We start from the raw sequence: 72,089 nt of genomic DNA on the forward strand, positions 1-72,089 counted from the left end.
TGGGCGTTAGTGACAGACGCAAAAGGATAGTAAATCCTATTCCAGCATGATCGAGAACCGACAGATGAATAGCCGTGCCGTGACAGGGTGCGTTGACCATTTTCACTGAGAGGATAAGATGAAACCATTGACAAGGGTGATGCCTCCAGACGATTAGCCGTGCCGTGACAGGGCATTTGGATCATTTTCCCGAGAGAAGACCGAAAGTAGCCATTGACAATGGTGATGTATCACATAAAGCCAGCCATGGAAAGGAGTAAGACTGATTAGATGAAGATAGCAGGAAAGCATAGGTTCAGAGGAACGAAAGCATCTCTATTCGCTTATCTGAAATTCTCACCAATGATTTACATAAGTATTTCTATCCCTATTTTATTATATTATTTTCGAAAACTCCAAAACCATTTGATATCCGCCTGACTGAGATTTACAAAGTGACCATAGCTTGCTTCATACCAACAATCTCCGTGGGATTCGACCCTTACTCACGTAAGGTATTACTTGGACGACCCAGTGCACTTGCTGGTTAGTTGTGCGAAGTTGTGAACCATGGTATTGGCATCATGTGTTTGGCGCCATTACCAGGGAAAGAAAGAGCGATAAATTTTACATAATCAAAGTGTAATCACAATTTCTGCGCACCACCTAGCCGACCTAAACTTCGCAGGTCATGACTAGTGGCTTAATCACACACACACACACACACACACACACACACACACACACACACACACACACACACACACACACACATATTCTGTCTTTACTCTATTCCTCCTTTAAGTTTTTATTTTATCCCATTTTTCCGAATGCGTTATATTTTTGATACGTGTGTTTGCGCTTACAATTTTCTCTATTTCCCTTTTCAAGTTTCTTGTTTAATAACTTCTTATAACTATATATGTATTATAGCTCCATCTTGAGGAGGGGTGGAAATAGGCCAGGTCAGGTCAGGCTTTGCTCTTAACAGGCCTAGCCTGTCATGTAGTTAATTGGCCTAAGCCTGGCCTGCAGTCTGCCATAGGCTTTTTATAAAGTACTAGGCCTGACCTGTTATTTAGCCTGGCCTGACTTGAAGCCTGTTAAAAGGCCTGATATCTTTTTTTTTTACAAAAATAAAAAATATTATTTAAAATTTTTTAATAAAAATATTTATATTTAATATGTCATATTTAATATTTATAAGAATTTTTAATCTTTTAAAGTATTTAAAATATAGAAAAATATTTATAATAAAATATAATAAATTTAAAATATCTCATAATTTTGTTAATAATAAAAAATTATTTATATATTTAATTATGTTTTAACAGGCCCAGGCAGGCCTAACAGGCCAATAAGGCCAATTAATGAGTCTGAGCCTGACCTATTAATATATTAAGGCTTTTAAAAGAGCATGAGCATGTGCCTCTTTGTTAACAGGCCAGGCTGCAGGCCCCTGGTAGGTCGCCTGACCTTTTTCCACCCCTAATCTTGAGTCGTACTACCTTATTATCATTGACTTATGACTTGAGCATGAGACTATGAATGATAGGGTGTTACAACCATTGCCATCGGTAAGCATTGGCAATTGGCCATTACTGAGACGGTGCATTTTGAGGCCATTGGTAAATTAATTTACCGACACTTTGGCCGTCGATAAAATAGAAGGTAGGAATTAAAATCCCAACTTCTTCTTCTTCCTCCCCATTCTAAATTCCTCTCTCTCTCTCTCTCTCTCTCTCTCTCCCTCCCTCCCTCGCAGCCTTCAATTTCACCATTGTTTTCTCTCCGATTAGAACTCTATTTGTCATTCCGAGACCACTGTTATGTTCTTGGTGAGCAATCATTCAATTTATTCGGTTTACTTTTTTGATTTATCCAATTTTTTCACATTTTCAATGCCTCGATTTTTGTGAGTTTTTTTTGTGTTTCAAACAATGTTGCTCATGGTACACATTGTTGTTGCTACTGTTGTTGGTGGTGTTGCTGTTGCTACATGTGTTTTCAATTTGGTGCTTGATGGAGTTAATAGATTTTTATTGCTTTTAGGTATGTTATCTAATTTTAGTTTCAATATTATGAAAATCTAGTTAAATATGTAATCAGTATAATAATTATATTGAAACCAAATATAAAAAAATGTTTATTTTGCCAATTATTACATGTTTATTAGGTTAGAGACTTAAAACCTAAGGATAGAGTTATAAGATGGAAGAAGCGAGATGATTTTGTGTGCGGGGTAGAGATCTTTCTTGTTTGTTTGTTGTAAAGTTTGTTTGTATTTGCTCCATATTTGATGTGGGGAATAAGGTGATTAGAACGATTTAGATTAACAAAATAATTGCAATTTGTATATTGATTAGTTATATTGTAATATGCATCGTTGAAATTATGAAATATATGATTGGGGTTGGTAATTGAAAAATTTGAAGTGTCCCAATTGTAAGGGAGACTCGGTCAAAAGCTTTTAAAAAATTTCAAATACTTAATAAAAATTAAATACAAAATTCTTTTTGGACAATGTAAGATGAATTGTGGCGCTAATGGCTCAAAATCACTCGTGGATATATGATAAGTCTATCCAAATAAAGAGGTTTAAAATCGTCTTTTGTTGAGGGTTTAGGTGAAATCTTAAACACTAGTCTATTGTCAGATGATTACCTAATGTTGAGAAAGGTTAAGTGTCGGTGTGCCAAGTGTAAATGCACCAAATTTAAGATTTCAGATGATGTTTGCTATGATTTCATGATGAAGGAGTTTATGTCAAATAATTAGGTTTGAGTATAACACGGAAAAGAGAATTTAAAACTTGGAAGTAGCTCTATAATAGTTGGATATATTATCACATTGATGAGATAACAGGTGTGGTTTCCTAAGAAAAGAATATTGTTAGGTATGAATCCATGGTATAGACGTCTTTCAACAACATAACGTAGTGGTAGAAGAAGAGCAGAAACCTAATTTCAATGCACAACAATTTTATCGAATGTTAGAATCAGTGCATATGCCTCTTTAGAAAGGATTTGTTCACTCACATCTGTCAATGCCCACAAGAATGTTAGGCATTACGTTTGAGAATAACCACTTACAATAATACTCTTTTGATCAAGTGGCTATGTTAGTTAGGGAAGATCATCGAGGTTAATCATGTTAGGAGATATGATAGATATGATCATTCATCCTAGCATAAAATGTACCACAAGTGTTTTACATACAATACCCCAGAAGGTCTAGACCTAACTGGTAAATTGTGATAAAATGCAAACCAAAAGGTAGGGTTAAGACTTAAGAAAATAAAAATGTGCACAATGAACCATTCCAAAATAAGATGCAAACCATATGAGAATGATAACTGAAATTGAAATTTCACACGTTCTAGCTTCATCATCAGAAGAGGTTGACATAGTGGACCTCCTGATACAACTTTAAAATGTGGATGAAAAAGATTATGATAACGATGATAAATCTACCTCTCAGTCCTCTAATGACTCTGAATAAATATGTTTATTATATATTTATTATGTGTTTATTTTATCACTTTGTTATTCTTGTGTGTGTCTTACTATGGCAATATTTTATTAACTTCTTTTATTTCTTCTTCATTTAGGTGACGTGACATGAGATAGTGGTAGGAGTCCAGGTGATGGTAAGAGGGATAGTGGTTATAGAGGGCGACATAGGTAGAATACGTACCTCCCACTCTACCTAGGTGCATCGTCATCACGCACCCATCTTACGACCACCACAACTTCTAACCTGCTCTGGTTTCCACACTGACCTTATCACTCTGATCGTAGGCACAACTGTCACAACAATTGGACTCTATCATGATAATCCTGACTCCTTGTTTATAGGGCCACTCTTTAGATATGGGTGGCACCCACACATAGTCACATCCACAGCCACTACCAAAGTCGCAGCCAGAGTCATAGTCCTAACCACAACCACAATTACAGCCTCAGTTTCAGCCACAGACTCCTAGACAGGCACAGTCGACACTGGGACTATTTGGAGTGGGTGTGACGTCCATACAATATACCTGTCATGAGACATTCATTTGGGATGAAGGTGACTAATATATTTTACATTTACATGTTTAATCTATCATATATTAAATTAGGTTTAATTACTCTGCAGATCCCTATAGTTTCACCGAATTTTCAATTAGGTCCCTATACTTTTTTTCTTTCTAATTGGGTCCCTAGACGTTAAATTTTTTTTTTCAATTTAGTCCCTGCCGGGACAAAACCGTTTGAGATAACAGAATATTCTGTTCAAAATCAAATATTCTCATAATTAGGTTAGAATAGCTAATTGAACACACCTCCATTTTTTCAAAATATCAAAACAACCCTAGGCATTTTGTCCCAAAATTAAAGAACCCTAGCCAGCGCTTGTTCTCTGAAGTTAGTGGCATTTCTCCTCCGTTCGTCCATCTGCGTCATCATCTTCGTCCTTCGCGGCGTGAGCGTCCATCGTTGTCGTCGTTCGTTGTCCTGGATTTGCACTGCACTGCTCTACGCTGTTCGTGCGTCTGCTCTACTCTGCTCCATCGCGCTCCCGTGGCCTCCGTCGCGCTCCCATGGCTTCCGTCGCGTTCTCTCGCCGTGCCTCGCCACCAGCAGCTGGCCATTATCCTCTTTCTCACCCAACAAACTAAAACTGGGAATCGAAAAGAAAAGAGTTTGAAGTTTCTTATTTATGGTGGTGTTTTATTTCTTTCTTCACTTATGATGGTTTGGGATCCTAGCCTTGGCACTGACATGTGTTGGGTCAATTGTAGTTAGTCAAATGAGGTTTCTATAGTTTTAATGAATTTGGTTTCTTTAAGAATGATTTAGTTTTGGTTTTATTTCTTGAAGTGTGGAGTTTTTTTGTTCAATTTTACCCTTTTCTGAGTATGGCTAGTTTGGTTTATAGATTGAGAGAGATTATTTTTTCAACAGTTGCAAGTTGTGTAGTCACCACCCTAAGAAAAGATAATTGGTGTATTGTACATTACATTACAATGTGATTGTAAAAATGTTTATTTGGAGTTTTTTTTTTTTTTTGTGTATATAGCAACTAGTTATTTTCTGCTTTTCTCCTACCATTTTTTCATCTCTTTTCAAGTTTGTTCTTCTTTGTCATTGATCTGTTAATTTTATGGTGCACCATATAGTTTTATTTGTGTTTGTTTATGTTTTTAGTTGTTGAATCTGTTGACAAAAAATGGCCCAAGTCATGTTACTTTGGTTACTAATAAGTGAAATGGTGAGAATTCTCTTGAATTGATTGACCTATCTCATGTCTCAACAATTTACTACATTTCTTTTTCAAAGTCCCAAGATTTATGATTATGATTTATGAGCCTTTTAGGTATCGGAAATGTTGGCTCTTATGTGATGTTTTGTTGGTTACACTCATTCTATATCTCCTCCACTCCTCTTTTTTCTCTTTGATGGTTTTGGGTAATTTTATTTCCCGTAGTGGTATATATGGTCTATTATGAATGCAAAGGTAATCAAACTTTTTCTCAATAATTTGGTATCATGCAATTTTGAAAATTTTCATTGGTTTGCTTCGATAATCTGAAGAGTTTAAAGAATTATTGAATATGGATTATAAAAATATCTTTCATTGAATATTTATAGTTTCACCAAATTTTTAATTAGGTCTCTGTACTTTTTATCTTTTCAATTGGGTCTCTAAGGATATATAAGTAATTTCACAATTCACTAACATTTTTTTACGTTTAATATTAATAGGGACTAAATTGAAAAAAAATAATGTATAAAGACCCAATTAAAAAAAAATATAGAGATCAAATTAAAAATTCGATAAAATTATAAGAACCTGCAGAATAATTAAACCATTAAATTATTATAATATGCATATCTATACAACACTTTTTTTATTTGGTTGATCACAGTTAACACCTTCCAAGACTAATAATGGTGAGAATTATTTGGGTATTTAAGAATCACTATAGATGATTCATATCGAAGTTTAACATGACTCTAGATTACGTCTACAATCTTTGTTAAAGTTTGTTTAAGGTAATTAAGGGGTTTTTTGGTGACTAAACAAGGAAAGAAACAAAGCAAAAACTATTCTAAATCCGAGCGGATGATTCGTTGGAGATCAACACTAGGCTCAGACCAAATAACATGATTAGAGTTACTCTTGGCACCATATTTAGCCATCCAATCCGCAGCTCTATTTGCTTCTCGGGACACCCATTCAACGTGAACAAGCCAAGGACGAGATAAAAGCTCCTGAATCTTGTGAACCAAATCTGTTACTTCAGATGGATACCCACTTGTAAGCTCATGCATGATGGGCAGAATGTCAAGGCAATCTGTTTCACATATAATATCCCTCAAACCGCAATCCCAAGCTAAAACCAGCCCCCTCCAAGCAGCAAATAATTCACATCTGATTATAGACCAAGGGGGAATGCTTCCAGAGCATCCCGAGATCCAATCTCCCTTAGAATCTCTAATAATACACCCAAATCCCGCTAAATTTGAATCCATATACAAGCTTGCATCACAATTAACTTTAAAACTATTGCCTACCGGTGGCTTCCAACACAGGCAATTTCGGAGAGACCTAAAGGCATTGCTTCGATTCCTGTAAACCTGTAAGTCCTTGGCAGTAATTCTGGCCAAGGCAACAACCTTATGGTCTGTCCAAGGGTTGTCAGTGTTGAATATGTCATTGCACCTATGTCTCCATACCCACCAAAGCGCTGCACCAAAGGACGCCTCATTGTTAGCCAAGGCCTTCTGAAACCACTCTTCAAGAGCAGTACCAGCCGTCGAGTCCAGGATACTAGGATCTAACATATACCAGATTGCCTTTGATAGTTCACAGTCTCTAAGGCAATGCTCCATAGTCTCCTGCGCCTTGTTACATCTCTTACACATATCTGAAGAAGCTAAATGCCGCTTGAATCGAAAGGTCTCAGTTGGTAGAGCATCATGTAAGCTAAGCCACATAGTAAATTTGAACTTCTCTGGAATGTTTGTGTTCCACAACCAGTTCCAATTACTGTTGGCATTCCAATTTAATGTTTTCTTTAATAACCATCTGTAACCCTCCCTTGCACTATACTTTTTTGTTGCTACAGGCCACCACTCCCACTGTGGCTTCAACTCAGTCAAACTAGGATATCTCAGACCACAAATAAACTGCTTAATCTCATGCGGAATAGGCGTGGTAAGACTATCAACCTCCCAAGACACCCCTTTCCACAAGTCAGCCACCATGAAATCTGATTCAGAAATATGTACATAAGGAACAAGGTTACAAAGCTTACCAAAAGGAGTCCACTCATCATACCAAACTGATTTGTGGACATCTCCAATATTCCAATGAAGCCCTTCCTTGAGATGCTCATAGGCACTAACAATGTTCTTCCAGGTAGCCGATGAAGAATTTCTACTGTTTTCGTTCATACCAGATTGATTTCTGAGATATTTATGCTTCAGAACCTGCACCCATAATTTCTCACTATTATTTAGACAATCCCATACCAACTTTCCCAGAAGCGCCATGTTAGCACAGGAAGTATCCCTAATACCCAATCCTCCTGCCTTTTTAGGAGTTATGGCGACCTCCCACCTGACCAGAGGCAGCCCTTTTCCAGTCGCTTGGCCTTTCCACAAGAATTGTCTCATCAAGGAATCAATTTTATTACATGCATACTTCGGGAGAAGAGAAATTTGCATTTCATAAACTGGGATAGAGGCCATAACCGATTTAACAAGACAAAGCCTCCCTGCCTTATTCAGTAGGCGTCCTTTCCAACTGGAGAGCTTTCTCGAAATTTTTTCAATAATCTCCTGAGCTGTCTTCCTGGAAGCTCTGGCATGACCGATGTTAATTCCCAGGTATTTACCCAAATCATTGCAGAACCGGATGTTAAAGACCCCTGAGAGAACCTCTTTTCTCCTCTCCGACACCCTCTTGGAACACTGGGCCTTTGACTTATGAAAATTTACCTTTAAACCTGACGCTCTAGAAAACAAGTCCAAACAATGCATGACCTTTATTACTTGAGCTTTTGATGCCTTATAGAAAAGCAAAAGATCATCTGCAAACATCAAATGAGAGAGTCGTGGTCCATTCCTAGAAACCGCAACTGGGTTCCACAAACCTTGGGAAACTCTATGAGAGATAAAGCAGGCAAGTATTTCCATACAGAGTACAAATAGATAAGGAGACATAGGATCTCCTTGCCTCAACCCTCTCTTCGGATTGAAATTTTGGAGCCTGTTCCCATTCCACAAAACTGTCAACGAAGAGGAAGTCACACAATTCAATATAAGATTAATGGTAGCCTTTGGAAACCCAAACCGGACCAAAGTAGCTTCCAGAAAACGCCAGTCTACCATGTCATAAGCTTTTTCCAAATCAATCTTGAATGCCATGGTCCCTTTTCGAGACTTGGTGTTCCTCATGAAGTGCATAATCTCTTGAGCAATGATAATATTCTCTGTGGTTCCTCTTCCTGGAATGAACCCTCCTTGCAAAGGACCAATGATCTCCGACAGGAAAGGTCTGAACCTGTTAACTAGAACCTTTGTGACAATTTTATAAATTACATTACATAAGCTAATAGGCCGAAACTCCCGTAAGGAAGAGGGAACTTCCACTTTAGGAATTAGAACAATGAGAGTATCGAAAATAGCCGCATTCAATGGCTCACCCTCAAAGGCTCGCTTGACCAGTCTACACACATCGTTGCTAAGAGAGTCCCAGAACTCTTTGTAGAAAATTGCTTGAAATCCATCTGGCCCTGGGGCTTTAAATGAACTCATGGTCATCACAGCTCTTTTAACCTCTTCAGACGTCACCGGTTCCACTAACTTTTGACAAGCCTCAGTACTAAGAGACGGGCAAGGAAAAGGCCCCATGGCGTCCAGGTCAATATCCTCCCTTGTAGAAAAGAGCTTTTGAAAGAAAGAATTTGCCGCCATTTCTAGAGTCGTAGTCTCCGTGGTCCAAGACCCATCCTCCAAAAATAACCCATGAATTTTGTTCCTCTTTCTCCTGATAACTGTCTGCAGATGAAAAAATTTTGTATTTCTGTCTCCACATCTCACCCATTGTTCTCTAGATTTTTGATACCACAACAACTCTTCTTGAAGAAGGACAACATTCAGTTCCTGATGCAAAACTTGCTCTTTGATCCTAAGCTGTTGATCCTCCCGACTTTCCAGAGTAATCTGAACGTCATTCAAAAGCCTCTCCAACTCCCTTTTCTTAACAAAAATATTGCCAAAAACCTTTTTATTGAAGCTAGTTGCATCTTTTTGAACCTCCAACAAACATTTAACTACATCCGGAGCTCCTCTATTCCAAGCTGTATCAACAACATTCCTAAAAAGAGGATGAGTCATCCACGCAGCCTGGAATCTGAACGGACGATGGCCCTTGGTAGCCCTCTTTGCCATCTTGCACCTAGTGAATAATGGGCAATGATCAGAGTGAAGGCGCGCCAGCACCTCAGTATAAGCCTCTGGAAACATTAGTCGCCAGTCCTAGTTGATGACTGCTCTATCAAGCTTCTTGGCCACCTGCACCCCAACTTTCACCTTCCTGTACCAAGTAAATCTTCTCCCAATAGCCCCCATATCAAACAGCCCACAATCCTCCAATGTTTCCGCAAATTGTTCTGCTCTGGCAAGTCTAAATTGCCCCCCTCTAACTTCACTCTGCAACAAAACATCATTAAAGTCCCCTAACACAATCCAAGGTCCGTGGATCATATTAGCAATCCTTGTCAAGTCACCCCACAGTTCTTTACGCCGATGTATATGCGAATTAGCATACACCGCACTGCAGTAACTAGATGTATTGCCCATAGTGATTTCAAAACTGATACATTGGTCAACTACATCCAATACTCTCACAGAAATATTTGAATTAGAACATAGAACCCAGATACCCCCACTATGACCATTAGCCTCAACAATACCAACACCCTGGTAACCTAGATTATTCCAAAAAGATTTCATCCTCTCGAAAGTAATATGGGTTTCAAACAGAATGAAAAAAGTAGGATGAAATTTATTCGCTAACTCCTTACTATGAACCCGGGCCAATTTATTAGAGGCACCTCTAATATTCCAAAATAGAAAGCTTAAATCTAAATAATCCATAAAACAATTTGTATTGTAAAAAGGACCAACCTCAGCTGAAGTCCCTAACGAGATGATGAAGATCCACCATCATATCCCCCTGAGCCTTGCTTGTCCTTGTCCGGTTGTTGCCCGGTCTGTCTGTGTCCCTCCACTGACAACCCTTCCAATTTGCCGATTTGCTGCTTGCTGGTGTCGCCAAGGCAGTCCGGAGTCGACGGCGAATTCTGCAAAGAAGAAGGGCGCAACCTCTTGTGTCCGTTTTTGATAATGGCAGTGAAAGTTGGCACCGCAACGGAGACAGATTTGCCCTTCACCCCCTTGCTGTTTGGAAGATGCCATGCGTGCCTTAGATCCGCTAACCGACCCGGTCTTCACCCCTGATTCGGCTCCTCTCATACGTAGCCCAAAGTCACGGTTCTGGTCCAATTTCTGATTTGAGCGCACCGGCATTTTATCTTTAGATGTTTGTTGGGCTTTGTTTGATTGACTCAATTTTTCTCTCCTTTTACCACTGACTTTGGTCCAGCCAGCCTCATTTTCCAAATGTTGGGACCCCACTTCCTTCCCATGCAACGTATCATCTAATTCCTCCCCAATTTCTGCAACTATCACTGACTCTTTGGGATTGCATCCAAATTCAAAAATTTTCTCTTTTGAAGCTTCCTGTGGCTACACCACCCGGGCCGCCGTCTCGGTCACTGATGTTTCCTTTCGATCCACCCTTTTCGAATCTATTGGGGTCATTCTGCAGTCAGTTGCTGGATGCCCGAAACAAATGCACTTGTCACAAATAAGGTGTAAGCATTCATACTCCACCTTATATTCAAACTCATCGACAATCACACTCCGGACCACCGGCAAACCAAGATTAATTTGCACGCAAGCCCGAGCAAATTTTCTCCTTTCCACCAACTTAGTAGCCAGATCCACCTTGACTGGTCTTCCCACAGCAGAAGCGATTCTCATCATGGCTTTATCCTGATAGTACCATATGCTCAAACCAGAGATTCGAATCCAAACCATAGTCTCCCCGAAAGTGTCCTCACAAGGTTTAAAATCCGGTGTCCATGGCTTGACCGCAATATAGTGACCGAAGATCATCCATGGCCCCCCTAGTAAAACCTTCTCTCGATCGTCCATGCGATCAAATTTAACGAGGAAGTACCCAAAACCCACATCCAAGATTTCATATCCACCGGTGATCCTCCATACCCCTTTCAATTTGTGAAACATGGCCGTGTAACTAAGGTTTTTTCCAAGAACCTTAATCACAATTGCTTCCTTGTATGGTTCAGAAAGGATGTTCCTAGCCTCTTCGGAGAAGCAAACTCTTGGAGGCATTGGATCTCCTTGTTTTCCAGTGACCACTGCCATGGAATCCTCATCTAGAGCTTCAGCCCGATTTATCCCTGTGGCTACCGTAGAACCAATAACCTTGTCACGGAACGAAATCTTGGAAGTCACCCTGGAACTAAGGTCGCCCTTACTTGATCCCTCCTTCACACCTGATGCAAACCCTCCCACACTCTCCCCCTTATCTCTTTCGATGGCATGGTCATCTTCTTCACCGTGTTTCACCCTCAAACGCTCTCTCCCGCTCTCTCCTTCTTTCATTCTCTCTGAGTACGGAGTACGTACTCTTCCTCTGCTAGGGTTTTTTTTTTATTTTAGTAAGATGATAAGGTAATTAAGGGGTTTAATTAAAGTATCAAACATAAATTAATTTTTATATAATTAATTTTTAATATTTACAAATACATTTTTAATGAATTTTTTAAATTATATATATATATATATATATATATATATATATATATATGGAGATATTTACATTTTTACATTTCATTTGTTATCTTGGGTGCATAGTGTTAGGTTTTTGGGTTCCTTTTCTATGTGGAGAAAAAGCCCAAATGCTAGTATCCAAACCCATGAATAGTTAAAGTGGCTAAGGTGAGTTAGGGTTGGATGAGAGAGAGGTCATTTTGTAAGAGAACACCAAACACTAGAGAGAAGAGAAGAGAGAAAGTTATTTTCGCGCACACACAAAGCTATCTCTGTAAATTGGTCACTGCAGATTTGTTAACCGTTGGATCGAGCTCAAATTCGGACAGAGTGTTATACACATCTGGTTCTTTGATTTCACCGTTCGGATCTTTAATTCGACATATGTAGTTGGATATATTGGCCACGCACAGTAGCTTTATTTTTGTGGTATTTTCATCTTCTTGTTCTTGTTTTGTAAGCTTTAAAGCTTGGGTTGTTTGGTTTGTTGAATGCACATTTTGTGCAGTAATTTGTGACTCTCTTGTATTCTATTTTTCATCATAGTGAAGCTATATCTTGGTCTTGGTGACTCGTGGTTTTTACTTCTCTCATTGAGGAGGTTTTCCACGTTAAAAATCTTGGTGTGTTAGCTTGTTTCTAATTTCTGGTTTATGTGATTTTTCCGCTGCTATTGGGTATTATTATACTGGTGTTAATACTTGTTGTGAGTGGATATTGTTGCTCCTCTGATTCTTGCAAGTAGAAAATTGTGTGTTTTATTCCTATCAATTGGCATCAGAGCTCAGTTTTGGGTATTTGGTTATAACTTGCTTGAAAGATGGAGGCAAATAATTCTACTAGGATGATAAGTTTGAATGGCACTAATTACCATCTATGGAAGGGAAAAATGAAAGATTTGTTATTTGTCAAAAATCTACATTTACCCGTATTTTCTACACAAAAACCAGAATCTAAAACAGATGAAGAATGGGAGTTTGAACACCAACAAGTTTGTGGTTTTATTAGGCAATGGGTGGATAATAATGTTTATAATCACATTGCTAATGAGACTCATGCTAGGACTTTATGGAATCAAATTGAATCCTTGTATGCTTCCAAGTCTGGTAATAATAAATTGTACTTGTTGAATATGTTGATGAATCTGAGATACAAGGAGGGGTCACAAGTATTAAATCACTTGAATGAATTTCAAGGAGTTCTGGATCAGTTGTCAAGCATGGGAATCAAGTTTGAAGATGAGGTTCAAGGATTGTGGTTGCTAAATACTCTACCAGATTCTTGGGAGACATTTCGTATCTCTCTTACTAATTCTGCTCTGAATGGTAAAGTGAGCATGCAACTTGTTAAAGGTGGCATTTTAAATGAAGATATGAGAAGGAAGACGCAGAATTCTTCGTCACACTCTGAAATGTTAGTCACTGAAACCAGGGGGAGAAATCAGAATAGAGTTCAAAAGGGTAGAGGTAAAAGCAGGAGCAAATCCAAGGGAAGATACAAGAATGTTGAGTGTCACTATTGTCACAAAATGGGTCACATTCAAAAATATTGCTATCTTTGGAAAAAGAAAAACAAAGGTAAGCAAGAAAAGAAGGATGATAGTAGCAATGATCGTGTATCTTCTATTTCAGATGATCTTCTTTCTGTTGATATTGCTGATTATGAGTACAAAGTCAATCTTGTTTCTGATGATGAGTTCAGCTGGGTAATTGATAGTGGCGCCTCAATACATGTTACACCGAAAAAGGAGTTCTTCACTTCTTATTCTCCAGGTAATTTTGGAGTACTTAAGATGGGTAATGATGGCTTGGACAAGGTTATTGGTGTAGGAGATGTTTGTCTTGAGACCAATATGGGAATGAAGCTACTACTTAAAGATGTTAGACACGCTCCAGATGTTCGCTTGAATTTGGTTTCAGTTAAAAGGCTTGATAATGAAGGCTTTGTAAACACTTTCGGCTTTGGACAATGGAAGCTTACTAAAGGCAACTTAGTGGTGGCTCGAGAAAAAGGTACTTCAAGTTTGTATATGATGCATGCCATGATTGCAAAAGGTAGTGTGAATGCAATTGAAAGTAAAGAAGTTTGTAGCTTGTGGCACAGAAGACTTGGTCATATTAGTGAAAAAGGACTTAGCTATTTGGCTTGAAAGGATGCTCTTTCAGGTTTGAAGAATGCAGAGTTGGAGAAATGTTCTCATTGCATGGCTGGCAAACAAAGAAGATTATCCTTCAAGAAGCATCAACCTTTAAGAAAATCAGACTTCTTGGAATTGGTGCACTCCGATATTTGTGGTCCTTTGAAGGTACGGTCTTTTAGTGGAGCTATTTACTTTATTACTTTTATTGATGATCATTCAAGAAAGTTTTGGACTTATGCTTTGAAAACAAAGAACCAAGCTTTGAAAAAGTTTAAACAATTCCAAACTTTGGTTGAGAGGCAAACAGGTAAAAAGCTTAAATGTATTCGCACTGATAATGGTGGTGAGTATTGTGGACCATTTGATGTGTATTGCAAGCAGCAAGGCATTAGACATGAAAAGACACCTCCTAAAACAACTCAGTTGAATGGTTTGGCAGAAAGGATGAATAGAACACTGATTGAAAGAGTTAGGTGTATGCTTACTGAAGCTAAGCTACCTAAAGTCTTTTGGGGTGAAGTGCTACTTACAGTGGCTCATGTGATTAATCTGAGTCCTACAATTGCTTTGAACAATGATGTTCCGGATCATGTTTGGTCGAGCAAAGATGTCTCGTATGGTCACTTGAGAGTCTTTGGATGCAAAGTATTTGTTCATGTTCCAAAGGATGAGAGGTCCAAGTTGGATGTGAAGACAAGGCAGTGCATTTTTATTGGGTATGGTCAAGATGAGTTTGGTTACAGGCTTTATGATCCAGTTGAAAAGAAGCTTGTAAGGAGCCGTGATGTAGAGTTTATTGAAGACCAGACCATTAAAGATATTGATAAGGCAGAGAAGAGTCAATCACAAGAGAGCAGTGACTTGACTGATGTAGATCCAGTTCAGCTGCCTCCTTTGTCAGAACTAGCAGAGAATCAAGATCAGGAGCATATGCAGTAAAATGAGCCTTTGGTTCCTGATGACCAGGAGATGGGAGATCCAATTGATGCTCCAGTTGATGATGATGCTCATAATCAACCTAAGCTACCTGAAGATCCACCAGGTTTCCATCCTAGGAGGTCTACTAGAGAGCGGCGACCTTCAACGAGGTATCCTTCTAGTGAGCATGTAACATTTACTGATGGATATATGACCTTGACTGATGGGGGAGAACCTGAATGTTATGCGGAAGCTATGGAAGGTGACGACAATAAGAAATGGTTTGATACAATGCAAGATGAAATGAAATCCTTGCATGATAATCAAACATTTGAGCTTGTGAAGTTGCCAAAAGGGAAGAAAGCTTTGCAGAACAGGTGGGTTTTATAGGTTGAAGCATGAAGAAAATTCTCAGTATCCAAGGTACAAGGCTAGATTGGTGGTCAAGAGCTATAGGCAGAAAAAGGGAGTTGACTATAATGAAATTTTTTCACCGGTTGTGAGAAGATCTTCTATTAGGACTGTTTTGAGTTTGGCTGCAAGTCTTGATTTAGAGATAGAGCAGATGGATGTGAAAACTGCTTTTCTTTATGGTGATCTTAAGAATGAAATTTACATGGAACAACCTGAAGGTTTCATGGTAAAAGGCAAAGAGGATCATGTTTGTAAATTGAAGAAGAGCTTGTATGGCTTGAAGCAAGCTCCAAGACAATGGTACAAGAAGTTCGAGTCTGTTATGGTAGAACAAGGCTACAAGAAGACTACTTCTGATCATTGTGTATTTGTTAAACAGTTTGCTAGTAATGATTTTATTATCCTTTTGATATATGTTGATGATATTCTTATTGTTGGTCAGAATGCTTCTAGGATTGATATGTTAAAGAAACAACTTGCAATGTCATTTGCAATGAAGGACCTTGGGCTAGCAAAGGAGATTCTTGGCATAAGAATCGAACGTGATAGAAAGGAGAAGAAACTTTGGTTGTCACAGGAGAAATACATAGAGACAATGTTGCATAGGTTTCAAATGGAGAAAGCAAAGACCGTTAGTACTCCTCTTGCTACACACTTCAAATTGAGTTGCAAGCAAAGTCCATCAAGTGAAGAAGAGAAGAAAGACATGGAAAAAGTTCCATATGCATCAGCCGTGGGTAGTTTAATGTATGCTATGGTGTGCACAAGACCGAATATAGCTCATGCTGTTGGTTGTGTTAGCCATTTTGTTTCAAACCCAGGAAGAGAGTATTGGAATGCTGTAAAATGGATAATGAGATATCTTCGTGGTACTTCTAACATAAAGTTGTGTTATGGAAGTGATAAGCCTATTCTAGTTGGTTACACTGATTCAGACATGGCAGGAGATATTGACTCTAGAAGGTCCATTTCAGGCTTCTTGATCAATTTTGCGGGTGGAGCTGTGTCTTGGCAATCAAGATTACAAAAATGTGTTGCTTTGTCTACTACTGAGGCCGAGTTTATTGCCATTACCGAAGCGTGCAAGGAGATGCTTTTGATGAAAAAATTCTTGAAGGAACTCGGGTCTACTCAAGAGAGGTATGTGTTATTTTGTGATAGTCAAAGTACTATACATCTTGGTAAAAACTCTACTTTTCATTCTCGATCCAAACATATTGATGTGAGGTATCATTGGATACATGATGTTTTGGATGCTGAGTTGTTGGAAGTTGAAAAGGTTCATACTGATGAGAATGGTTCTGATATGATGACCAAAGCATTACCAAGATGGAAGTTTGAAGTTTGTTACTTAATCGCCGGATTGGCGGTTACCTCCACATAGTCGTGAGGGGGAGATTTGTTGGGTTTTTGGGCTCCCTTCCTATGTGGAGAAAAAGCCCAAATACTAGTATCCAAGCCCATGAATAGTTGAAGTGGCTGAGGTGAGTTAGGGTTGGATGAAAGAGAGGTCATTTTGCAAGAGAACACCAAATACTAGAGAGAAGAGAAGAGAGAAAGTTATTTTCGCACATACACAAAGCTGTTTCTGTAAATTGGTCACTGCAGATTCGTTAACCGTTGGATCGAGCTCAAATTTGGACAGAGTATTATACACATCTGGTTCTTTGATTTCACTGTTCGGATCTTAAATTCGACATTTGTAGCTGGAGATATTGGCCACGCACAGTAGCTCTATTTTGTGGTATTTTCATCTTCTTGTTCTTGTTTTGTAAGCTTTGAAACTTGGGTTGTTTGGCTTGTTGAATGCACGTTTTGTGCAGTAATTTGTGACTCTCTTGTACTCTATTTTTCATCATAGTAAAGCTATATCCTGGTTTTGGTGGCTCGTGGGTTTTACTTCTCTCATTGAGGAGGTTTTCCACGTTAAAAATCTTGGTGTGTTAGCTTGTTTCTAATTTCTGGTTTATGTGATTTTTCCGCTGCTATTGGGTATTATTGTGCTGGTATTAATACTTGTTGTGAGTGAATATTGTTGCTCCTCTGATTCTTGCAAGTAAGAAATTGTGTGTTTTATTCCTATCACATAGCAGTCAAGAAAATTTACACACATGACATTCCACGTATAAATGTGATAAGCAACCAAAAAAAAAAAATTTCTATATATTTCAATTGCAAACGAGATAAAATTATAATTGCATTCTAATGTATCTAATTGGTTAATATAACAAAGAAAGTGCATTGGAAAACTAAAAAAGAGATTGTTTATAGTATAATTTGAATCAACTTTAAATATAAAATTGATATAATTTATTATGATTTAAATTATAAAAATTCAATATTACTATATAATTCAATTACATTCAATCCAATTGGATTCAAACTCAGTCTTATGCATTGGGTTTGATCACTTTAAATTATATCCAACCCAAATTAATCAATCTAATTTAAATTGTAATAGTTTGAATGAGACTACATTAAAATATAAGATAAAATCAATACAATGTAATTGCAATCGTTTGAATTAGATTGAGTTGATGAATTACAATATGTATTCAAAGGATTACAATTCAAATCATAACAAAATTTTATCAATTTTAAAATCAATCCAAAATGTATTATAAACAGTTATTTTTTTTTTTTGGTTATCCAATGTATTTTTTGCTATTTTATTGGTTTTATCTTGTTTACATTGCCAACAAAATAAGTAGCAAAATTTGTTTAGTTATCTCATATGTAAATGATACAAAAAAAATTATTTTTAAACTTGTCTTGTGTGCAAATGAAATACATAATAAAATTTTGGTATTTTTCACATAGAGTAATGTGAACATTTGTATAATTTCTTATGTATTGTGCATATGTTACCACAAAAAATGTAAATATATGCTTAAATATATAAATATGAAATTTATTTTAGGATAAACATCTAAATTGATGATCAAATAATTTTGAATCAAATATTTTACTTTTCAATAAATTTTTATTATTAGTTCAGAATTATTCGTGGTTAGTTTCTCTAATATTTTAAAAAAGGATTAATTTATCTAATACCAATATATTTTAAGAATTTAATTATTTTAAAATAAATTTATTTGTCTAATATATATTTTAAAAATTTAATTAAAATTTATTGAAAATTAATTTAAGTATTTACTCTTTATTTTATTTATTTAAAAGAATCCCATTCTAAAGTTATAATATGTAACTCAATTTAATTGTAGATAAATGAATTATGGCATGTATTGTAATATACTAAACTAAATTCTTTTTTAGTCACAAAAAAAATATTAAATTCTTTTTTTCTTTTGAAAAAAATATAGATTAAATTAAACCTTTATTTTATAATGAATTTTCGCATAAAAAATATTTATCTGGCTAATTCTTTTTTATTTTATTTAATTTTAAAGAAAATGGGCTATTTTCTTGTACTTTTTTTTTTTGGGATAAGTACTTTTTTCGTCCCTAAGGTCTGAGGTCAAAATCAAAATCGTTTCTAACCTTTTTTTTCTTATTAAAATCATCCCCAACGTTCAAAAACGCTTTAAAATCATCATTTTTCAAATTTTTGGATCAAAATACCCTCATCATCATCATTCTCCTCTTCACCTTCCTCATCCCACCACCTCCACTACCACCACCACCACCACAGACACAAACACAAACACAAACACCACTCCCTCACCCCACTCCGGTAACCCCCCACCCCCTCACCCCTCATCCCTCACCCCCCACCCCTCACTGCCACCCCCTCACCGTAACCCCCCACCCCTCACTGCCTCCCACCCCTCACCCACCCCCCACCCCTCACCTCACCCCCCCCACCCCCACCCCCACACCCCCACCCCCTCATACCTCTCTCTTCATGGTCATCATCATCAACAAAAAATTCAGAAAATTCAAACAACATGCACAACAAATTTTACAAAAAATTCAGTCACATATTTCACCAAAATTTCAGCAACAACAATACTCCACAACAATTCAGTTCACAGAAGAAGAAGAAGAAAAAGAAGAAGAAGAAGTGGTGGTGGGGTGGTGCGGTGCGGTGCGGCGGCGAAGCGACGGCGTGAGGCGCGGATCTGGCGGCGAGGCGCGGCAGGGCACGTATCGGGCTGAGCACGGCGCGACGGCGGTGCGACCGGACGGCGTGGAGCGTGGCCCCTTCCCCTCCGATTTTCTTCTCTCCCCCTCCTCCCCCTCCCTTTTTCTCGCGGACTCCCCCCTTTCTTTCTCTCTTCGGTCCCCACCCCCTTTTCTTCTTTTTTTTTTTATTTATTTTATAATTATTTTATTTTATAATTTTTTAATAATAAAGGGTAATTTGGTAAAAAAAAATTAGAAGTAGAAAATGACGATTTTATAATGTTTTGTAATGTTGAGGATGATTTTAATAACAAAAAAAGATCAGGAACGATTTTGATTTTGACCCCAGACCTTGGGAACGAAAAAAGTACTTATCCTTTTTTTTTTTTTACCAAAGATAGGAGATTCAAACCCGTAACCTCTTAATTGAGTATGAGGAGACTATGTCATTTAAGCTATAACTCATTCGTCTATCCTCTTGTACTTGGATTCTTTTTATATATGAATAAAATAAATATTTTGTATACCAAATATATGTAATACAATAAATTTACATATTTAAATATTGGTATTTACTTACATTTGATACACTGCATTTGAGGTGTGTAAGAATTTTATTTAGTTTTATATGTGTAAATTATCTCAGAATTACGTATATTAAAAAATAAAATATATGTATTTTATTTATATAAAAAAATCTCTTATACTCAAATTAAAAAGCTAAGAAGAAAAAGAAAAATTTGAACACAAAAAAAAAAAAAAACAGGTTACCTCTTTTGAAGACGCGATAAGAGATTAGAAGGGAAAGCAGGAAGAAGCAGAGCGTGAGTGAGTGAGTGTGGGGGGTGGTGTCAAGTGTCAACAATGGACATCAACGGTCTTAAATCCCTTAACATACCAAACCCTTCTCGTTTCCGCCCAAAACTTCCCCTTGTTCGCCGATTCACTTTTCTTCACTTCAGACCCAAACCCACCACTTTTCTCTCTCTTTCTTCGCCATTCTGCTCTCTCAGTAGTCCCTCTGTCTCACACACTCCTTAATTTCAGTTTTCTTGCTACTCATATTTCATTTCTATGCTTCTTCCTTCCATTGAGTCCAATTGTCTACTTATTTATTTATTTATTTTTATTATATGTTGCAGATGCGAATGATGCCGCTGAGATAAACAAGGAAGGAACTTTGCCTCGGGGTGTTGGAGAGGCCTTGAATGGAGGAGCTTCACGTTCCAAGGTTCTTCAGGTTGTGCTTGTGTCCCCTCAGGTACGAATTTAGATGACAGTTATTACTGGTAGTTGTTCATCATGGAAATGCTATCTGTTTAGTTGACTTCGGAGCAATAGTAAGTTAGTTAGTTTGTTAGTTTGTTACACAACCAGTTAGTTGAATAGTTGGTTAGTTAGTTAAGTTTATGTGTTAAAGCTTTTAGCTTATGTGATTAGAGGATGTATATAATTTCATCAATGAGTAACAGAGACACTTCTTGAGCATTTCATCACTTTTCCTAATGTATGCTTACTCAGTTAGGCCATTTCTTTTGCGTAACAAGAGTTTATTGGGTTAATTAGATTGGAGAAGCTTCAGCCGTAACTGTATAGCAATTGCACGCACGGCCAAATCCCATATGGAGGACGGTGGAATTAGGCGTGAAATGTTAGGGTTAACTATATCAGTTAAAAGTTCAATCAGGTAGAACTTGGTACTTGATTAGTCTTGAGCCAAATTAGATATGCTAAAGATTTGTACGTCATAGATTGGCAATGCATGAATTTAGGGGCTGTTTTCAGGTATGCATGATTAGATGAGTGGGGAACTTTTGTGGATAGTATGCACCAACATGTTTTCTTTGCTTATGTTCAAATTGGATCAAATTATGTTGTTCATGATATGTGTTAAAACTCTTGCTTACATTGCATTGTGCACAGTTTATATTTCTTCTCCATTTTAAACAATAAGGATAGTTGCCAAGCTGCATGGTCTTAACATCTATTCAAGTTGCAATAGAACTTCATAAATAACTATGTCCCTGATAACTGGAGTGATCAATCACATAATTCGATCACTTTCTAGTTTAATTATTTGTTAAATGATAAGAATATGTTTGAAATGAAATCAATATCATGGCAAAAAGAAAAACATATTAAGAAAAGGAATGAAATGTCTAATCCTCTACTGGAATAAGTGCTGTAAACTAAGACAAGTTAGTGATGGATATTATATTATCTCATTTTTTTTGTTTACTTTTTCCCTCTTAATTAGAATATAATGCTACTGTTCTGAAAATGTAGGATATTCTTATCCATATTGTTTATATATTAATTGCATCTGAATTTTTTTATTCATCTTTTGGCATTGGCCATGGTTACTGTCAGGAGAAGTGTAAAGCAAGCTAAAATAATGTTAGTAATGCAAACCATTGGTTTTTTTTATTGTTCTTTGTTATTTTTGTATACACTAAAATCGGTCAGTATGAAACAAATGGAGTTGTATCTATCAAATCCTTCACCTAATTCTCATCACTAGTTGGTTAGATTTCCTTGAAGAAATTTGAAAATTTAGCATATAAATTGGCCTTAGCACAGATTCTGATAGCTTCAGTTTTGTACTATCTAAATTACTGACAGTAATTCAGGTCATGTTTTCCTCTTGATAGATTCCTGGAAACACTGGATGCATTGCTAGATCATGTGCTGCATCAGCTGTTGGATTGCACTTAGTTGGGGTGAGGATATTTTCTCAGTCTAACTCCAATTAATCATTTTTTAAAAGACCATTTTATTTTCACGTTTTTTGGCAAATTTATCATAGCATCTGTATTTCTCTATCTTTTTTCAGCCATTAGGATTTCAGGTGGATGATTCCAAATTAAAGCGCGCTGGACTGGATTATTGGCCGTATCCATGGTCATTTGCTTCTTTATGATTGTAACTTTTATAGTCATTTGCATCTCTCCTGATAATCTAGAAAGGGTGGAAAATATTTTACCATCTTGGCTAGTCTGCAGTTATCCATGACTGTTTATCTTAAATCAAGTTCCTCAATAATCAACAGCTCTTGTGTCCTCCTAATCTTATTTTGACTATATGAAGGCAGTTGAGGAGCGATAGATATAGACTTTTCTCGGAGGTGGAATACTGCTTCCCGGATTTGGTAACAACTAAAATGAATACATCATACTTTTCTAACATAGAAAAAAGGACCCTAAACAATCATATGTTGTTTTGAAAACACTTCTCTTTTGGAATTTATATCACAATTTCCCTGATTTTTTAAAAGTGGTCAAGGCTGCATATGTGATTCCGCTCTAGAATGTGTTCAGTGCACTGAGCTGCCCTTTTATATGTTTTCCATTATGGACATAAAATTGCAGATATGTGGTTGTTAAAGTTCATGACACTTGGGCAAGTTTTCGTGATTATTTCAGGCAACAGGTAATTATTATTCCTGCAATTTAAATTCCAAATACTTGCATCATACTTTTCCTTTGATCACATTTTGGTATTATCTAATACAGGAAGGACAAAAGCGGCTTCTAGCATTTACAAAGAGAGGAACAAAAGTTCATTCTGTGAGTTTTTCATACTAATTACATATTCCTTAGTGTTAGTATAACCTGTGTTTTTTGTTATTAATTATTTCGTTTCAATATATTTCTGTTATTGCATCAGAACTTCAAAGAACATTGTCCACTAAAGAAGTAAGTGATGCATTCATAAAACACTGCTAAAAATTATGCCCTTTGTTCCAACTCTCTAATAGTCTAATCTGTGACTAATGAGAAAATGTGCGAAGAATCACTTGGCAAAAGAATCACATCATAAGGCAGTTTAAAATAATATAATGAATGAGTGTGAGTAGCCTGATGCTGAAGATTGTATTTGATATTAATTATATTAGAGCTAAGCTAAAGAAAATCGAATATACAACTCTGTAGCATAAGTCCATACCACAGCATTCATACAAAATAAATTTGAGAGGCTACTCAGAGAGTTTGTTTTCTTCTTTTGGTTAATTTTAGGGTTATCCAATAGAAGTAGAAGTGTCAAAGCTGAATAATTTAGGGATGGGTTGAGAAAAATAATCACACTTGCACTCTTTGGCTCATACAAGTCCCCAACAAGTCCTCCTTTCCAACTTTTTCCTTCTCTTGTTATTTTTTTCCTCCCCTATTCTGAGTTTTTTTTCTCCCTTTCTTCTTCCTCTCCTTCTACCTTTTCTTTTTCCTTTTTCTTTCTCTTCCTCCTCCTTTTTATTCCTCTCCATCTTCCTTCATTTTCTTCTGCTTCTATGTTTCTTTTTCTTTTTCCCTTTCCTCCTCCTCCTCCTCCTTCCTTTTTCATCTTATGTGTTTTTTCTCTTTTTCTTTCTTCTTCTTCCTGCTCCTCCTTTCCCTTCTCTTTTTCTTTTGTTTCCCTATCACTCTCCTATGTTGTTTTGTTATAATTTCTATGTTATTTTTACATAATTTCTGTGTTGAATTTGAGAAATTTCTATGTTGGATTTAAAAAAATAAAATAAATAAGAGACATTAGCTGTTATAGTACTCGGTTGAAGACTTGGTTACAAAATCATTTGTTAAGCTAGTATCTCTGCTTTTTTTTCGAGTTGAATCTTAAAGTGCTCTTTGAAATTGGCCACTTGCACCGAAAAGATCCTAAAGATTCCAATTGCACCATAAAGGTCCCCGAAATTAAAAGAATTGCACGACGTTGGTCCCCACTTCCTTTCCCTCAAATTACTCGTCATGCTGTGAGTGATCTGACACATACTCTTTCGCGCTGGAGTAGGTGAAACGACGTTGCTTTAGTTTCAAGGCTAAATGCCTGATGAAACGTCATTTAACCTTAATGAACCACAAAAAGTCTTATGCCCCACAACAAAAAGTCTTATGCCCCACAAATAAATGTATGATCATTAAGGTTAAACAATGTCATTTCATCAAATATTTAGAGCCAAAACTAAAGCGACGTCGTTTTGTCTAGTCCAACGTGGAAGGGATGTGCTAGGTCACTCACGGCTTAAGGAGTAGCTCGATAAAAAAAGAGTGAGGGGCTAACATGGTACAATTTTTTTAATCTCGAGAACGTTTATGGTGCAATTATAATCTAGAGGACTTTTTCAGTGCAAACAGTCAATCTCGTGGACCACTTTGAGGCTTAACTCTTTTTTTTTTTCCAAGATGCCACTATTTCTAAACTTTTTATTTAAGTGTCACATTTCAAACTATTTACTTAGGTGCCATCATTTTGCCACCGTGGCACCTTCTATTTTTTGTGTATTGACTAGGAGGCGCCTAAGCGGAACACGCCTTTTTCCCTTTGTGAAAAATTTAGCAGAGCTTAAAAGATTTTTTTTCTTTTTCCAAATAAAAAAAAAACCATCTTCCTGCCGTGATAGATAACTAACTCATATACCTTCCCCATGGAAAACGCTAATCCATGGGTAGCAAAAAGAGAAATACTAGAGGGATATCAGAATTTATTGTTTTTTGTCATCACTTTTAGCGTTAACTCAATTTCTTTCGTTTATTAATTCAACAATATATTTTAACTCACACTTTTAAACATTGATGGTTAATTAATGGTCAAAAACAATAAATTTTGATGACTCTCTAGTATTCTTTTAGCAAAAGTACTAATAAATAGATTTAATTTTGATGTCTGTCAGTATAAAAGAAGTTTTACATGTGCATCCAATCACATAATGTCACATTATAAAAAGAATTATTATTTTCATTAACTACGTGAATGGTCATTCAAAAAGACAGATATGATTGCGCGACAACAACAAACAAACAAACAACAACAAAGCTTTGTCCCATTAGGTGGAGTCGGCTATATGAATTAAACAACGTTATTGAGTTCTATTATGTATCACGTCTATAGAGAGACCGTTTATGTGTCGATCTCGTTTGACCACCTCATGGATGATCTTCTTAGGTCTTCCTGTGTCTTTCACCCCTTATCCATCTTCCATCTCATTCGCCCTCCTGACTGGGTGCTCTGTCGGTCTTCTTCTCACATGTCCAAACCATTTGAGACGTGATTCTACCACCTTTTCCACATTAGGTGCTACTCCAACTCTCTCTCTTATTACTTCATTCCTTATTCTATCTAATCGCGTATGACTACTCATCCATCTCAACATCTTCATCTCTGCCACATTTAACTTATGTTCGTGTTTTTCTTTGGCCACCCAACACTCTGTACCATAAAGCATTGTCGGTCTTATAGCAGTGTGGTAGAATTACCTTTAAGTTTTAAAGACACTTTTTTATCACGTATAAAATCAGATGCACTCCGCTATTTTGATCAACCTACTTGGATTTTATGATTTACATACTGTTTAATCTCTCTATTATCTTGTATGATGCACCCAAGATACTTAAAATTTTTAACTTTGGCGGCCGAACTTACATTCCATATATTCCGTCTTTCTACGGCTTATGCGCAGACTATACACTTCTAGAACTTCTCTCCATAAATCTAACTTCTTATTTAGGTTTTCTCTTGACTCTCCCATAAGGACGATATCATCGGCAAAAAGCATGCACCATAGCACAAGCTCTTGGATATGCTCTGTGAGTACTGCCAAGACTAATGTGAAAATGTATGGACTTAAGGATGATCCTTGGTGTAATCCTATACTAATAGAAAATTTTTTTGTCACACCATCTTGAGTCTTTACACTAGTTGTAGCCCTATCATACATGTCTTTAATTGTACGAATATATGCGATTTTTATTCTCTTCTTTTCCAAAACCTTCCATAAGACATTTCTTGGCACCCTATCATACGTTTTTCCAAATCAATAAACACTATATATAGATTTTTTTTATTACTACAATACCTCTTCATCATCATTCTTAACAGGTATATTATTTCAGTAGTGGATCTGTTTGGCACAAAACCAAATTGGTTCTCTGTTACTTGTGTCTCTTGTCTCAACCTCCATTCTATCATCTTTTTCCATAACTTCATGGTATGACTTATGAGCTTGATCCCTCTATAATTTTTGCAACTTTGTATATCTCTTATTCTTGTAGATAGATACCAAAGTATTCTTTCTCCACTTATCTGGCATCTTTTTTTGACCTTAAAATCTCAATAAAAAATTTGGTTAACCAACTGATGTCTTTCTCTCCAAGACTCTTCCAAACTTCAATTGGAATATATTATCGGGTTATACTGTCGTGTCATTTTACTTCCGTTTTAGAACAACTTTTATCTCGAAGTCTCGAATCCTTTGAGATTAGTCGAAGTTTTGATCTTCTTCCCTCGTACATAACCAATCAAGGCTCGGAAGAGTCTTATGTTCTTCATTAAATAACTCGTAGAAGTAGTTCTTCTACCTTTCGTTGATCTTCTCCTCTTAAGCCAAAACATCTCCGTCTTTATCCTTTATACACTTAACCTGATCCAAATCTCTCGTTCTTCTATCATGGCTCTTTCTGATTCTATATATACCTTTTCTCATTCCTACGTGCCTAAAGACTGGTAGAGACTTTCATATGCTCTTGTTCTAGCTTCACTTACCGCTATTTTTGTCTCTTTTTTAGTCGCCTTATATTTTTCGCAATTATCTGCATTGCGGTACAAAGACCATTCCTTAAAGCACTTCCTTTTGTCTTTAACTTTTCTTGTACACTTGCGTTCCACCACCAGGACGCTTTGTCTCTTGGTCCTATTCCTCTAGATTTACTAAAACTTTCTTTTGTTCTTGGTCATCTCCCTCTACATCTCTTCCGTGCTTCCATCCTCATCCCACTTTGTCTCTTCTCCTACCCGTTTTAGAAAGCTTCTTTGTTCTTTACTTTTCATCCGCTACCACCTTGTCCTTGGGTTTTTCGTATGATGTCTTTTCCTTAACTTTTGCTCAACGCGAAAATCTATGATGAACATCCTATGTTGTGTTGTTAAACTCTCTCTCGGAATAAGTTTACAATTAATGCAAAATTTCCGGTCGACTTTTCTCAACAAGAAGAAGTCGATTTGAGAGTTTGTCATGCCACTCCTATATGTTATAAGATGTTCGTCTCTCTTTTTAAAACATGTATTTGTGATGAGAAGGTCAAATGTTGAGGAAAAGTCCAAACTAGTTTTACCCTCGATATTGACCACCTCGAAACCATGGCCTCCGTGAATACTTCCATACCCAGTCATTTCTCTTCCAATATGGCCATTTAAATCTTCTCCTAAGAAAATCTTATTTTGCGAAGGTAATTTTTGGACCAAATTCTCTAAATCCTCCCAAAATCTTATCTTGTGTTTGCTCGTTTGAACCTACTTGCGGTGCATAGGCGCTAATTACATGAAAAGTACCTCTTTCCACTACAAGTTTGATAGAGATGATCTGATCTTCCACCCTTTTGACATCCACTACGTCCTTCTTCCACTGTTTATTCACGATAATACCTACCTCATTCCTATTCTTCACATTTCCTGTATACTAAAGTTTGAACCCGGAAATATCCAATTCCCTAGCCTTCGCACCGACCTATTTTGTTTCTTGTAGGCACATGATGTTAATCTTCCTCTTTGTCATGGTATCCACCACCTCTATAGATTTTCTTGTTAGAGTGCCTTTGTTCCATATCCCAAATCTCAACCTTCTGTCGTTCCGACCTTTATCTTTACCTTTTTCTTTGTGAACTAGCTTATTTACCCTCGTTCGTTCACAAAAACGCGGTTACCCTTGCTGATTTAACATTACACCCGGGCATTGATGCAGCGGCTCTTGTTCATTTGACACTGTGTGTACGCGAGCCATAAAGCGCGTTGCTTTTGGGAAACGACTTAACTTAAGCGCAATAACGTCTCTGATCCATGTCATGAAGATTCGACTAAGTTTTTATGTTAGCTGTCAAAGGCCTAACACAACCCTTCTCCTTTATCTGGGCTTTGGACCGGCTATGTACTGCAGGTGTAATATTGGCGGAGTTATATGATTGCACGACTGTATAAAATATTTTACATTGTCAGTGCATCAAAATTAAACTCTAAATATAATGGTACAATTAAATGTATTTATCAATCTAACTAAATTTATAACAAATAAAAACTATAGACACCAAAAGAAATATACAAAAAAAATTATACAATGCATTATAGCAAAATATAAAATCTTGGTTAAAGAAAATTCTTATGATAAATTACAATACTCCTATTAATTATCATGATATTTTACCATCATCGATTATCTTGATATTTTGTCATATCATCAATTATCTAATAAAATATTGTGACAAAATATTATGATAACTGATAGACTGTATTTTATCATGATTGAAATCTTAATGCACGAGTGTTAGTAAAAAAAAAATACCAAAAAAAAATATAGTACTCTCATCAATTATTTGATATTTTTTATTACATAATAAAAAATATTAATGAGAGTTTTATATTTTATTATGATTGAGATCTTAATATAAAGGTATTACTGAAATGCAAAAAAAAAAATGCCATAGAAATACATAATTTTAGTTAAAGAAAATTGACATTATTGTCTAAGGTTGTGTACTCAAACTGCTTGTGGAGATTAGGATTGAGTGGGGGGACCAAGCTCCTATAGTTAGAATGATAAATATATTTAAATATGAGATTATATTTATATTAATATTAGTTAATTATTGATTATTAATTATTAATTATGTTAGATAAATTAAAAGACTATTAGTTTGTAGTTTGTACAAGTTGCTGGAGGCGCTTTCACGTTTAACGATTTTGAAACGTATTCAGCGTATCCAAAGTGGAAGGTGCTAAAGGCTTAGCGTTTTTGCTATTGTATGCGCTTCCCTGTTTAATATTTTTCACGTGAAAGGCTTGTTCAGTTTAGGCACCTCCTAGTTAGCGCGCTAAAAAAGTACAAGGTGCCACCGATGACACCCGGGCAAATAATTTGAAAAAGGTCGCATTTTGTCTATAAGTTTTAGAAATAGTGATATCTTGGAAAGGAAAAAAAAAAAACTTATTTCTCATTTACGTTTTAAAGAAAGCAGTAGGCTAAGATTGATTTAAACAAGAGCTAGTTTTAAGGCTGCATTTGGAAGAGAGACTGAGAATGAAAGATAGAGATTAGAAGACAGAGACTGAATTAAGTCCGTCTCTATATTGTATTGGTTTAAAAATAGAGTTATGTTTTAGTATCCTGTTTGGTTTAAAATAAATATATAGACTGAAATAAGAGAAATCACCAAGATACCCCTATTTAAAAGAGAAGTTATTCTTATAAACAAGACAGGTTGAAATTGTTGAATTCCAAATCAAACAAAACACAAATTTATTAATTAAACCCTTTTTATTATACACAGAAAGAATCAGAAAACACCAAAAGTTCAAAAATAACACCACCCTAGAACCCAATTCAGCAGAAAGATTATATCTTTGAAAACAGAGGAACAAGCACCTCAATCATTAGCATCCTCAAAAATCTTGCATGTTGACTTTGCCAACCTCCACATAAAAGAAGTGTTTGTGTGTGTGTGTGTTTTATTTTTTCAAAAAATAAAAAAAATTACAAAAAAAAAAACTTGTTTGATTATTGTAAGCCAAGCGTGTGTGATATTTCATATATATGTGTAAAGAGGCATGGATTTTGTGCTTGGAAAGTTTGAGAGAGAAAGAAAGAAAGAAAGAGTGTGTCTTGAATGAGGGTAGATTTAGAAAAAAAATGTTATTAAAGTTTCAGTTTTCATCCCCAAAAATTTCAGTTTCCTATGTTCTTACTTTTTGAAGGTACCAAAGAGACTGAAATTTTGAGTTCTGAGACCGAAATTTTAGTTCTCATCTCTGATCACCAAACATGATATTAAGTTCCAGTCCCCAGTCTTAGTCTCAGTTTTTGCAAACAAACACAGCCTAAAAGATGTGGTTAGCTACTAAACATTTATATTAAAGTTTGACTCATTATACTACCCTTGATTGGAAAAACACCTCAGCTTCTTACATGGATTACTCTATGAGCTTTTGTTAGACATGGTTCCCACAATTTATTATTAAAATTGTCCCCATTCACATTGAGCATTAGTCTACTACTTTGGTTAATTGTGCCACAAAAGGAATTTGGGGAAGAAGACTTCAGTACAAGGTCAGGTAATCAATTTCTTATGGTTAGGGATGGCTAGCAATATTGCAAGAAAACTTTACTTATTATGCCTCAAAGGGATTATCTGTCGTCGTTTCCGAAACAAATCATTCTTTGCAGAATGCAAAGGTCAGTAATTATATTTTTGCTTCCTTCTTACCTTGCAGGAATTTTCCTACAGAAAAGGTGATTATCTTTTGTTCGGTTCAGAAACCAGTGGACTGCCACCTGAAGCCTTGCTAGATTGCAAAACTGAACCATTTGGCGGGGGAACTATTCGGATCCCAATGGTTGAAACTTATGTCAGATGTTTGAATCTTTCTGTAAGTGTTGGCATAGCTTTGTATGAAGCTTCTCGACAACTAAACTATGAGAATCTTCAGCTAGCTTCAGAAAGCTGTATGGATACTGAGGAATCATTTATTACTGAAGACATTTTTGCTTGATAATATACTTATTCATATATTTAGTTTAACATAGGTAGGAACATTCCTTTGGAATTTACTTATAATGAAATCTAGTTGTGTCTCCTTGGCTAGGTACATATTTAGTTTATTGAGATGGAGAATGTGTCCCGTTCCCATATTCAATAGTGAAGTGGAAAGTTGGGACTCAGAGAATAGTCCCACATAAGTACCCAAATTCCACACACAAAGAACTATAATTTTTAATATTTTGATCCTGTAGAGAATTATAGCAACGGTGTTTTGTACTTCTGTATGTTTAAGTATCTCTGCCCTTGCCATTTATTATTATGGAAATTCTCACTTTTCCAACTCCAAATTAGTGAGCTAGGAAACTAGAAATTGTTAGGATTAAGGCCAACAGCTTTACTCCTTGCTTAGTTATTCATTTAAATGCATGGTATTTTGGGAATTTGCTTCTAATAATTTAGCTGTCATAGTTTTCATCGATAGAGGCTATAAACATATATTTGCAAATCGGGGGTAAAACATTCACAAATAATTAGATGGTGTTTTCCTTTGTCGAGTTAATAGTTATTCTGGTATCTAAGGTAGCGTTTGTTTTGAGGTACTGAGACAGAGACTGAGAGACTGAGACTCAGTATTGTGTTTGTTGGTTCAGAGACTGATACTAAAATTTCTGTCTCTGTCTCTAAAATTTCAGTATTTCAGTACCTCCAAAAAAGAGGGACACAGGGGACTCAAATTTTTAGAGATAGAGACTAAAACTTTAATAACATTTTATACCTAAAATATTTTCATTTCAATTAATTAATTCCAATTTTACCCTTTGTGCAAATTAAATTAAAGTTTTATTCTTGTTTTAATTCTTGTCTCCCATTTTGCACCAAATAAAATACTGAAATTTATTTCAATTTCTGTCTCTTAGTCTCTGTCTCTCAGTATCAGTCTTTCTGTCTCTGTCTCTCTACCAAACGCTACCTTAAAGATTTTGATTTTGACAAAATAATTCCTAAATAGTAATGATAAAGTGATTTCTAAAAAATATATTTAGTTTTATAAAATGATTCAAATATCTAGTCAATAGTTAATTTTTAATAAAATTACTAATTTATTTTCTGGTATTATAATTACAAATCATCACTCATACTCCACCCACATTTCTTTGCCCATCTCATTACTCTGTTACTGTTTCAGCTGGTTAACCAACCTCACTCATTGGCATTATTATCACCACCATCACCCCATTCACTAGCATCATCAGCATCATTATCACCACCATTACTCCCACCCCACCTTATTTCTTTGCTCTATCCCATTCTTCTGCCACCACCAGGGACGGACATAAGGGGGGCGAGTGGCGGCCTCGGCCCCCTAACTTTTTTTAATAGTAATAAGTTATTATGTATAATTTAATTTTTCTTTTAAAATATTTAGTATTTAATCTAATATAAATAAAAGTTCAGTCTAATTTAAATATTAATAATTTTTAATATTTAAAAAATAAGTAACAATATTAAAAAAATCTGAAAATGATATTATTACTAATATTTTTTAATTAAATAAAAATTTTTAAATCTCATAAAGTGAATTCTTTTTTTTTTCTTGTGGCCGTTTTTTTATTCGTTTGGTATTAATTCTCTCTGTTTCAACTGCTACAGTTAAGAGATCTTTTCTAACTATGAATATTGTCAAAAAATAACTTAGAAACAAAATAAAAGATGAATTTCTTACTAATTGTCTTTTAATTATATTGAAAAGAAAATTCTTGAAAATTTTGACACAAATTTTATTATTGGTGAATTTTATGATACGAAGAATCGACCACTTCGTTAGTAAAAAGTATACACATATTTTTTTTACTTTAAAATATATTATCTATCCGTATATTTTTATAATACATTTTATATTATATAATTTTTTTACATAATTTTTAATATTATATGTGTTATTGGCCCCCCATAATATCATTTCTGGATCCGTCCCTGGCCACCACTCCATCCTACTAGCCTTACGTCCTCACCCATTGGCATATCAACATCATCACTACTACCATCAACTGCTACCCACATCATTCCTTTGTCCCATTCCACCCCCTTGGCACCTCCTCATCTCATCCCTCACTTATTATCACTATCAGCACCAACGTACCTCACCCCATTGCCGGTTTGCCGCTACTCATCACCTACCACCATCACCCAATTTCTACAGTGAAATACCCAATCCTAACTCTTTTATCATTCCTGTACACCCAAAATATCATCAACAACAATGTATTCAAAACATAAATTGAAAACAAGAAATAAATTGAAATTCAGAGGGAGAGAAAGAACGATAGAGGAGATAGAGACATATCATTAAGAGAAAGAACGAAAGGACCCTGTAATAGTTCTTCCGTGAAATGTAATCGAGAAATCCTATATGTAACAGTAACTCTCTGACGTGGATTCAAAAAATTTGATGAGACAACTAGATCTCTGCACAATCATAAAAAACGTTGCCATTTTGATGCACCATGAAATCAGATTCTAAGATACATTTTTCATTCTCTCCCTGACATATCACACACTCTCACTCTTTGCCCTCATCTCACACATAGAATTACCATAAACCCTAGAGACTGTCAAACTTCCCGCCAGAAACGACAACGAAGGAGAGTCGGCGAGGGCGAGGTAACTGCGCAGTAATGTGATGTTTGCTAACGGAGGTGGTGACGTGTTGTTGATGGAGCCGCACTTCCGTTCTTGGAGGTTAGTTTCTTCAACCGTTTGTAAACCACATCATTGTGGTCCTTCATTTGTTTATTTGAAGCAAGTATTCTTCCCATGGACCACCATAAAGTATGATATGCATATTGTTTTATGTTTGTAAAGAACAGTCACTTTCACTAGGGTTGGATTATTACTTCAAGTAAAACTTTTTTGTCTGTTTTGGGTATATTAATGTCTGTTAATTATAATTTATTTGTCACTTACTGAGTAAAGTTTATATATTTCATATGTTTGTTGAGATTATACCAGTATTTCACCATGGGGGAGGGGGTGGTTTGAAAGAGATAAAAATGGAATGGTTTGCTACCTTGATGGTAAAGTGGAGAGATTTCCCAAGTTGGACATTGACTTTGTTAATTTTAAGGATTTAGAGGAGATGTTCAGAGGTCTAAGGGTATACAGAGTACAAGACTATGTATTGGCAAGACCCCACTGCCCCTGACCTAGAGTCTGGCCTCCACATTTTGAAAGGTGATAAAGAAATTAACCAGATGTGTGATAACAAGATGGCAAATTTGGAAACTGATGAGTTGTTTGTGTATTTTGATCATCCTATGAGCCAGCTAGTTGTGAATGAAGCAGGAGATGTTCTTGTAGAGTTGAGTGATTCCTCCACTGATGATGACTATGAGAGCACTGAAGATGAGGCTTATAAGCCTCCCCCACCTAGTTATGAGATACTAAGCAGCAGTAGTAGTGAGGAGTTAAGGTCAAGGAATAGGCCCAGGAATAAGATTAAGAAGGATACACCCAAAAAGAAGACAATGACACCTAAGAAGAAGAGAGCAACACCTAAGAAGAAGAATGTGACACATGTGAAGGAAAAAAATAATGATGATGATGGCCTATCTCCTAAAACCAAGTAGAAGAAAAATAAGAGATATGTGGGGAGGACAAGAAGGCATATTTTGGATAGGGATGAGGCTGTGAATGGGCCAAAGTAAGGGCAACATGCTGGAGACAAGGGTCCAAATTGTAATGACACTATGGGTGAGGATGAAAGCCCAAATAAAGTGCCTAGAGCAGGGGCTAATGATGAGCCCATTATGGAGGAGGTAGATTCCGATATTGACAAGTCATATCAGTATGAGTTAGAAGCATTCAACTCTCCAATTTCTTCTGATGATGAGGGCAGGAAGCCTAAATTTCATGAATTTGATAATGAAACTAGTTATGGTGAAGTGGATTTCGAAGTTGAAGAAATGTTTGACATTATGGCACAATTCAAGCAAGCATTGAAGGACATGTTTGTTTTTGAAGGGAAAGAGTTAGAGTATATAAAAAATGAAAAGCATAGAGTGAGAGCAAAGTGTGCGAAAGAGGGCTATCCTTGGCTAATCCTAACTTCCTGGAACAGCTAGGAACTGTGTTTTCAAGTCAAAACATATGTTAAGGAGCACACTTGTGGTAGAAATTTTTACAAGCAACATGGCAAGTAGATCATGGGTTACAAGCAAGCTAGTGAAGAGGTTAGTCACACAGCCGCAACTATCACCTAAGGAGGCTTTAGAGCACATGAAAGAGAACTATAATGTCCATATCCATTATAAAATGATCAGCAGAGCTTTGAAGGCAGCTAGAGAGGAAGTTATAGGAAATGAAAAGGAGCAATTTGGGAAGGTTAGAGATTACTTGTGTGAGCTTCATAGGAGTAATTCAGGGTCAACAGCTATAGTGGATGTCATCCGCCAACCTGAATCACCACTGGTGTTTGACAAGCTATACATATCATTGGATGCATGTAAACGTGGATTCAAGGCAGGATGTCGTCCTTTAATTGGGCTAGATGGCTATCACCTAAAGGGTTATTTTGGTGGCCACCTCCTTTCAGCCGTGGCTCAAGACACTAACAACCACTTCTTCGTAATTACTTATACTGTGGTTGACAGTGAATGTACTGAAATATGGAGGTGGCTTCTAACTCTCCTCCAGGAGGACCTAGGCTCATGTATTGAATTTGGCTGGAATTTTATTTCTGATCAGCAGAAGGTATGCTAATTATTTATGTGTTAATTATTTTTGTGTTGATACTGAATTTTATTTTATGTGTTGTTTTATTTGATACCCAATCTGAATTATTAATCCAATGATTGTGTGCCTATTGTGTGGAAGGGATTGGAGGTTGCTCTTCATGAAGTTATGGCAAAGGCGCACCACAGGAACTATGTCCTCCACATCTGAAAAAATTTTGTTAAGCAATGGAAAGACAAACAATCCAAGGGTTTAATGTGGCAATGTGCAAGGAGTACAACAACTCCAGAGTTCCGTGCAAATATGGACAAGTTGAAATCGGTGAACCAGCTAGCTTGGGAGTATCTCTCCATATTTCGTGAATCTGCATGGACTAAAAGTTATTTCTCTCACTATCTGAAGGTTGATAACATCACTAACAATATGTGTGAGGTTTAGAATGCTAAGATTGTGGAGTATAGGAGCAAGCCGATTTTGACAATGTGTGAGGATTTGAGATGTTATATAATGAGAAAAATGGCTGGACATAAGAAGAGGTTAAGTAATTATCATGGAAAATTGGCTCCTGCGCAACAGCAAAGATTGGATGAATTCATTAAGCCTGAAAGCACTAAGTGGACAGGTGAGTGGACTGGACACGATGAAAGAGTTATCTTTGAGGTTCAAAGACGCCAAAACAAGCTTGGAGTGAATCTAAAGGAAAAGACCTGTACTTGTAATTTATGGCAGCTTACTGTTAATTCTATAGTAATAGTAATTTGTAGTTTCTACTATGTAACCATGTAATAAGGTAATTTGTTGCAGGCATGCCATGTAAACATGCAGTTGCTACAATCTCAAGGCTGCTGAAGCTTAACTTGAAGCCTGAAGATTTTGTACATGAGTGACTTACCATGGATGCCATGCGTGCCACTTATGGTGTAACAATTCAACCTGTAAATAGTGAAAAATTTTGGGAGACATCAGATGTTCTTAGGCCAGTGGCACCTGCCATCAAGAGACCCCCTGGTCGTTCTAGGAAGAGAAGAACTGTTGATCCTGTGTCTGAGAGCCAACTAACAGGGAACAAAGTGAAGAAGGCCTTCAAAATGACATGTAGCAAGTGTGGGGAAAAGGGTCACTATTATAAGATATGTAAAGGAGCTCCAAGGGATCCCAATTGGCAACCAAAAAAGAAGAAGGCAAGACAATTAAAGGTACAATAATTAGGCTAGTATTAGGATTTACAAAGATTTAATTGTCTTATAATGTGAGTATCGAAGGGGTTTATGTGTCTTACAAATGGTTTAATTAGGGGTTTATGTTCCTTAGAAATAGTTTAATGAAGGGTTTATGGTCTCCTAAATGTCTTATTATTTTTTACAGGGTGATAACCCAGCTAATGTTGCACCTAAATCTGGGGCTGCTCCGTCTGCAGTTTTAGATCTTGTGGTTAGTTCATAACTAATTTATATTATCAAATTATGGTATGACTTAAAATAGGATACCTAACATTATGCAAAAATTATAGGCCAAAGCAAGGAAGCATAAAAAGAAGTTATCAAGAAATGTTACTACAATGACACTTCAATAAACAGGAGAAAAAATTTCAGTGTCCCAGTCTGCTCCTACGAATGAGGTAATAGTAGTGAAAAACATAACATTGTGACTGAATTTTTAGTGTCATGTTTAAATTCTAATTCACATTATGTTTCGTCAAAAAAACAGGCTCAAAATATCAATAACCAAAGTAGTGAAAATGGAAATGGATCACAGGCACCAAACACAGCCATACCTAATCCAACTGCCCCAGGCCCAACCACAACTACAAGCAACCATGTCTTGCAAAATATGATCAACGGTCCACAAATTTCTGCTCCATTCAGGAAGAAGCAGCCAATTCGTAAGCCATTGACACTTCAAGTTCATGGGTTGTTACTTCCACTCACTATGCCCACAAACCAAGCTCCATTAACCCAACCAAGGATGGCTATAAGATCAACTAAGTCCATTGGAATTTCTCTCGAGACACAGGCGGCAACTAGTGCTGGCACAACAGCTAGGATGTTCCAATTCATCCCAACACTAGGATTCAAACAAGGAATCAAGGGACCAAGCTTCGGAGCACCAGCAAGCTTTAAGGAATTTGGAACCGATGCACCACCTTTCAGAGCTCCACGGAAAAAATGAGGGCTAGATAGTTATGGCTAGTATTTTGTAACTCATATCTGAATGCAAATTGCATAGTGTTGGTTAAGTATTTTGGAACTTCTAGTACTTGAACACTTTAGATTATCTGTTTTGTTTAGTTACCAAGAGATAGTATGTAATGACATGTAGGTGTTGCCTTTGTGAGATGTTATTACATGCCGTAAGTAGTTTGCAACTTTCTATATATTGTAATATTTGTGTTTCAGGCTAAAGATTTTCATTGCTTATTGAATTTGGTTTATTCTTGATTCAATAAAATTGTATGAAAACATACTTCAAATAACAAAACACTGAGAAATTGTCTCTTCAACTCAAAACAGTGAAAAATATTAGAAGACCATAAATCACATTCTTACTTGCAATGTAACTCACAACAAGCTTTCAATCATCAAAATCTAACAATTTTTACATCTCAGTCACCATCCTTAATGTGCATCTAGCTTATAACATTAATATTCAAAATAAGTTATAATTTGTTACATCCTATTAGGTTGAAGTGCAGTAAAAAAGAATCCAAGAGTAAAAAAGAATCCAAGAGTAACGGCAATAAAAAATGCCATGATAATATATCTATTTTGTCTTGTGTAACTTCTTCTTTGAACTCCATCATATAGCTTAATCTCCATTTCTTTAATTTAGTCCTCCAACTTCTTTAATCTACCATGAACTTCCATCTTCTGTACTTCCACCACCGTATAGTCAGACTCAGTTTTGAGCTCATCCAACCACTTAAAATATTTGTAATGTGTTGAAGGAGTCTATAATTATGAACAGTTATTTTTAATCAATCTAATTACAGAGAAGATTGTAAGATGGAGTGAATACTAATGTACCTTGAAATAACTGCAACCAAAGAACAACCTATTTGGATTATTTGATGTGGTAGATTCAAAAAGAATCGCATAAGCTCCATAATTGCAGGTTGGATATGTGAACTTCTTCCTCGTCATGCCAATATTGCCAGCGTTGTTGCTTGAAGAGCCCAGCAACTTCTCTTTCCATGAATGACGGATTGAACCTAATGAATGCTCTTCCATGTTCATCACTAAAGGTAGGATTTGATATCTAGGGTTCACATTAACATTTGGGTTTGCTCTTATTAAGAACAGGAATCAAAACTGCAGTATTTTTTATGACTGTGTATAGGGTTTTGGTCCTATCCACCATAGTCAGTCCACGTATAAGAGTGACCGGTACATGTAGACTCTTTTGGTCACTTTTAACCAGAAAATCAACAAGAGGGTCCTTTCGGTCACACGGAGAGAATGGATAAGGATCGCGTTGTTATTTTCTAATAGTTAGGGAATGCCAGGTCTTTTTCATAAATGGTTAGGGACCAAAAAGGGATTTTATTAAAAAATTTAACAGTTGATTAGGTATATAATCATTGAATTAACGTTTGAGATATTTTGTCAAATGGCATATATTTTTTAGTAGTCATTTTGTTATTATCATCTTGAGTATCATTTTATAAAATTAAAAATATTTTGAGTGCCACAATAATTATTTATTCTTTTTTTTTCTTTTGTTCAACTTTGATCAAAATATAAATTAAGAATATCCACATTTGTTTAAAAATTTTAATTTGGAGGGCAAAAATGTCAATTTTATAAAAGAATAAAGTTTTTATAAAGTGAGAAAATTAATAAAGTAAAAAAATTGATAAAATGATAAAATGAGAAGTTAATTATTTTGAAATTAAGAGAGTGAGACTCACATATGATAGGAATTACGAATTCAATGTGATTAATTCTTTATTTTATTACTTGAGAAATGTTAGATGATCATCAGAATTTATTATTTTTGGTCATCACTTTTAGTCATCAATTAAATTCTTTTAGTCTAACAATCTAACAACATACTTTAACCCATACTTTTAAATAGTAACTGGTGACAAAAAAAATAAATTCTAATGGTCTTATAGTACTCTCCTTATTATTTTATCAATTTTCTCGTTTTAGAAGATCTAAATTCTACACTTAAAAACCAACTTAGGTTAATTCATTGACCAACAACAAATTTTTAAACTAAATTTTAACCTATAATAAATTAGTTTTTGACCTACTAAATTTAGAATATACCAAACACAAAAAAATCTTTATTTAAAAATAATTAACCCTGTCTTTTTCACTTTGTCAAATCTCATAATACCGACGAGCTTGATCCCAATCTTAATCCCCTCTAACATGGCACTTTAACGACCACATCATCATATTAACTTACCAACTAGACAAATTCCATTAAAAGTTCACTACTTCACTTTAGATTTCATAGATGGCCTAACAAACATGGTCAGGACCGAGTTGTCCTCATTTATTTTTCAGGAATCACGTTGATTTTTAGGGTTTGTCAAAGTGGAGTTTAAATGAAAATGATTTTATAGAATTGATTTTGGATAGAAATGAGTTTATTTTAATATGATTTATGTTTGATAATTTTATACAAAAATTGATTTTGATAAAATAAATATTATTTGAATAATATTAGTTAAAATCACTTTTAAATAGATAATTACTAAAAAGAACATGACATTAAATTATAATGTTATTTTTTAACTATGTTTAATTATTATGATATTTTTTTTGATATATTTTTTATATAGTATTTTTTTCTAGGACTCTTGGTACTATTATTTAATACGCTATTATTATTATTATTATTATTATTATTATTATTATTATTATTATATCTAATGGAATCAATAAATGATATTATAAAAAGATAATAATAAATATAATACACAAGAACTATAATTATAAAAGCAAAAATGTTAGGTGTCCAAGTCTTTTGAGTAACCAAGTTAGAGTTAATACTCAAAATGGTCTCTGAAATTTGCTAGTAGCCTCAAAGTGGCCCCTGAAAGTCCAATTGACTCAATTTGAACCCGCAAGTTTTAATAAGTGACTCACGTTAGCTCTTCTATTAATCTCCATTAACGAAATGCTTATCTAGAACGTTAAGTGACACGTGGACCATTACGTGGCTCGATAAGACTTTGCTGACATGGAAAAAATTAGTTTAGACTCAATTTAGCCCCCTTTTAATGAACATAAAACCCTAATAAATGCCAAAGTCCCAAATTGAGATCGTTGTTTGGGTGTTGGAGAAGATGACAGGAAGTACTAGCCAAGATTCCGGAAAGTGCAATAGGTCTCATTCACATGGAAGTTTGGAAAGGAATCAAAATCGAGGTAGAGCTGAAAAGATTCCACAATGGTGTAGTTGTGGGATGCGTCCCGTTCTTTGCTGGTCTGGAACAGAGGCAAATCTGGAGAGACTATTTTTTGGATGCCCTTGTAAGTTTTTGAATTACTTCCTTCTTGAATTTACCTCTTCCTTTTCTAATAGATGCTTAATTTATTTTGTGGTTCTTATTGTGACAGACCTCTAGGAAGAAATGGTGTGAATTTTTTGTGTGGACAAATGGTGAGGAACAAGAAGACATGCCTAGGAGAAATAAAAATGAAAATAGCATTGAGCATTGAAAGATGAATGTGGGTTGGAAGATTAGTGCAATAGAAGTTGAAATTAGGATTTTAAAAGTATGGGATAGTATTTTGAGTTTTTGTCTTGTTTTGTTTGTAGTTATAGTCATTAGCTATGGTTTGAGTGTAAGAAAGTGATGAATAAAATTTAATTAATATCCTTATAATCATATTTTTTAATAGAAATCTGCTTTGTAAATTGTAAACTGTGACTATACCTACAATTTCACTGAAGATATTACAAATATGTACAATTCTATAAATTAGAATTTGTGACTAAATCTGTAAAATAAAATGGTAAACACAAAGATAAACAAAAGACTAATTAAATATTTTACAAATATGCAAATAAAACTAATGAATCAACTTGTCATATATATACTAAATCTCTAAATTGCAAAATAAACCTTGATTCTAAATTATAATAATACTTACACAAGAGAGAATTAGAAAAAAGGCATCAAATAATTAAAGTTGACATTGTTCAAATACAAAAACAGAAAGAATTGAAAAATATAAAATGATCATTTCATGAAGAATAGAACTGAATGTTGATTGTACGATGCATTAACAGAAAGGCTTATACAGCTAGGAAGTTTAACCAACTTCTTGCATCCAATCAAAACATTAATATTACAGTTGCTAAAAAAGGGATAAACATATAATAAATTATAATAATAAATCTTAAATCTGATTTTATAGGTCAATTATAATCATGATAATGAATATTTTAAGACATGATAAACCAAAAATAATGTCTAGAGTATCATTATTACAGACTCAAAACAAAAAGGACTATTTAAAATGTTCTAAAATACAACTCTATACAAGACATTACAAAAAATATAAATAATCACTGACACAAACTTCAGCCACAAAACAATTACAAAACAATTTCAAAACACATCGAATTACAATTATTAGATTTGATGTTAGTGGTGGTGGATTTGGTTGAGATGGACTTGGGTTTAGATAACTTGATATTGGTTGGTGGATTAAGTTGGGCCTGGATTAGTGATTCGAGTTTGGCTTGGGCCAGTAGTTCTCCTTAAGCCTGGTCTAGTGCTTTGGATTGGGCCTGGGTTGGTAATTCTTTAGTGGGCTTCGTAACTGAGACATCATTTGGGCTTCCTATTGGATTAGGTGTGGTGACTAGTGCATCCTTGTCTTCTTCAGGAGCAATGAAAGTAAGCTCTATTAACTGAGGTACTTCATCATCATGAGGTTAGAAAACTCCATGCTTAAAATATAAGTGGACTCTTCCTTAGTTCATTCTTGCAAGATAGCATATCTCTAACAATTCCTTATCATGTGAAAGTGCTCTCAATCCACTCTTTAAAGGTCTACCAGGAACAAGCCACCAACATTTAACATTGTCAGCATAACTGAGCTCTATGTAGTAATTTTTCAGTGAAAATACATTCAATCTATCTTCATCGTTAATTCATCCGTGTTGTCCCTTTTGTAAACTACATTACCATCATTCTTTGTAATAAAGCTGCTTAAATGATGATACATGATGGTTATCAAATCACCCATCTACAAATATAATTCAAACAATTAACAACCTAACTTCAAAATCCAAGACCTTTTATATCATGCATCAGCTGACTCTACATTACATGGCAAGCAATCTTTTTTTCAGAATAGAAAATGTAAAAAATTCATATACAAAAGTGATCCTTGTATAAATGTTCAAAAAATTAGAGTACAAAAATTTTGATGCACAAACATAAATTTGGTGCATAGCCCACAAATTTTAGTATACAGCACAAAATATTTTTAAAGACCATATGTTTTGATAGCCAACCAATGAAATACGTACAACACATAAATTTTGGTGTACAACACAAAAATCTTGTTGCATTGCATAAAATTTTTTGTGTAACATAGAATTTTTGGAGGATTACATACCTAAAATATTAACTCACCTAACTAACAAAATATATTTATATAAAAAATTTTTGCTATATACAAAGATTTGTGTATTATATGTAAAAATATGTGTGCTATATGTAAAAATTTATGTGCTATGTCGATAAATTTGTGCTATATGCAAAATTTTGTATGTGATACTTCGAAAATTTGTATACCAGAAAGCGCAGAAAAAATAAAATAATGATATATGCATGTATTGTTTTTTTTGCCAAACTTTGCACTAATTTAATTGGACTTAATTACAAAAAGACTTAGTACTTGTTTTGGCGCCATTATTTTGATAAAAAAAATATTTTTTTTAATAAAAAATATTTTTTTTAATAAAAAATATTTTTTTTATTTTTTAGCGTGTTTGGCAAATTTCTAGTAGTAAAAGTAAAATCACTAGAAAAATAAAAAAAACATCTTTTTTGAGAAGCTATAATTTACATCTTTTTTTAAAAAATCTTTTTCTCTTAAAAAAAATATGTTTTTCATGTAATAAATAAACAAAAAAGTATTTTTATATTGTTATACCCAAATATAATTGATAGATAAAAAGATCTTTTTGTATGAGATATCCAAATATAAAATTACTTTTACTTTTTCATAAGATCTTTTTAAAAAAGATAACTTAAAAAAAAGGATATTTTCTTAGAAGTTCACTCAAACAAGCTCTTAGTGCTTGTTTGGGTGCTATTAAATCAATAAAAAAAAAAAACTCTTTTTTCAATGAAAAAAGATATTTTTTATTTTTTAGTATGTTTAACAAATTTTTAATAGTAAAAGTACTAAAAAAAAAAAAATCTTTTTCGAGAATTTACAATTTATATCTTTTTTTAAAAGATATTTTTTCTTTAAAAAAAATATTTTTCACATAATAAATGAACAAAAAAATATTTTTATCTTATTTTATACAAACATAAAATTACTTTTACTTTTTTATAAAAAATCTTTTCTTAGTCACCTAAACAAATCCTATAATTAATATATAAAAAAATTCTGTTATATGAGATATTCAAATATAAAATCACTTTTATTTTTATAAGAGATCTTTAAAAAAAATATTATTTAAAATAATATCTTTTACAAACCCTCTTACTTTCCATATTTATTAAACAAATTTGAACGTGCTCTTCAACCCTCAAATGCCAAAACAAACACACCTAATGGTTTACTCTTAAAAATTGTAAAATGAATGATGAACGATTGAATGTGGTTCCACGCGAAAATCGTGGCTCGCATGTTTCTGTCTGCACATCAACCAAAGCCTCTATTGTTCAAACTAGCACTCCTGCCTCACTTGCATTCCTTTACTTCCCGCTGTTACTTCCTCTCCCAAGCCTCTTTACCATGCCGTTCCATTTCTTCATATCGTGACCCTCTTGTTACTTTCTTACTCGATGCTCTGAAATGTTCATCCTCTGTCTCTTGCTGCAGGGTCATCCATGCCCGTGTAATCAAATCGCTGAATTTCAGAGATGGGTTTATCGGTGATCAACTGGTATCAAGTTACCTCAACATGGGCTTGATCCATGACGCAGAGAAGCTGTTCGACGAAATGGCCAACAAGGATTTTGTGTCGTGGAACTCCTTGGTTTCTGGGTTTTCGAAAATGGGCCACCTTGGCAGGTGCATCAGTTTGTTTTCCATGATAAAATCTGAGTATGGATTGGAATTGAATGAGCTTACACTACTATCTATTATCTCGGTTTGTGCTTCTGCTCAGGCTAGGGATGAAGGTCAGTATCTTCATTGTTGTGCATTGAAGTTGGGTATGCTGGCTGAGGTGAAGGTTGCTAATTCTCTTATTAATATGTATGGAAAGTTTGGTTGCGTTGACTGTGCTTTCAGGTTGTTTCAGGCTATGTCAGAGCCAAATATGATATCGTGGAATTCGGTCGTTGCTTCCTGCACCCAAAATGGAATCCCCATTGAAGCTATTAACTATTTTAATATGATGAGGATGAATGGATTTTTTCCTGATGAGGCCACAATGGTGAGTTTGCTTCAAGCCTGTGAATTTTTGCCTTTAGGAATGTTGATAGAGGCCTTACACAGTGTAATCTTCACCTGCGGTCTTGATTCAAATGTGACAATTGTTACCACACTTTTGAACTTGTATTCAAAGTTAGGGAGATTGGATGCTTCTAGAAAGGTCTATGCTGAGATATCTAAACCTGATAAAGTGGCATGGTCTGCAATGATTGCAGGCTATGCCATCCATGGGTGTGGGAAAGAAGCAATAGAGTTCTTTGAAAGGACTGTAATGGCAGGTATGAAGCCTGATCATGTTACTTTTACTCATTTGTTAAGTGCTTGTAGCCATTCAGGGCTTGTCAAGGAAGGAAAATACTATTTCCGAATTATGTCTGATGTTTATGGGGTTCAACCCCGATTGGATCACTATTCATGTATGGTTGATCTTCTTGGGCGCTGTGGTCTTCTTAGTGATGCTCGTAACCTGATTATGCACATGCCATTACAACCAAATTCTGCAGTCTGGGGTGCCCTTCTCAGTGCTTGTCGTGTTTATGGTAACATTGATCTTGGGAAGGAAGCTGCAGAGAATTTGATTGCCTTAGATCCGTATGACCCTAGAAACTATATTATGCTTTCCAACATATATTCTGCTTCAGGCCTATGGAGTGAAGCGTCAAAACTGAGGACCTTGATGAAGAGAAATGTTCTAACTAAAAACCCTGGATGCAGCTTTATCGAGCATGGGAATAAAATCCACCGGTTTATGGTGGATGACTATTCTCACCCTGATTCAGACAAAATACATAAGAAGCTTGAAGAACTTATAAGAAAAATTCAAGAGGTTGGCTTTGTGTCTGAAACTGAATCCATTCTCCATGATGTTGATGAGGAGGTCAAAATAAATATGGTCAACAAGCACAGTGAGAAGATAGCTCTTGCATATGGACTTTTGGTTACTAACGCTGATAAGCCACTAGTTATAATAAAGAACCTTAGAATTTGCCGTGATTGTCATACCACTGTGAAATTTGTCTCTCAGATTGAGAAGCGTGTTATCATTATTCGAGATTCAAAGCGATTTCATCACTTTTCAGATGGATTATGTTCTTGTGGTGATTACTGGTAGTGGTCTCCGGAATTTGCTGTGATTGTCACACCACTGAGAAATTTGTCTCGCAGGTTGATAAGTGTGTTATCATTATTTGAGATTCAAAGAGGTTTCACCACTTTTCAGATGGATTATGTTCTGTGGTGATTAGTGGTAGTGGTCTCCGTTGAATCTGGCATCATTCAAATTATTCTTGGTCGCTAAAGCCCATGTGGTAAGAAACTTGATATTTGTATATATATATATATATATGAACGTATTTGTTTATACATGTAGCCGACCCCACTTAGTGGGATAAGGATGTTGTTGTTGTTGAATGTATCTGTTTATGTACAAGTTGTCATAATAAAAGTAGTCTTTGTGTAGCCAGGTAAATTTAATACAACTTTTGACCTTTATTGTGCTGATAAAAGAAAATGAAAACGGAGCATCGATCATACATAAGAATTCAAATCGTCCAAGTAAATACAACAGTTGCGAAACCAAATATGGCATTACATTAAAACCTAAATCAAAGCATACAAGTCATATACGTATGCTATCTCTATTGAAGTATCATAAACATTCAAGTATGCTTTCATAATTATAAATCATATGCATAAAGACATAACAATAGCTTTAAATATAGACAAATCCATAATTTTAGGAATACGTGTATTCATATCCATTCACCAATTGTCATACAAAGCCATACATGATAAACCTTCACATATTGTTGGTTAACTGTGAGACTCTAACTACATAGATAACTATTGAATGCCGTGTATTGGTAAATCGCCTTTGTCTCTGTCACAAGTGGGTTAGAAACATATATTCATTTATCATATCTTTATAAATATTTAAAAATACAACCCATTTTTATTTGCAGTTCCAAGTTGAATGAAGGAAGACCTCTTAGCTGCTCAGTCTCGTGGAACTGATTTGCTGCAACATGGAGAACAATAACTTCATCAATAGTAAGTTCAATAAACTTCACATCTTACCATGCCAAAAGATATCTCTTTATTTTCTTATGGTTGAAATTTCTAAATTAGATTCTGAAGTTTGTAAGTTGTCATGCAAGGGACACCCTTGTTTTGACCTGTGAACTAGATTGTGCTCATAAAGTATTTACAATTGTGAGTGCAGATCAATCCAGTGATCCACAAACACAAAGGTCGTATACAGTCATGAGTCATCTTTTGATTAGAATTCTGCAGGGAAAACAATTTCTGTGAGATTATTGCATTGTATGTGGACTCGTGACGGATATTTTAGCTACTCTAAGATTAGGAATGGAAGAGAAAAACTGTGGGAATCTTTTCTTAAATCCTACAAAGCCCTGCGTTCTAAGTGTATTTTCCTGTTGCACATGTATTTTATAGATACCCAAGAGGGAGGGGTTTTAGCGTGGGGAAAAAGTGAATATACTTATTTTTCATTATTTAAATTTTTAATTATATTTTACAATTCATTTGAAATCTCTTAGATCAACTTCACTCAAGGAACCTCTATTCATTCTTTGCTGAGCTCCTAGTTCTAAGAGGTATGGTGTGCTTTCATCTTTCCTCTCTTTTTGGGGTTCTAATTTCCGGATGTTGGAAATTGAGTAGATTTTAATGATATATTCATGTACATAGGTAGTTGTAGTCTATACATATATTTGAAAATAGCAATCAAATTGGTCCTCTAGTTTTCCCTCAATGATCAAATTGGTCCATTTTCTTAAACATATCAAGTTATTTCCCAGTTTTTTACAACATTAAAAAAGTTAGTCCCCTGTCAACAGACTGGTCAATGACTTAATGGAAAGCTGACCTCGGCTTGACTGGTCAATTGAAGAAAGGTTTAACTTGATTGACAGTTTAAAACTAGGGACTATGTGATCAGTATAAACATGGAGGGACTAATTTTGATTATTATGTCTTATATATTTGAATTTTTTGCTGTAACTATTCTATGGTTGTGACCAGTTCAATTTGTCCAGTTTTTACCAGAAAATCAGTTCATAATTTTTTAAATATATTTTATACAAAATTACGGTTTAGAGAAAAGGACAAATTGATCTTTGACCTTTTTTTGTGAAGACACATAAATCTCTAACCAAAATTAAATATTTATGAGTTCTTGAACATTGGAAAAAATGAGACACATAAATCCTTCTGTTCACTAACAAAAAGACCTATGTGTCTTTACAAAAAGGCTTATGTATCTCGTTTTTCAATAGTCAAAGACTAATTTTGTTAGGGATTTATGTGTTCTTGCAAGAAATGGTTCAGGATCTATTTGTCATTTTCTTATTATTTTATTATATCCAATTTAACTTTGTTGAACTTCGGTTGAACATCTAAATGTCTGAATCTTGCTTCAATCTTGGTATCTGTATCATCTTCTAGAAGCTTTGTTCTTTACCCCAATATCGATGTTCTAGCTTTGTCTTGTCAATCCTACCCTTATGGTTCATCTTTTCCTGTTCGAGACTAGCATTGTAGGGCTGTTAATCATCCTTCACCCATCTAAGAATTTTTTTTTCATTCAACCTTGCTACCAATAAAGAGTGGCCACTTTACTATTTCAAAAGGTATCATCAACCAGTCATGGAGTAACAGGACGTTTGATATATGTGGTTGCATATTTTCAACCCGTCTTCCAACCACTGCACCATCATCAACCCTCTGTCACTGTTTACTGCCACCACATCACTATCAATCCTCTGCGGCTGCGACACCCATGAGCCCGTATCTTCCACAGATCACTTCTGAGGTTTATGTGAGGTCAAGGTCAAGAAGCAAACCTGTCTATTTGTTTCTTGATAAATAGCACAAGATATAAAGCAAACATAACAAGTGATTGATTACTACATAATGGATATAACCTTGTTAGGTGTACACTAAAAATCACCTACCCGTATAAAGTAGAAGGTGGAATACAAAATACACATTGAAAATAGCTTAAATTATACATGTACTCATACACAAATACACAATAGTTGATTTGATGGCTGATTTTTTGTGTGCACATAGCATTTTTGTAATGGGCGTGTAAATCTTTAGCCATCGACATGGAATGAAAATATCATTTTCCTTAAAAGTTATTGCTATTGCTAGGGCTATTTCTAATTATTTTCTAGCAAGCACTGTGTACATAGATCATTGAATGGGTTGGATAATTAATGATCGTATACGGCTCTGGGTTTTAGGATCTTGAATAGTATGACCATCTCCATGTTGGTACATACACAATGACATTCTTGCAAGGTTTATTGCAGTTTCAACAAAACGTTGAGTCAAAGAAGAATTATGAGCTTCTCTGTTCATCTTTTTCCATGTGATGCACAGCAAGGATTTTATATGCTCCCTTGCTTTTACTTCAGAAGCTCCAGTTTCATTCATGTAACATTGAATCCACTTGGGAACATCGCCAGTGGCATTCTCACGCTAAAAGGGGGAAAATGGGAAAAAAAAATTAGAATATAAGAAGATGAGAGTTTTAGATTGAGCAAGATTGAAATTTGGTGTGGATACTTTATATGTTCCAAGGTCGTTGGCAAGCCGTAAAATCGTTGCCGAAAGCCGAACTGTCTCAGAATACTCTTCTAGGGGAACTTGTTCCTCCTCTACAAATAAATGAGGGATTAGGAAGTAAACATGAGTAAGTATAACAGGTGCACTTATGGAAATCCGTGCATTCTCCATGTACTCCTCCAAACTCGGCTTATATTTCCCATGATACCACTTTGCCTCAACCAAATATGATTTGCATAGATCTGTCCACTGTAAATTGTTTAAGAAGTCCATCAAATTTTAAGTCTTTTGATTAATCTAAGTACAATATTGTGTGCATAAAAGTTCATAGCAAAAAATGCTAATTAAGAAAAATAAATCAAACAGTTGCTTACCACTTTCTTTAGATATGGAGCAATGTAACCCCCATTCTTTTTTAGGGTTTCAAGGGCCAATTCAGTGACAAAGTTATGAAGTTCAAGAAAGCAAGTTTTCATGTAATCTGGGAGATCATTAATGGTCCTTGAGTCCCATCTAAAATAAAAATATAAAAGGTAATAACTGTTAATTTCTGTTTTAAAATTGCATATGATATGCAAAAAAAAAAAAAAAAGGGGTATGATTGAGTAGCTACTGTTTAATGACCTGTCAATAGCTTTAGTGAAGAGCTCTAGTTCTTCCAAAGTTCCATGCACATCATAAATATCATCAATTACGGTTATGAAGCAATTAATCTTTGTTATGACTTTTCTTGAATATCCAAGGTCTGGCTCAAAATTTGTTCCCACTGTCCAGATGTAGTTCTCTGCCAACCTATCCCTGGCAAAGCTCAACTTTTCTGCAAGGCCAGTACTTTTCCACCATCTTAAACAAGATCAAACATAAGAAAATGGAAGTGATGTTATAAAATGCGATTTTTCTTGGTACACTGTTTAAGTGGGACCACAAAATAACATGTGATCGAAGTTGTTGTATGTTTAAACTTTAAAAAGATCACATTTTTACAACATTATTTTGAAAGAAAAAAATTGGGAAGATCTATTTCCCATATATATAAGCCATGTAAGTAAGAGGAGTATAAAAACTAAGCATATCTACTTAATTTCAAGTTAAATATACTATAAATAGTTCTAAACTTTCAAGAATGGGAATTGTAATTTGGCAAATTCTATGGCACCTATGAGTTGTTACCTAAATTTTGTTTAACTTAGTTTTTGTAGTAAGTTTTAATTTTTTAAAAATGATTTTTTTATATTTTTAAATTAAATATTAATTTTTAACTTTTTTTTGACAAGTAAGCACCACTTCTTAGACACCATAGCATTCACCTTATAATTTACCCTTTTGAACTTTGTCTTATGTGCAATTTGTTATTTAAACTTTGAAAATGTTCAATTTATCTCCCTGAAATTATAAAATGGTCCAATAAAGGATTTTTGCTAAATTTTCTTCCAAAATGACCCTTTTATTAAGGGATAATTGTATCAAACTATCAATAGAACATCACATGAGGATATTTTTGGATGAAAATTTAACATAAGATCTTCTCTGCAGTATTCGGTAACTTTAGAGACTCAAATTGCACGTTTTCGAAAGTTTAAAGGAAAAACTGCATAACTGGAATGTAACCTTTCAAGAATTTACCACACACCTTGATGTAAACTTCAGTTCCTCTTGATAGATGGATTGAAGACGGTTGAAATCTAATTTAGCTAACTGAAGCAAAGTAGGATTCATGTTCTGTCTTCTTTTGTATGTATTAATGAACCATCGTGCCTCCCACCTAGGAATCCTCCAATGTAATGGAAGCTCCAAAGCATGTTCAGTTAGTAGTGATAAATAGCTACATTCGTTTTGGTTCAAATATTCTGCAAGAAACTTTGTGGTCAAATCTCTTGCTTCATCCAATATTTTTTCTCCTTCCATTGAATAAAATGAGGCTTCATACAATGCTAACATTCCCTGAACATCAACCGATTGGTATTCCTTGAAATTATGCATGTCATCAAGAAAGCTAAGAAAAACATCTGCCACAACAACAGCAACAGCAGCACATAATCTCACATTAATACCATCTCATATATCAACTGATTAGATAATATAATATAGTACTAAGATGGGGATATGACCAAGATAATAAATTATATATTTTTTTAAATATTTTGTTTACGAAAAATTTTATCATAATACAATTTTTTTTTTGTAGTCAGATAGATTGGACAACTCCCAATTCTAGATACAACAACACACCCACACTACACTAAAGGACTCATATTCAATACTTAGTACATTCGCCAAAGTTTGAACCTGGATGCATCATATATTAAGAAGCATATGGTTTTACAAAATTCTTACTTCATATTGTTTGACAATCATTCATTTATTTTTTCGGTATTGTTACACGAACGCTTTTGGTAATCAAGGCTAAGTTGGTTGGGCTACTGATTATTCCAATAAAAATAACCTACACAAAATGCATATGACTCACACACTTCTTCTTTCCCTTCTTTCGTTGCTGTTGCTTCGTTTATTTCTTCTTCTTTTCTATTTTGCATTTTTTTTAGTTTCTCCTCTCTTTTTTTTGAGGGAAAAACAAAAGTAAATAAGAGAAACAGAAAGAGAAAAAAAAAATAGAAAATGCAAAATTTTTGTATTATTATTTATAAAGTTATGTGTTTTCTTTTAAAAATTTCTGTGTTTATTGTCAAAAAAAAAAAAAAACAAAATGTTGTAGAATTTTGTAAAAAAATGATAAAATATAGAAATTTATAAAGTTGAACACAGAAATTTGTAAAGTTGAATACAAAATAATTACATAGACAAAATATAAGAGAAAAAAAATTAAATTAAAAAATTGCAAAATTTTATAAAAAAAAAACATAAATTTAGGATAAAACGCGCATATAAGTTAAAGCCATACCAAAATTTCACAAATCAGCCAAATTAAAAATCGATACCTGAGTCAACCAGAAGCACATTTACATTTAGTTCAAATTAGGGAAATTCGAATTAAACATTCACAGTAATTCGAATCACACTAATTCGAATTATACACACGCACACTGAGACACTAATTCAAATTGGGTAGCTTCAAACTACTCATGTTTTGGTGCCTATAGTAATTTGAAACGGGGTGTTTCGAATTACTCATTTTTTGCCTATAAAAACAGTTAGAACCAACCTCATTCGAATTACAAGTATTACTATGCATCAGCTATTACAAATTTTTATAGCACCCCTAATATTTTTTAAGTCATTGTTTAAAATTATTCTGCATGGAATAAAATCCTTTTTGTGGTATAATTTAAATAAATTTATTAAAAAAATTTATTAAAATTTATATTTACTCAAATTTCAAATATAATAATACTCTTTTACATAATTAATAATTTAAAAATTAAAAAAATTATTTCATTTCATGCTAAACAATTAAAAAAAAGATTAAATTTAAATGTAAATATTCATATATGTACTCAAATTTTAAAAAAATGCTCTATTTTAATCAATAATAATTTAAAAATTTAAAAGAATTATTTTATTCCATACAAAACTTTTTAAAAAGAAAAAATGAGCTATCAAACTATTTAATTAAGAGACTTTTTTAAAATATTCATGAGCTATCAAGAATGCGTTAAAGAGTATTATATATAATTCGAATTGATAGGTTATCAATATTTTGAAAAAGTCTCCTAATTAAATATTTTGTTAGTTTTTTTAATGTATGGAATAAAATATATTTTGTTTTATTTCTAAATTATTAATTTTTTTAATAAATTTATTTAAATTATATCACAAAAAATATTTTATTCCATACAAAATAATTTTAAAAAATAGATTAAAAAATGTTAGGAGTACTATCAAAATTTGTAATGCCTTAGTGACTTAGGTAAATACATGCATGTACCTAAATTTTAAATAAAATATTCTGCCATAATAATTTAAAAATTAAAAAATATATATTTTTACTTACCTAAGTCGGTATTCATAACATCTTTTAAGCCATTGTTTTTAAATTGCTTGCATGAAATGAAATATTTTTTTTAATTTTTAAATTATTAATTATGTAAAAGAGTATTATTATATTTGAAATTTGAGTAAATATAATTTTTAATAAATTTTTTAATAAATTTATTTAAATTATACTACAAAAAAATTTTATTCCATGCAAAATATTTTTAAAAAATGACTTAAAAAATATTATGGGTGTTGTAAAAATTTGTAATAGCTGATGCATAGTAATACTTATAATTCGAATGAGGTTGGTTCGAACTCCTTTTATAGGCAAAATATGAGTAAGAGAAAGTCTAGGGGGCCAGCAGATTTTGTGGTTTTTAGCCATCAATTAGCCATCAATGATATTTTTAATGGTGTGAGATTGCATCTAATGGTATACAATCATTCAATTTCCTTTTAATGGTTAAGTGCTGCCCAGAATTTAACAAAAGTACTGGCCCCCTAGCACTCCTCATATGAGTAATTCGAAACACCCTGTTTCGAATTACTATGAGCACCAAAACATGAGTAATTGAAAGCTACCCAATTCGAATTAGTGTCTTAGTGTGTGTAATTCGAATCAATGTGATTCGAATGACTGTGAATGTTTAATTTGAATTCCCCTAATTCGAGCTACATGAAAATATGCTTCTGGTTAATTCATGTATCTATTTTCAATTTGGCTGATTTGTAAAATTTAATTCATGACTTTGATTTATATGCACGTTTTACCCATAAATTTATAAAGCTAAAGACATAAATTTGTGAAACTGAACACAAAATAACTATATAAATAAAAAAAAAAGAAAAAGAAGAGATGAAAATAAAAGGAGGAAGAGAAGAAAAAATATAAAACTTATTTGCTATTATTTATAAAATTATATACTTTTTTTCAAAAGTTTTTTATTTATTGTCAAAGAAAAAAATAACAAAATGGAAAAAATGTTGCAGAATTCTGTAAAATAATAATAATAATAATAATAATAATAATAATAATAATAATAATAATAATAATAATAATAATATTATGGATGATGACTCTATTTCTAGGCGAAAAATAAAATCATAGTGATAAAATCAATCTTGTTAAGAGTGTTAGTTTCGCCGCAGTAGTTTCTAGTTCTTTTTTTCTTAGGTGTCTATCCTGACGGTAATAAAGAAAATAATAAAAAAAATCTAATATAAAAAAATCAAATATAAATATTTTTTTAGCGACATAAATTAATTCAAAAAAGTATACTAAAATATTATGAATTTATTCTTTGGGAGACAAATTTGGTTAATAATTTAAGAGCACTCGGTCGCAAGAGATTAAAAACCTGTAGAAATGTTATAACCATGTTGCCTTAAGAGCCTGAATTCAAGTGCTGTGACATGTAAACTCTTCTTCTCGGAGTTATCCATGTAGTAAATATTGTTCAATATGTTCCATATTTCATTGTTAAAATGATAAGCAATTCCAAGTCTTTGCAAGACATCAATGAGCTCAAGTTGATCAAGCATCTTTTCCACTTTGCAAAGGACCATCCTTACTTCTTCCCTTAGCACTTTAATTTTCTCTTTGTATGATTCTTCCTGCGCTAATAATTATTAGATACATGTTGGCCTCAGACATTTTTAGAAGAGAATATATCAGAATAATGTTCTAGGCCAGCACAATTTATTGTTTTTAGCCAATAATATTTAAAAATATTTGCTAAAAAATTATGCTAAATTGTTGAACTAAAAAAATTAAATTATTGGCTAAAAATGCTGATGGCAATATCTACTTTATTATCTATCTTTGGATTTTAGAATAATCCTTAACTTAACACCTAAATTCTTGCTTTGCTTGCTTAGTTAAGTTGGGTGTTCCTAAACTCTAACTTCTTGCTTTAGATAGTCAATTGAAGAATTTATGTAAAATAAAAACATTTCAAATCATGTCCTTAACTTAAGGGTGATATTTTTGAATCGCATACTATTATATTAAAAATCAGTCTTCAAATTTATTTTATTATATATTTATGTATAAATATATCTGTTGTTTAATTTATTTTTAATGTGTATTTTATATTTTAACATATATTTTATAAGTGAATGATTTGATAGTTTATTTTTTGCATACACATAATATATTAATATTATAATTATTATATAAATGAATACATAAACATTAAAAAAAGGGGGTTAATCTATATTATCTTGGTTTGATTCCGATTTTATTATTTTATTTAAAAGAATACTGAGATGGGTTCTTTTTTCATATCCTGTTGAGTAGAGCACATTAACCTTATCTTCTTTATAGAATTTCTTTCTTTTTTTTTTTAACCAAATTTTAATTAGATCCTTCTTCTTAAATTGCAATTTTTTATTTTATGTATATATCTAGTTACAAACTTTAAATTTTATGAATCTAATTAAAAACCTGATGTATATATAAAGATTTGTAAAATATTTTTTTATTTGTATCCATAATGTAAAAGGAAAGCTAAGCTCCAAGTTGTTTAAGAATAATGTGATTTGATAAGCAGAATATAGACAAATAATATAACACTAGAAAAATGAAAGTAAGAAAGAACACCTTATAATCAGTATTCAATGATTGGATATATTCATAATGCCAAATTGAAGGTTGGAAGTTTGCCGTGCGTCGGAAAATTGTCGTATTATCATTATTTGAAGCTTTATTCAATGGTAGGCATTGAATTTGCGAAGGGATATTTCTCTTTCTGGTTTCAATAAGTGATGAGTTTCTCTCAAATGGAAGCATTTTATTGAACCCAAGTGTGAGTGAAGAAAGGTGAACAAGAGCCATGAGGTGTAGAATGAAAAGCCAATCTCTATTGTGTTATTTACTTGAATATGGATAATTGTTCGTGTAATGAGAATGGCCACAAAGAAGCCTTTTTATATCCGAGGATGGATACCGAGGAAGTCCTATATTTTCAATTAGAAATTTAGAATTGTCTCTCTTTAAAACCCAAATGCATTACACGTGTTTGTTGTTCACTTACGAGAAATGATATTTAATTTTTCTTTATTTTTTTAAATTTATTTTGAAACACCCAAAATATAAATAAAAAAAAGGGGTTGTAAGCAGAAAAATTTCCGTTCACCCAAAACTTAAAGGACAGGCATGCATCGTCACAATATTTTGGTATTTTCTCGCATCCAACGTTTTAATAAGGTTATGGACAATTGGACACCATCTTTTCGTACGAAAAAGCATCTTTTTGTGGAAGAGACTCACTTCATGTACTATTTTTCCTTTTTTTGGTGAGGAGAAACCTGTTTGTCTCACTCTCGACATAATGATGCATGGATTTGAAATTTTTTAAATTTTAAATTTTATTTTAAAAAATAAAAAATATTTTTTTATTATTTATTTTACAAGATGAACTAAGAAAAAATAGGTTGGACTAAAAAAATAATAAAAGAGAAACTATTTAAGAGTGAAAAATTACACTTTACTATTTAATCTAAAAATTTAAATTTTAGATGATCCAAATTTATTATGCACAACATGACAAAGTAAAGATATGTATAAACTTAACCGAAATTATGAAGACTGGATCGGTCATCGAACCTCTCTAGTTATTGATTTATTGATTCATTAGTTCAATAAATTCAAATATGATTCAATTAGAATAATTATTTTATAATAAAATAATAAATAAAATATAAATAAATATACTAAAATATAATTATAATCTAATATAAACTTTAAAAAGTCATTCAACTTTAAATATAATATAGAAAAAATTAATAATTTACAAACACAATGCAATTAAGTACAATTAATTAAGTCCAAACAAAAATGAATAAGGATGAACTAATGAAGTAAAGCACAAACACAACATAATTAAGCAGAAACAAAAACTAATGAGGATGAGCACAATTAAATCCAATAAAAACACAAAATATCACAATTTCAGCAACACAACACTAGGCAAAAAAAAAAAAGAAAAACATAAAATACAGAGCAACAACACAATAAAGTAGCCAAAGCTAATTAATAATCAATTAATCATTCAATAAAAACACAACATTCAATAATCAATATGATTTCTGAGCATTGTCCTTCGATCTGAGCTGTCTAGACAAAGTATGACGAAGAGCGATTGAGCGCGATGGACGACGGCGACCAAACGACAACGAACACAACGACAAGCAAACGAAGACTAGATGACGACCACATCATAGGTGAATGAGGAAACATGTTGGTGACTTGGAGCAACACGACTAGATGAGGACAAAAGCTCCTGAGCATGACCGTACCGGACGGCGGCGGAAGCGTGGCTGAGCAAACAAATTAAAGACGACGGATGTCAAGTTCGAGGAAGCAGTTGTATCGGTGACGGCAAACAGAAGTTGGAGACTTGGAGCACGAGGAAAGCTAGATGAATGGACAATAGACGACAGACTTTGAGTGCGACATATGATAGCATTGTGCCATTGCTTGCGGCAGTGGTGATGACTAGGATTTTTTGGCTCTGAGTTTCTGTGATTTCTTTCTAAATGAAAGAAAGAAAGCGAGAAACGGGTAGGGGGGAAGAAACAAAGGAATTTGGAATCTGACCTTTTGTGTAAACCAACCAAGTCCCAATTTGGTCTGACTGACCAGTTCTTGATCGGTTCAATAGTTTTCTAGCGGTTTCTAAAACGGAGGTTTCTCAACATGGACCGAACCTTAAAGTCTCCCAGTTCTTGGTCGGACCAATTTGACCGACCAGTCTGGTTCGATTTTTAGAACCATGAAATTAACCAATTTGAGTTAGTCTAATAGTTGGCAGATTAAAAAATGTTGTGGGAAACAAAAAAAAGGTGTGCAAAATTTTGTTTTTATTTGTCTGAACAAAGAATTTCTAGATTTTACTGTCAGCTTAAAATTAGGTTAATTGGAGTTAATACTTAAATTGGACCCTAAAATTCTTTTCGAGCTTCAAGTTGATCTTTGAGGTACTATTTGTTTCCAAAGATTGAAGCAGAAATTGGAAGACTTAGAATCAGTATTGTGTTTAGTGGTCAAAGACTGAAATTGAGATTTCAGTCCCAGGACCTAAAATTTTAATTCCTTCAGTACTTCTAGAAAGTGTGGATATAAGGAACTGAAATTTCTTAGGATAATGACTGAAATTTTAATAACATTTTCTTCAATAACTAAGGATATATTAGTAAATATTTTTATTTCATATTTAGATATTAAGATATAATTCAGTTTTGTACACTTTACACCAAATATAATATAGAGATTTAATTTAGTCTTTGTCTTTCAACCTCTCTTTTAAACGCAGCCTTAATGTTCAGTTGTCTCAATTAGGATTCTGAATTTTTCACTCAGTGACTCACGTTAACCCCTACAGTGATTTCGGTCATTGTCGTATTGACGTGGCATGATGACGTAAAAAATTGATCACATGAAATGAAGTGATGAGATGTCTATTAGTGACATGTGCCATGTTAATGTAGACGGTAGTGCACATGTTCTAATATAATTTGTGTATGTGTTACTAGTATGTTATCATTGTAAGTGATTCAATTTGGTCCTTAAATGTTCATCAATAATTCGTTATAGTCCCCAAACTAGGAAGCACTTTTGATTTGTGCATACGCACAAGGGTGATGTGTATGCACAGGTCATGTTTTCTTAAAATTTTTTTATTTTTGATTGTTTGGCTTTTTCAACAGCTTTTAAATTTCTGTAACCCCTGTATAAGGTCTGATAACCAGTTTTAGACTCTAGAATAAGTGAGTATATTGAATGCATTAAATTGAGATATTCCTGGATAAATGTTGGTTAAACCAGATGACTTTGTTGTAGGGATGGTGGCTCGTCCTGTCCGCTGTTAGGATGGTGGTGTTATTTTGCTCACGAGATGAAGGAATTGATAAACTAAATGACAGTGTGGTTAATGAACCTAATGATTTCAAAAACTGATCAAAGGACATTGATAATACAAATTGTGATATGATTTACTGTGCTGGCAAGGGCTGAGGTTAATCTCGCTTGCATACTGATCTAATATGTATTCTGGCAAGGGCAGTGGTTAATCTCGTTTGCGTTCTGACTGATGTTTACTCTTGGTAAGGATGTGGCAAGGATGGTGGTGAATCCTGCTTGTATCGAGCTGAGTTATGCCAAAATAAGGACGGTGGTTAATCCTTCTTGTTTCGTAGATCTCTCTGTCTGCAAGGTGATAGGGCACTAATTGTAAGAACTGAAAATTTATTTATCCGTTTAATTGAAAATAAAATAATAATTTAATTGTTCGAAATAGGTTGAAAAATTTAGACATATTAATTTGAAAATTTAAAGGTGAGATTTGGATTCAGTGGATTTTTTCGAGTGAAAAATGCGTAAAAATGCGTACCGGTAATTTTGTAATACCCTAACTTTTAGCACCTCATGTTCATACTAAAAGTAAGGCGTTACTAACCTAATTCCTTTTATTATCTATTTAATATTGAGCCTTTATGCATAAATCTATCGATGGTTTTACTAAAACTTATAATTTTTTCAACGAGAACAAACAACACTTATTCACATACTTAATATTAATAATACATTGTAGTATTACATACAAAAGCAATTATAAAACTTACCCCTTTAAATAAAACTCTAGCTAACGAAACGAGGAAAAAATAAATTCTAACAACTTAACTCGTAAACACATTCTTCTGTGCTCCCGCAGCTTTGCAATAAGCCTTCACACTTGTAGCTGAAAGGGGGCAGAAATAGGGGGTAAGAATTGAGGAGTTCTTAATAGGACTCAGGGTTAGAAGTTTAGTTCATTTTATATATACTTGGTCAGCAATAACAATCAATAAGGGATAATCCAATTCAACAATTATATAACACAGAATTCAAACAGTCATTTAGCACACCCACAATCACAGAAAACATACTCACAAACAAATATGCGCAAATAAGTATGATGCATGTCTACTCCTATTGCAAGCCATGAACCCATGTGTCGATTTCCTACCCGCTCCCAAAATTACCCGAGCACGAGTCCCAGATATGGCTTTCCAGATGCATACAGTGTGCATATAAGTCTTGCGGCCAGGCTGTATACAATATGACTTTTAAGTATATTTCAATATGCTTACATCTGGAAAACAGTTCTCAGTGTGCGGGCGTCCCATTATACATTTGGTACTAAGGCCCAAACAAGGTCGCATCTGCTCTCCTGTGACAGACAGTCTTTTAAAACATTTTCTTTATCTTTGCCCTCTACTCTCCTGTGACAGAGATCCCTTTAGTTAATACATTCTTTTATTCTCGCTTTCTGCTCTCCTGTGGTAGAGGTTCTTTAGATTCTTTTAATATTTGTTCTCTGCTCTCCTGTGGCAGAGGTTCTTTAATATTTTGCTTTCCTTTTCTTTTCTTTCTTCTTCTTTTCTTTCCTATCATTTCATAATATAATTTATGTTCGCATTATTCCCTCGCCTTTCCCTAAGTGTATTATGAAAAAGAATCATAAAGTACTTTAATTAAGTCTGTGTTCTCTAAATCTTTTAAGATCATTCTGTTTGTTCTTCTCTGACTTATAATAATATTAATATCTCTACTAATTAATATTTGTAATAAATATTAAAAATAATATAAATAAAATAATTTAAATAGTAAATAATATATATATATATCTTTTCTTAAAACTTAATTTTATAAAATTTTATTTTTAAACATTTATTAATTACTTTCTAAGTCAAGAACTTTTTAATATTTTGTTTTTAATTTTAATATTTTATAAAATTATATTCGAACCTCACTATCTTTCATATTTATAAAAATAACCTGAACTTTTATAAAATATTCATTTTTACCTCTGTACTTTATTTATTATCCAAAATAGCCGAAAATTTATATAATTTCAAATTGTACCTCGATTTTTATATACAAACACAATGTTATCCTTCAAAAATAAAGTTTAAATATTAATCTTTCTCAAAATATCACATCACAACAGTCCCAAAATCATTAAAACAACTACAGCTGAGCTGTTTCTCATAGCCAAACTAACAAATCACAAGCAACAATAATAATTTAACATAAACTCATTCAAACTCAAACAATAATCAAGAAAATCAACATTCACTTATCAAATTCACATTTAATTATTATAAAGTTACAAAATTCTACTTACAAAATACTCGAAATTTCGAAAAAATTTTCTGACTGAATTGTCAAAGAAAAGAATGTCAGAAATTGTCTGTGCCTATTAGAATTCCAATTGGCCAAACTCAAAAAGAAGGGGAGCTATATCACCGTCAACTTTCACCGAAAAAATAATATCAACGTATAGAAAAAGAAGATACAAATATTTTTATCAGATTAAATTTTTTATTAGAATTACAGATCACAAGAAATCGAAATTAGAAGTTCTTGGTGGGGTCATGGTTTCTTTCCACTCTCTCGTCTCTCTTTCTTTTTTCTCTTGAAATGAAGTCAGCCATGCAATTTGATTATGATTAATGGTATATATATATATATATATATATATATATATATATATATATATATAACCGCAATGAACTCAGCCACGTTGCTCTCTTTCTTTATTTTATATATATATATATTCGGTCAACTCTTTTTCTTCTTCTTTTAAATAATAATAATAATGATAATAATAACAATTATAAAAATTAATTTAAATTTTTTTCTATCAAAATAGTTTTTAATAAATAATTCAAACTATTAGAATAAATTATAATTAAATTAAACTTCAATAATCATAAAATTTTATTTAATTATTTTTAGTAAAATAATTTTTAAAAAAATAAAATTTTAATAAATATAATGGCACATAAATAATTAATTATTTAATTTTTAAAAATCTGGAGTCTTACAAATTTAGCTAGCGGTACTGGCTTAAGTCTGTCCAGTATTGTATATGAGAAAATAAAAACTATAGAAATACTTAGAAGAATATTTAGAATTAAAAATTAGACACTTATTTTAAAGGTTTTGGCTCGAGGTTAGGCCAAACAAGCCAAAAACACAAATTGGATAGACTGGGCCCATGTTGAGTGATGAGCGAATAATTTATACGCTTTTTGGCATTGTTCTTAGTATGTTTTTAGTAGAATCTAGTTACTTTTAGGGATGTTTTCATTAGTTTTTATGTTAAATTCACATTTCTGGACTTTACTATGAGTTTGTATGTTTTTCTGTGATTTCAGGTATTTTCTGGCTGAAATTGAGGGACTTGAGCAAAAATTAGATTCAGAGGTTGAAGAAGGACTGCTGATGCTGTTGGATTCTGACCTCCCTGCACTCAAAATGAATTTTCTGGAGCTACAGAACTCAAAATGGCGCGCTTTCAATTGCGTTGGAAAGTAGACATCCAGGGCTTTCCAGCAATGTATAATAGTTTATACTTTGCCCAAGTTTAGACGATGCAAACTGGCGTTCAACGCCAGCTCTCTGCCCAATTCTGGCGTCCAGCGCCAGAAACAAGCTGCAAAGTGGAGTTCAACGCCCAAACTGGCACAAAAGCTGGCATTCAACTCCAAGAATGACCTCTCCACGTGTAGACTTCAAGCTCAGCCCAAGCACACACCAAGTGGGCCTCGGAAGTGGATTTATGCATCAATTACTTACTTCTGTAAACCCTAGTAGCTAGTTTATTATAAATAGGACCTTTTACTATTGTATTAGACATCTTTGATCAGTTGTATGTTATCTGAGATCACGTTTGAGGGCTGGCCTCTCGGCCATGCCTGAACCTTCTTTACTTATGTATTTTCAACGGTGGAGTTTCTACACTCCATAGATTAAGGTGTGGAGCTCTGCTGTTCCTCAAAGATTAATGCAAAGTACTACTGTTTTTCTATTCAATTCAACTTATTCCACTTCTAAGATATTCATTCGCACTTCAACCTCAATGTGATGAATGTGACAATCATCATCATTCCTTATGAACGCGTGCCTGACAACCACTTCCGTTCTACCTTAGATTGAATGAGTATCTCTTAGATCTCTTAATCAGAATCTTCGTGGTGTAAGCTAGATTGATGGCGGCATTCAAGAGAATTCGGAAAGTCTAAACCTTGTCTGCGTTATTCCGAGTAGGATTCAATGATTGAATGACTGTGACGAGCTTCAAACTCGCGAGTGCTGGGCGTAGTGACAGACGCAAAAGGAGGGTGAATCCTATTCCAGCATGATCGGGAACCTCAGATGATTAGCCGTGCCGTGACAGGGCATCTTGGACCATTTTCACAAGAGGAGGGGATGTAGCCACTGACAACGGTGATGCCCTTGCATAAAGCCAGCCATGGAAAGGAGTAAGACTGATTGGATGAAGGCAGCCGGAAAGCAGAGGTTCAGAGGAACGAAAGCATCTCTATACGCTTATCTGAAATTCTCACCAATGAATTACATAAGTGTTTCTATCCCTATTCTATGTTTACTTATTAATTAATTTCGAAAACTCCATAACTATTTTATATCCGCCTGACTGAGATTTACAAGGTGACCATAGCTTGCTTCATACCAACAATCTCCGTGGGATCGACCCTTACTCACGTAAGGTTTATTACTTGGACGACCCAGTGCACTTGCTGGTTAGTTGTATCGAAGTTGTGACAAATTATGAATTGAGATTAGAGCACCAAGCCTTTGGAGCCTATACCAGAGATTACAATTTTGTGCACCAAGTTTTTGGCGCCGTTGCCAGGGATTGTTCGAGTTTGGACAACTGACGGTTCATCTTGTTGCTCAGATTAGGTAATTTTCTTTTTGTTTTATTTTCAAAAATTTTTCAAAAACCTTTCAAAAATTTCTCACCTGTTTTTGAAAAAAAAATGTTTTCAAAAATATATTTTTCTTCAGAATTTTTAAGAATGAATTCTAGTGTTTCATAAAGCATGTTGAGGCCTGGCTGGCTGTAAAGCCACGACTGTAGGGCATGTTAGGCGTGTCGTGTCTAAGTTACATACTAAAGCTTGGCTGGCTATTAAGCCATGCCTGACCCTTTGATTGGAGCTTTAGACTAAAGAGCATAAGATTCCTGGAATTCATATTAAAAATTTTGGAATCCTTATTTTTCTTTTTCAAAATGATTTTCAAAAAAATTAAAAGAAAATACAAAAAAAATCATAAAATCATAAAAATCAAAAAAATATTTTTTGTGTTTCTTGTTTGAGTCATGTGTCATGTTATAAGTTTGGTGTCAATTGCATACTCATCTTGCATTTTTTTCGAAAATTTTCATGCATTCATAGTGTTCTTCATGATCTTCAAGTTGTTCTTGGTAAGTCTTCTTGTTTGATCTTTGCATTTGTATGGTTTGTGTCTTTTCTTGTTTTTCATATGCATTCTTGAATTCTTAGTGCCTAAGCATTAAAGATTTCTAAGTTTGGCATCTTGCATGTTTTCCTTGCATTAAAAGTTTTTCAAAAAAATGTGTTCTTGATGTTCATCATGATCTTCATAGTGTTCTTGGTGTTCATCTTGACATTCATAGCATTCTTGCATACATTCATTGTTTTGATCCATAACTTTCATGCATTGCATCATTTTTCTTGTTTTTTCTCTCTCATCATAAATATTCAAAAAATCAAAAAAATATCTTCCCCTTTTTCTCTCTTAAAATTTCGAAAATTAGATTTGACTTTTTCAAAAATTTTTAAAATTTAGTTATTTTTATGAGTCAAATCAAATTTTCAATTTAAAAATCTTATCTTTTTCAAAATCCTTTTCAAAAATCAAATCTTTTTCATTTTTCTTATCTATTTTCGAAAATTTTAAAAAAAAATATTTTTCAAAAATATTTTTCTTAATTTTACATCATATTTTCTAAAATAACATCATCAATTAATGCTTTGATTCAAAAATTTCAAGTTTGTTACTTGCTTGTTAAGAAAGATTCAAACTTTGAGTTCTAGAATCATATCTTGTGAATCAAGTCATTAATTGTGATTTTAAAAATCAAATCTTTTTCAAAACTAATTCCAATCATATCTTTTCAAAAATATCTTCTTATCTTATCTTTTTCAAAAATTTGATTTCAAAATATCTTTTCTAACTTCCTAACTTCTTATCTTTTCAAAATTTGTTTCAACTAACTAACTAACTTTTTGTTTGTTTCTTATCTTTTTCAAAACTACCTAATTAACTCTCTCTCTCTCTAATTTTTGAAAATATCTTCCCTCTTTTTCAAAAATTCTTTTTAAATTAACTAATTATTTTAATTTTTGATTTTTTAATTTTCGAAAAATTACTAACCTTTTTCAAAAACTATTTTCGAAAATCACTGACTCTTTCTCAAAAAAAAAAAAAAAAAATCGAAAATTCTCCTTCTCTCTCATCTTATTCTATTTATTTATTCATCTACTAACATCTCTTCCTCACATCATTCACCAAATTTGAACCCCCCTTCCATCTGTGTTCGAATTTTTCTCTTCTTCTACTAACAATAAGGAACCTCTTTACTGTGACATAGAGGATTCCTCTTCTTTTCTTTTTCTCTTCTCTTTCTTATGAGTAGGGATAAAGAAAAAGGCATTCTTGTTGAAGCTGATCCAGAACCTGAAAGGACTCTGAAGAGGAAACTAAGAGAAGCTAAATTACAACAATCCAAAGACAACCTTATTGAAAATTTCGAACAAGTAAAGGAGATGGCAGCCGAACCCAACAACAATAATGCAAGAAGAATGCTTGGTGACTTTACTGCACCAAATTCCAATTTACATGGAAGAAGCATCTCCATCCCTGCTATTGGAGCAAACAATTTTGAGCTGAAACCTCAGCTAGTTTCTCTGATGCAGCAGAACTGTAAGTTTCATAGACTTCCATCTGAAGATCCTTTTCAGTTTTTAACTGAATTCTTGCAGATCTGTGATACTGTTAAGACTAATGGAGTAGATCCTGAAGTCTACAGGCTCATGCTTTTCCCTTTTGCTGTAAGAGACAGAGCTAGAGTGTGGTTGGACTCTCAACCCAAAGACAGCCTGAACTCTTGGGATAAGCTGGTCACGGCTTTCTTAGCCAAGTTCTTTCCTCCTCAAAAGCTGAGCAAGCTTATAGTGGATGTTCAAACCTTCAGACAGAAAGAAGGTGAATCCCTCTATGAAGCTTGGGAAAGATACAAGCAGCTGACCAAAAAGTGTCCTTCTGACATGCTTTCAAAATGGACCATCCTGGATATATTCTATGATGGTTTATCTGAGCTATCAAAGATGTCATTGGATACTTCTGCAGGTGGATCCATTCACCTAAAGAAAATGCCTACAGAAGCTCAAAAACTCATTGACATGGTTGCTAATAACCAGTTTATGTACACTTCTGAGAGGAATCCTGTGAGTAATGGGACGCCTATGAAGAAGGGAGTTCTTGAAATTGATACTCTGAATGCCATACTGGCTCAGAATAAAATATTGACTCAGCAAGTCAATATGATTTCTCAGAGTCTGAATGGAATGCAAGCTGCATCCAATAGTACTCAAGAGGCATTTTCTGAAGAAGAAGCTTATGATCCTGAGAACCCTGCAATAGCAGAGGTAAATTACATGGGTGAACCATATGGAAACACCTATAATTCATCATGGAGAAATCACCCAAATCTCTCATGGAAGGATCAAAAGCCTCAACAAGGCTTTAATAATGGTGGAAGAAACAGGTTTAGCAATAGCAAGCCTTTTCCACCATCCACTCAGCAACAGACAGAGAATTCTGAGCAGAATCCATCTAGCTTAGCAAATTTAGTCTCTGATCTATCTAAGGCCACTGTGAGTTTCATGAATGAAACAAGATCCTCTATTAGAAATTTGGAAGCACAAGTGGGCCAGCTGAGCAAAAGGATCACTGAAATCCCTCCTAGTACTCTCCCAAGTAATACAGAAGAGAATCCAAAAGGAGAGTGCAAGGCCATTGAATTAATTACCATGGCCGAACCCACAAGAGAGGAGAAGGACGTGAATCCCAGTGAGGAAGACCTCCTGGGACGTCCAGTGATCAATAAGGAGTTACTCTCTGAGGAACCAAAGGAATCTGAGGCTCATCTAGAGACCATAGAGATTCCATTGAACCTCCTTATACCTTTCATGAGCTCTGATGAGTATTCTTCTTCTGAAAAGAATGAAGATGTCACTGAAGAGCAAGCTGCCAAGTTCCTTGGTGCAATCATGAAGCTGAATGCCAAATTATTTGGTATTGAAACTTGGGAAGATGAACCTCCCTTGTTCACCAATGAACTAAGTGATCTGGATCAACTGACATTGCCTCAGAAGAAACAGGATCCTGGAAAGTTCATAATACCTTGTACCATAGGCACCATGATCTTTAAGGCTCTGTGTGACCTTGGTTCAGGAATAAACCTCATGCCCCTCTCTGTAATAGAGAAACTGGGAATCTATGGGGTGCAAGCTGCTAAAATCTCATTAGAGATGACAGACAATTCCAGAAAACAGGCTTATGGACAAGTAGAGGACGTGTTAGTAAAGGTTGAAGGCCTTTACATCCCTGCTGATTTCATAGTCCTGGATATTGGAAAGGAAGAGGATGAATCCATCATCCTAGGAAGACCTTTCCTAGCCACAGCAAGAGTTGTGATTGATGTGGACAGAGGAGAATTGATCCTTCAATTAAATAAGGACAACCTTGTGTTTACAACTCAAGGATCTCTCTCTGCATCCATGGAGAGGAAGCAGAAAAAGCTTCTCTCAAAGCAGAGTCAACCAAAGCCCCCACAGTCAAACTCTAAGTTTGGTGTTGGGAGGCCACAACCAAACTCTAAGTTTGGTGTCAAACCCCCATATCCAAACTCTAAGTTTGGTGTTGGGAGGTCTCAACAAAGCTCTGTACATCTGTGAGGCTCCATGAGAACCCATTGTCAAGCTATTGACATTAAAGAAGCGCTTGTTGGGAGGCAACCCAATGTTTATTTATCTAATTTTATTTTTGTTTTTCATGTTTTCTTAGGTTCATGATCATGTGGAGTCACAAAATAAATATAAAAATTGAAAACGGAATCAAAAACAGCAGAAGAAAAATCACACCCTGGAGGAAGACCTTACTGGCATTTAAACGCCAGTAAGAAGCATGTTTTGGGCGTTCAACGCCAGAATAGAGCATGGTTCTGGCGTTGAACGCCAGAAATGGGCAGCATCTAGGCGTTTGAATGCCAGAAATGCACCCTGGAGAAGAGCTGGTGCTGAACGCCCAGAACAAGCATGGTTTTGGCGTTCAACGCCAGAAATGGGCAACAAATGGGCGTTCAACGCCCAGAACAAGCACCAATCTGGCGCTGAACGCCCAGAGTTGTGTACAAAGGCATTTTGCATGCCTAATTGGGTGCAGGGATGTAAATCCTTGACACCTCAGGATCTGTGGACACCACAGGATCATCTCAGGATCTGTGAATCCCACAGGATCCCCACCCACCTCACCCTCTCCCTCTCCATTCATGGTCATCCCTTCTGTTTTCCATTCACCACTCACATCCATACACACATCCCTCAATCTCCTCCATATCTTCTTCTTCTTCTATTCTTTCTTCTTTTGCTCGAGGGCGAGCAACATTCTAAGTTTGGTGTGGTAAAAGCATAAGCTTTTTGTTTTTCCATTACCATTAATGGCACCTAAGACCGGAGAAACCTCTAGAAAAGGGGAAGGGAAGACAAAGGCTTCCACCTCCGAGTCATGGGAGATGGAAAGATTCATCTCAAGGGTCTATAGCTCAGTGGTAGAACGTGTGGCTACAAATCAAGAGATCCCTGAGATACCTCAGGGGATGCACTTCCCTCCACATAAATATTGGGAGCAAATCAACACCTCCCTAGGAGAATTAAGTTCCAACATGGGACAACTAAGGGTGGAACATCAAGAGCACTCCATCATCCTTCATGAAATAAGAGAAGATCAAAAAGCAATGAGGGAGGAGCAACAAAGACAAGGAAGAGACATGGAAGAGCTCAAGGACATCATTGGTTCCTCAAGAAGGAAACGCCACCATCACTAAGGTGGACTCATTCCTTGTTCTTACTTTTTCTGTTTTTCGTTTTCTCTATGTTAAGTGCTTATCTATGTTTGTGTCTTCATTACATGATCATTAGTAGTTAGTAAATTTGTCTTAAAGTTATGAATGTCCTATGAATCCATCACCTCTCTTAAATGAAAAATATTTTAATTCAAAAGAACAAGAAGTACATGAGTTTTGAATTTATCCTTGAACTTAGTTTAATTATATTGATGTGGTGACAATGCTTCTTATTTTCTGAATGTATGCTTAAACAGTGCATATGTCTTTTGAAGTTTTTGTTTAAGAATATTAAATATGTTGGCTCTTGAAAGAATGATGACAAGGAGACATGTTATTTGATAATCTGAAAAATCATAAAAATGATTCTTAAAGCAAGAAAAAGCAGTAAAGAACAAAGCTTGCAGAAAAAAAAAGGGGCGAAAAAAAAATTTAGAAAGAAAGAGAAAAAGCAAGCAGAAAAAGTCAAAAGCTCTTAAAACCAAAAGGCAAGGGCAAATAAAGAGGATCCCAAGGCTTTGAGCATCAGTGGATAGGAGGGCCTACAGGAATAAAATCCTAGTCTAAGCGGCTAAACCAAGCTGTCTCTAACCATGTGCTTGTGGCATGTAGGTGTCAAGTGAAAAATTGAGACTGAGCGGTTAAAGTCAAGGTCCAAAGCAAAAAAAGAGTGTGCTTAAGAACCCTGGACACCTCTAATTGGGGACTTTAGCAAAGCTGAGTCACAATCTGAAAAGGTTCACCCAATTATGTGTCTGTGGCATTTATGTATCCGGTGGTAATACTGGAAAACAAAGTGCTTAGGGCCACGGCCAAGACTCATAAAATAGCTGTGTTCAAGAATCATCATACTGAACTAGGAGAATCAATAATACTATCTGAACTCTGAGTTCCTATAGATGCCAATCATTCTGAACCTCAATGGATAAAGTGAGATGCCAGAACTATTCAAGAGGCAAAAAGCTATAAGTCCCGCTCATCTGATTGGAGCTATGTTTCATTGATAATTTGGAATTTATAGTATATTCTCTTCTTTTTATCCTATTTGATTTTCAGTTGCTTGGGGACAAGCAACAATTTAAGTTTGGTGTTGTGATGAGCGGATAATTTATACGCTTTTTGGCATTGTTCTTAGTATGTTTTTAGTAGAATCTAGTTACTTTTAGGGATGTTTTCATTAGTTTTTATGTTAAATTCACATTTCTGGACTTTACTATGAGTTTGTGTATTTTTCTGTGATTTCAGGTATTTTCTGGCTGAAATTGAGGGACTTGAGCAAAAATCAGATTCAGAGGTTGAAGAAGGACTGCTGATGCTGTTGGATTCTGACCTCCCTGCATTCAAAATGGATTTTCTGGAGCTACAGAACTCAAAATGGCACGCTTCCAATTGCGTTGGAAAGTAGACATCCAGGGCTTTCCAGAAATGTATAATAGTCCATACTTTTCCCAAGTTTAGACGACACAAACTGGCGTTCAATGCCAGATCTCTGCCCAATTCTGGCGTCCAGCGCCAGAAACAAGCTGCAAAGTGGAGTTCAACGCCCAAACTGGCACAAAAGCTGGCATTCAACTCCAAGAATGACCTCTCCATGTGTAGACTTCAAGCTCAGCCTAAGCACACACCAAGTGGGCCCCGGAAGTGAATTTATGCATCAATTACTTACTTATGTAAACCCTAGTAGCTAGTTTATTATAAATAGGACCTTTTACTATTGTATTAGACATCTTTGATCAGTTGTATGTTATCTGAGATCACGTTTGAGGGCTGGCCTCTCGGCCATGCCTGAACCTTCTTCACTTATGTATTTTCAACGGTAGAGTTTCTACACTCCATAGATTAAGGTGTGGAGCTCTGCTGTTCCTCAAAGATTAATGCAAAGTACTACTGTTTTTCTATTCAATTCAACTTATTCCGCTTCTAAGATATTCATTCGCACTTCAACTTGAATGTGATGAACGTGACAATCATCATCATTCCTTATGAACGCATGCCTGACAACCACTTCTGTTCTACCTTAGATTGAATGAGTATCTCTTAGATCTCTTAATTAGAATCTTCGTGGTGTAAGCTAGATTGATGGCGGCATTCAAGAGAATCCGGAAAGTCTAAACCTTGTCTGTGGTATTCCGAGTAGGATTCAATGATTGAATGACTGTGACGAGCTTCAAACTCGCGAGTGCTGGGCGTAGTGACAGATGCAAAAGGAGGGTGAATCCTATTCCAGCATGATCGGGAACCTCAGATGATTAGCCGTGCCGTGA

At 34.4% G+C, this 72,089-nt stretch overlaps 4 protein-coding genes and 1 pseudogene across 10 annotated transcripts; 3 read left to right on the forward strand and 2 right to left on the reverse strand.

The window, feature by feature from the left end:
- Positions 1-10,784: 10,784 nt before the first annotated feature.
- Positions 10,785-11,729, reverse strand: LOC148549393 (uncharacterized). Its single transcript, XM_088495735.1, has one exon. The coding sequence runs from the start codon at positions 11,727-11,729 to the stop codon at positions 10,785-10,787; it is 945 nt and encodes a 314-aa protein (XP_088351861.1).
- An 8,431-nt stretch (positions 11,730-20,160) lies between these two features.
- On the forward strand, positions 20,161-31,318 carry AGL26 (tRNA (cytidine(34)-2'-O)-methyltransferase). The gene is made up of 7 exons (XM_016315444.3): positions 20,161-20,467; positions 20,598-20,716; positions 22,107-22,175; positions 22,289-22,347; positions 22,824-22,884; positions 22,968-23,021; positions 30,703-31,318. The coding sequence occupies exons 1-7, from the start codon at positions 20,320-20,322 to the stop codon at positions 30,979-30,981; spliced, it is 789 nt and encodes a 262-aa protein (XP_016170930.1). The 5' UTR covers positions 20,161-20,319; the 3' UTR covers positions 30,982-31,318.
- Positions 31,319-34,026: 2,708 nt separating this feature from the next.
- LOC148549394 (uncharacterized) lies at positions 34,027-35,912 on the forward strand (annotated as a pseudogene).
- Positions 35,913-44,438: 8,526 nt separating this feature from the next.
- LOC107613177 (Tetratricopeptide repeat (TPR)-like superfamily protein) lies at positions 44,439-49,454 on the forward strand. Of its 6 annotated transcripts, none has more exons than XM_088497184.1 (4): positions 44,439-46,599; positions 47,254-47,341; positions 47,514-47,910; positions 48,921-49,454. In XM_088497184.1, exon 1 carries the CDS (start codon positions 44,508-44,510, stop codon positions 46,401-46,403), a length of 1,896 nt encoding a protein of 631 aa, XP_088353310.1. In that variant the 5' UTR covers positions 44,439-44,507; the 3' UTR covers positions 46,404-46,599; positions 47,254-47,341; positions 47,514-47,910; positions 48,921-49,454. The 6 variants fall into 6 exon arrangements, with proteins under 6 accessions (XP_088353310.1, XP_088353311.1, XP_088353312.1 ...); XM_088497185.1 differs by having other exon boundaries at positions 48,946-49,454; XM_088497186.1 differs by having other exon boundaries at positions 47,854-47,910.
- Positions 49,194-56,705, reverse strand: LOC107613178 (myrcene synthase, chloroplastic). Of its 2 annotated transcripts, none has more exons than XM_016315046.3 (7): positions 56,424-56,705; positions 55,180-55,435; positions 51,519-51,894; positions 50,513-50,731; positions 50,263-50,401; positions 49,889-50,137; positions 49,194-49,801 (listed from the first exon to the last, which is right to left on the reverse strand). In XM_016315046.3, exons 1-7 carry the CDS (start codon positions 56,655-56,657, stop codon positions 49,514-49,516), a joined length of 1,761 nt encoding a protein of 586 aa, XP_016170532.1. In that variant the 5' UTR covers positions 56,658-56,705; the 3' UTR covers positions 49,194-49,513. The 2 variants fall into 2 exon arrangements, with proteins under 2 accessions (XP_016170532.1, XP_088353313.1); XM_088497187.1 differs by having other exon boundaries at positions 55,180-55,440; positions 56,424-56,565.
- Between the last annotated feature and the right edge of the window lie 15,384 nt (positions 56,706-72,089).

Source organism: Arachis ipaensis, chromosome B8 (genome assembly GCF_059453495.1).
Source record: "Arachis ipaensis isolate K30076 ecotype BB chromosome B8, ASM5945349v1, whole genome shotgun sequence".
NCBI lineage: Eukaryota > Viridiplantae > Streptophyta > Magnoliopsida > Fabales > Fabaceae > Arachis > Arachis ipaensis.

What these genes read in the sequence shown, in the direction of transcription:
- AGL26 (XM_016315444.3), top strand. Translation starts at nt 20,320, where the DNA reads ATGGACATCAACGGTCTTAAATCCCTTAACATACCAAACCCTTCTCGT. An exon ending in TTCGCCATTCTGCTCTCTCA is followed by an intron (nt 20,468 to 20,597) that starts GTAGTCCCTCTG and finishes TATATGTTGCAG; the next exon opens with ATGCGAATGATGCCGCTGAG. An exon ending in GTGATTATTTCAGGCAACAG is followed by an intron (nt 22,885 to 22,967) that starts GTAATTATTATT and finishes TATCTAATACAG; the next exon opens with GAAGGACAAAAGCGGCTTCT.
- LOC148549393 (XM_088495735.1), bottom strand. Translation starts at nt 11,729, where the DNA reads ATGAAAGAAGGAGAGAGCGGGAGAGAGCGTTTGAGGGTGAAACACGGT.
- LOC107613178 (XM_016315046.3), bottom strand. Translation starts at nt 56,657, where the DNA reads ATGGCTCTTGTTCACCTTTCTTCACTCACACTTGGGTTCAATAAAATG. An exon ending in GAACTGAAGTTTACATCAAG is followed by an intron (nt 50,732 to 51,518) that starts GTGTGTGGTAAA and finishes ATCTTGTTTAAG; the next exon opens with ATGGTGGAAAAGTACTGGCC. An exon ending in TTCACTAAAGCTATTGACAG is followed by an intron (nt 50,402 to 50,512) that starts GTCATTAAACAG and finishes TTTTTATTTTAG; the next exon opens with ATGGGACTCAAGGACCATTA.
- LOC107613177 (XM_016315042.3), top strand. Translation starts at nt 44,508, where the DNA reads ATGTGGTTCCACGCGAAAATCGTGGCTCGCATGTTTCTGTCTGCACAT.